The sequence below is a fragment of the Bos grunniens genome, chromosome 16 (assembly GCF_055505025.1).
Source record: "Bos grunniens cultivar Pamir isolate PY7600 chromosome 16, Bosgru_T2T1.0, whole genome shotgun sequence".
Lineage (NCBI taxonomy): Eukaryota > Metazoa > Chordata > Mammalia > Artiodactyla > Bovidae > Bos > Bos grunniens.
Genome location: NC_141180.1, coordinates 63,331,911 through 63,403,999, shown reverse-complemented (window position 1 = coordinate 63,403,999; position 72,089 = coordinate 63,331,911). Strand labels below are relative to the sequence as shown.

General features: G+C 37.6%; 1 pseudogene across 1 annotated transcript; it reads right to left on the bottom strand.

The window, feature by feature from the left end:
• Positions 1-22,092: 22,092 nt before the first annotated feature.
• LOC147356937 (E3 ubiquitin-protein ligase MGRN1 pseudogene) lies at positions 22,093-67,977 on the bottom strand (annotated as a pseudogene). Its single transcript, XR_015142896.1, has 3 exons — positions 67,897-67,977; positions 29,885-29,971; positions 22,093-25,060 (listed from the first exon to the last, which is right to left on the bottom strand). The product of XR_015142896.1 is annotated as an E3 ubiquitin-protein ligase MGRN1 pseudogene (transcript).
• Between the last annotated feature and the right edge of the window lie 4,112 nt (positions 67,978-72,089).

Genomic DNA, 72,089 nt, shown 5'->3' with positions numbered 1-72,089 from the left:
CCTTCATCCTCAAGTACTTAGCTTTCTGATAGCCTCTTTGCTGACTCCTGCCGGCATCTCCCTACCTCTTCTGCAATAGCAGATGCCTATCCTTGCTGCTTCCTCTGCCGGAGAAATTCACAAACTATTCTTTTGGCATAGGGAATGTTCATCGGTTGCTTCCAGGGAAGTTCAGCAATCCTCTGATGACCAGGATCCCCAGTGAAATTTTGCTGAGATTCTCGCCCCTGGAAAATAAGCCATGCATCCCTTGAGGAAGCCCATCCTGCTGCTTCTGCTACATGGTACTTGCCTCTCACCAATGCGCATGTCTGGAAGGCCGGCTGACTCTTAGTTCTACGATGCTTTACCTCTGCCTACAAGAGATGGGTGGAAATCTCCACGTTTATTACACTACTTACAGGGCCACTGGAGATAAAACGGAGGTTTCTGTCCTGGGTCACATAGGAGCCCAATCCTATGATCTGCCAATTAAAACTTACCACACCCACTCTACTCCACTGTGCCAAGAGAGTCTCTAATAGATTTGACTTTTTTTTCCCCATTTTTCTTTCTTTTTTTTGTAAGGAAATAAGCTCCATTGTACCCCAGCTCTGAAAATAAGTTTAAGGAGATGTATTTGTTGTTGTTGTTCAGTCTCTATGTCTGACTCTGAGATCCCATGGATTACAGCATGCCAGGCTCCTCTTTCCTCCACTCTCTCCCAGAGTTTGCTTAAATTCATGTCCACTGAATCAGTGATGCTATCTAACTACTCATCCTCTGCCACCGTCTTTGCCTTTTGCCTTCAATCTTTCCCAGATTCAGAATCTTTTAGTCAGCTCTTTGAATCAGATGGCCAAAGTTTTGGCCTGAAAATACAAAGTATGGCCAAAGTGTTGCTGCCTGGAGAACCCCAAAGAAATAGATGCAGAGGTTAAACAAGAAATTCACTGATAATTTGTTTTTCCATTTCTCATCCTTTCTCTAAGGATAGGATGATATATATATATATATAGGCTTGATATACATTATGTTTTTATATATATATATACTTCCCTGGTGGTTCAGACAGTAAAGATTCTGCCTGCAATGTGCGAGACATGGGTTTGATCCCTGGGTTGGGGAAGACCCCCTGGAGAGGGGAATGGCAACCCACTCCACATTCTTGCCAGGAGAATTCCATAAACAGAGGAGCCTGGCAAACTACAGTCCATGGGGTTGCAAAGAGTCAGACATGACTGACCAACTAACACACTATATATATATATATATATATAGAGAGAGAGAGAGAGAGAGAGAGAGAGAAGTCACTTGAGTCACTGAAGTATAAGATCTGTTTATCTCTGCAAAGTGTACAGAGTGACCTCTTAGTGCTATCCTTGTTCAGCATTTCAATTTTTAATTTGCATGTATCACTGTCAATATATTTAATGATGTTATTCCATAAAATTATACATTGCAATTTTAGTTATTTGAATGCGGTTCACTAGACAACACATAAATCAGAATTTTACATGTTCTAATCCCTTGTCATTACTTACAAGTAGCTGAATCTGTGATGCATGTGCTCCTCTCTTCAGTTACATCCAACCATGTGATCCCATGTACTGTAGCCTTGCCAAGGGCTTCTGTCCATGAAATTCTACAGGCAAGAATACTGGAGTGCATTGCCATGCCTTTCTCCAGGGCTGAACCTTTGATAGTCATTATCCATTGTATTTAAGATTTTTCTAAATTGTGTTTCTCCTATCTAACATCCCCAAAGCAGCTCTGCATTATCTTAGGAATGGCTCCACTTGCAGACTACAAAGTAGTAAATATCTGTTCTGATTCCTGCTAATTGGAGAGCTTCGTGTTCCAATTCTAGCATGGTGATGGGAGAGGGAATGGAATCTAGTTAACTGTCTAATTTGAGATTGAGACAGTGTCCCAACTGAAAGCAATTTTTTGGTAACTAAATTTATAGCAATTATATTTGATGTGCAATATCCTTACATGTACTCTGGCCCTATGTTTTACTAATCAATTTAACCCTTAATTAAAAAAAATATTTGTAATACTCAGATATATTTATCATATAGCCATTTCACTTACTTATGTCAAGTGTTTGAGTCAAAGATAAATTATTCTATCTGAGGAAAGAAAAAGTGGTATAAAGACAAGATGATAAGAGGGAAAAACCCATATAAATTAAAATATATAGCAATATGATCATTGTAAATTCAAGTTTCTAAAAGCTATTAGGAATCTAAATTTCTTTCACAAAAATAATGGACTGTATGACTCAAGATTTCTTTTACTCCATATTTTTATTAACTTGTAAAATGGTACTATCAGTCTAGTGGCAATATTCACTTTTTATATTACTTTTTTTTAAATTTTATTTTATTTTTAAACTTTACAATATTGTATTAGTTTTGCCAAATATCGAAATGAATCCGCCACAGGTATACCTGTGTTCAACTAATATATTTTTACAAAGCATTTTGCCTTTGTTTCTAAGGTTGTTTCTTTCCTCTAAAAGATATAACCAGCAAAAATACACATTTTTCTAAAAACTGTAGCAAATTATATAATTTCTTTTCTAGCTTGATGATAAGCTATTTTTGACTTTTCAAAGGATGATTTTTCATTTTTAAATTACGCTTCTGTGACTTTCAGTGTTAGCTTTTAGAAATGTTTCTAATGAGAAAATCACAAGGAAAATTAACTTTATATGTTAACATGAAAAGAAATCATACTGAGATGTTTTGAAATTATTTTAGTGAAACATTGAATGAAAAATAAAAACCCAGAAGCTCAAGAATAACTTACCTCTAAGCATATTGTTTACGAAGAATTGGAATCAATATACTTTACACATTTCAAGGTGCTCTTTGTGATGCTCTAAAAGATCACATGAAGCAGGTGTTAGATGAGTGGAAAGATACAAGAAGAGAGAGATGGGGCCCTTCACAGTGTTTCATGCACTCTGGGTAGAGAAGAACAAAGAAGAAAATCCAAGTGTGCTCTTAAACATCCTATCCTTTTACAATAGCTTCTGTTTTGTTCAAGTGACAAATTTTACTTAGATGAAAAATCATACTCAATCTTCCAATGAGTTCAAAGTATCTGAGTACAAAGTACTGAGAAAAATTTAAAGATCGTCTCCTATTCAGGGAAAGGAAGGAAATGGAGGAAGATAAAATAGGGAGGGAAGGAGGAAAGAGAGATGATTTGAATAACTCCTAATCTCCAAAACAATATCCTTGGCTTAACTCCAAGATTTCCATGAACTTGGCTGTACACACGTGGTATACCTTCTACATCCCGTTTTTTTGATCCATGTTTTTATAATCTGTGTGAGGTGTGTCCTTGCTTACAATTTACATTTTTAGTGGGACCAAAACATTTTCCATCCACTGGTCTTCCATTTTTGATAAATGGAAACTATGCTTGTAATTTCTCAGGATTAAAAACCTGGGAGACAATGTGGCTTGTCTTTCATAACCCAGACCTTGTCTGTCAAAAAGTCCCATCAGATCTATCTATGAAATAGACATACACTTCCATTCTTTGTTCTTTTTTTGTATCATCACTGGTATCACCTTGGTCCAACCCACCACCTTCTCTTCCAGATTATTGCAATAGCTTCCCATATGCCCGCCTCTTTCCTATTCTCTGTAGAGCAGTCAGTGTGATCTGTTTACAGTACATTATGCTGCTGCTGCTGCTGCTAAGTCACTTCAGTCGTGTCTGACTCTGTGCAACCCCATGGACTGCAGCCTACCAGGCTCCTCCGTCCATGGGATTTTCCAGGCAAGAGTACTTGAGTGGGGTGCCATTGCCTTCTCCAACAATACATTATATCATGTCATATTTTGCCAAAACTTCTCTACTTTTCCCACATCAATGTCAATAAAAGCCAAGCTCCTAAAGTGGCCTACAGGCCTTTGTACTTGTTGTACCTCTGCCTGGACACTCTCCATCCAAAGGGCAGCAAGATTCTGTCATCATCATCTTTAGATCTCGCTCGTGTACTGTAGTCAGAGGCCTTCCCTGACCATCCTCTATCAAATACCAACACCCCCTCCCCTATAAGTGCTGAATTTCCCCCAGAGCTCTTTTATCCATATGACAAATGATATTAATAATGATGATAGCAGGTATTTCTACGACTTTATGTTCCATCCACTGTCCAAATAACCTTACTTATATGGATTCATTTCATCCTCATAACAACACTAGGAGACAGTTTTATTATCCTCATTTTGCATGTGGGGAACTTAAGGCAACTGAGAGTTAGTCAGTCTTAGACTCAGAGTTATAAAGTGGCGGAGCAGAGATTCAAAGCCTTGCAGTTTGTCTCCAGCCTCTGTGCTCCCGTCTAATCTGAGCGATAGCTCCTCATAGTATAGGTAATTCTGTTGTTTGTTTATTGTTTGTGGTCTCCTGCAGAAACAGAAAATTAAGAAAGACAGAGACTTATTATTTTACTTACAACTATATTCCAGTTCTTAGAATAGTCCTGACTTACAGGAGATTCTCAATACGTATTTGTTGATGATGATTCTACATCATCACTCACACTCTTCCTCTGTCTAAACTGCCTTGGTGCCTGCTTAATTCCAGCTTGAACTATGGTTACATCTTCTGATATACAGGCAAGTTCTTTGAAACTGAAGCCATACATGAAGGTTCTGTGTTAATTATCATAAATCTTTTCGCATGATATATGATAAAACAGTCTTGTATTCATCCTAAATGGATACATTTATCTTGAAGAAGATATTTCTCAGGACAAGGAAACCTCATAAATAGTAGCTAGCAAAGGGGATATCTGCATGTATTTGTAAGAATATGTGCTAATTAAGACTTAGAATTGGCTCTGTGTTCTCTACCTCTGAAACTAAGGGTTTTATTTTAAACGTAAAATAATCAAGATTTTGATTCTGGATGTACAATTTTATTATATTTCACTCAAGCAGAGTATTAAATGAAGCTTTTCAGACCACATTCAATTAATAGATTTTTTTTGTCATTACTTTGTTTTCACTATATAAAATTATTTTGTAATCCCCAAAGGAAATCTGAGGAACTTTATTCTTTTTGAAGTGTCTTTATATTTACTCTGTGTGTACACACACACACACACACACACAGTAGAAGCATACAGTCAATAGTCTTATTCATGGCACGCTTTGAGTATACTTGTGAAAAATTATTGGAATGTGCAACTTAGTAACTGTAATTGTAAAGAATAATAACCTAAGAATCTAACCAGATTAAAAATCAATTCAGTGTGACTTTGTTACATTTCCTTCATTTCCTAATGGTGTGTAGGTGTACACTTTAGTTAATGGATAGGTGTGCTAAGTAATAATTTCTCATGAAATGGCTATTTTGTTGACAGTATGAAAATGCTTTCATATCACATGTGGAACAATTCCATAAAGAAACCATACTGACTTTCATGAGTTATGCAGACAAAATGAACTTCTTTGACGAGTGACTTTATAACTGCTTGCCTTTTAAATTACTTTTACAAATCATTCGGCACACCTTAGTGACAGAGAACAAGACATAATATTTCATTAATACCTCTTTTACTAGAAGTGAGCTAACCTTGATTATCTAAAGAAGAGAATAATCTTTCAGAATTTTGAGAATATACTTTTTTTAGATTTAAAATCATAAGTGTATTACCACTGTTACTCCCTGTAGGTGCTGGACATTAGTGTTGGAGTATTTACATGCATTATTATGTTTATTCCTTATGACAAATATGAGGTTTGGATACTTATGATTTTATGGTTAAGAAAACATGACTCAGAGGCATTAGTTGTCTTGCTTATATATACTATATATGTGGCATCTAGGATTCACACTCTGCTCACTCTTCAAAATCTTGCCTAGCTAATGGTGACAACTAATATACTGATATTTTTAGATGAATATTATAACATACTTTATAAGCCTGATTAAAAATAAATCACTCAGCTCACAGTCTGTGTTGATCATGAGAACTCCCCATCAAGAATGTAACTGAGCAGAGGTCCCTGTGCTGCCATTTTGAAACCAGTATCCTTTGTGTTAAAGTCAACTCCTCACGGATGGCTCCCAGCCAATTACTGAGCACAGTAGCTTTCTCCTTGGAGGGACAAGATGCTTCTGAAGTTGACATTACTCATTGGTTGACACTGGTGACCTTCCTCCCCTCTCTCCATCACTCAGGATCAGATTTGCCCTCCCTGACTTTTCCAGACCTCTCCATATTATCCTCATTTGGGTGTTCCTAATAAAACCCTTTTCATACTGTTCATGGGGTTCTCAAGGCAAGAATACTGAAGTGGTTTGCCGTTCCCTTCTACAGTGGACCACATTCTGTCAGACCTCTCCACTATGACCCATCCGTCTTGGGTGGCCCCACTCAGCATAGCTTAGTTTCATTGAGTTAGACAAGGCTGTGGTCCATGTGATCAGATTGGCTAGTGTTCTGTGACTGTGGTTTCATTCTGTCTGACCTCTGATGCCCTCTCTCAGCACCTACCGTCTTACTTGGGTTTCTCTTACCTTGGACATGGGGTATCTCTTCACAGCTGCTCCAGCAAAGCACAGCCAGAGAATGCTCAAATGCAAAATGCCAAAGAATGCTCACACTACCACACAATTGCACTCAACTCACACACTAGTAAAGTAATGCTCAAAATTCTCCAAGCCAGGCTTCAGCAATAGGTGGACCGTGAACTTCCAGATGTTCAAGCTGGTTTTAGAAAAGGCAGAGGAACCAGAGCTCAAGTTGCCAATATCCACTGGATCATCAAAAAAAGCAAGAGAGTTCCAGAAAAACATCTATTTCTGCTTTATTGACTATGCCAAAACCTTTGACTCTGTGGATCACAATAAACTATGGAAAATTTTTCAAGAGATGGGAATACCAGACCACCTGATCTGCCTCTTGAGAAACCTGTATACAGGTCAGGAAGCAACAGTTAGCACTGGACATGGAACAACAGACTGGTTCCAAATAGGAAAAGGGGTGTATCAAGTCTGTATATTGTCACTCTGCTTATTTAACTTATATGCAGAGTACATCATGAGAAACTCTGGGCTGGAGGAAGCACAAGCTGGAATCAAGATTGCCGGGAGACTGGTGCAATGAGACAACCCAGAGGGATGGTACAGGGAGGGAGGTGGGAGGGGGGTTCAGGATGGGGAACACCTGTATACCCGTGGCAGATTCATGTTGATGTATGGCAAAACCAATACAATATTGTAAAGTAATTAGCCTCCAATTAAAATAAATAAATTTATATTAAAAAACCCTCAGATATGCAGATGACATCACACTTATGGCAAAGTGAAGAAGAACTAAAGAGCCTCTTGATGAAAGCCAAAGAGGAGACTGAAAAAGTTGGCTTAAAGCTCAACATAAAGAAAAATAAGATCATGGCATCTGGTCCTATCACTTCATGGCAAATAGATGGGGAAACAGTGTCAGACTTTTATTTTTTGGGGCTCCCAAATCACAGCAGATGGTGATTGCAGCCATGAAATTAAAAGAAAAAGTTGTGAAAGTTGGAAAGTTATGGAAAATTGGAAAGTTATGACCAACTTAGATAGCATATTAAAAAGCAGGGACATTACTTTGCCAACAAAGGTCCATCTAGTCAAGGCTATGGTTTTTCCAGTGGTCATGTATGGATGTGAGAGTTGGACTGTGAAGAAAGCTGAGTGCCGAAGAATTGATGCTTTTGAACTGTGGTGTTGGAGAAGACTCTTGAGAGTCCCTTGGACAGCAAGGAGATCCAACCAGTCCATCCTAAAAGAGATCAGTCCTGGGCGTTCATTGGAAGGACTGATGTTGAAGCTGAAACTCTATTATTTTGGCCACCTGGTGCGAAGAACAGGCTCATTGGAAAAGACCCTGATGCTGGGAAAGACTGAGGGCAGGAGGAGAAGGGGATGACAGAGGATGAGATGGTTGGATGGCATCACTGACTCAACGGACATGAGTTTGGGTAAACTCTGGGAGTTGGTAATGGACAGGGAGGCCTGGTGTGCTGGGGTCACAAAGAGTGGGACATGACTTAGTACCTGAGCTGAACTGAATAAAACCCTTATACACTTAATTCTGTCCTGATATTTGCTTCTAGGGGTATCCAGGCTAACTTATAAACCATTTATTTATTAAACACAATTATTTTTGGCCACTGCTTATCTTTCTCAACTTATGATGGGGTTACTTCTTGAAAAACCTGTTAGTTAGTTAAAATACCATAGATCAAAAATACATTTAATATATCCAACCTACCAAACATCACAGCTTCATGTCGCCTATGTTAAATGTGCTCAGAACACTTACATTATTTCACAGTTAGGCAAAATCATCTAACACAAAGCTATTTTATGATACAGTGTTGGACAAATCATGGAATTTACTGAGTACTGTACTGAAAGTGAAAAACAGAATAGTTGCATGAGTTCAGAATGGTTGTAAGTATATCAGTTGTTCACCTTCATGAGTGTGAATTGCCATTTCCACTGCCCAGCATCATGAGAGCATCACACCATACAGTGCTAGCCCAGGAAAAGATCAAAATTCACAATTCAAAATATAGTTTCTACTGAATACATTTCACTCTCATACCATAGTGAAGTTGAAAAATCATTTTGTGGAACCACAAGTATGGGACCATCTACAGTCTGTTCATTTTTTGCTGACGTCCATGAGATGGCTGAATTCTGTTGCTACATGTCCAATTTGTATCCTTTCTTTAAGCTTCAGTATTAACTTAAAAGAGAACCTACCCTGGTCTTCTTCAATCAAAAGTTATGGCATCTTTCTCTAGAGTCCTCTGGTAATTTATGTGTTCCACTCTATAAAAGTTTTACTTACATACCTTGTTCTAGAAAAAACTAAGTACATAGTTTGTTATGTTATAGCATTTATAGATATATGCATATATATCAAAATGTGGGCTTCCCAGGTGGCACTAGTGGTAAAGAATCCACTGCAAATGGCAGGAGACACAAGAGACATGGGTTTAATCCCTGGTTGGTGAAGAAATGGAGCAGGGCATGGCAACTCCAGTATTTTTGCCTGAAAAATGCCTTGGGCAGAGGACCCTGGTGGGCTACAGTCCATGTGGCTACAACAGGTCAGACATGACTGAGTGACTGAGCACATATAAATATATATTTAAATGTTATAAAGCTCACCGTGCCTAGCACAATGCCTTATATAATTAACACTTAGGAATTGCTTGTACCCATTCAGCCATACCCACTTATTTATCATCTGTCACTGCTTTCCCATTACAGCAGCTGAGTGAAATGCAGTCAGCTCTCTTTATCTGTGGACGTTATGTTCTATGAAGTCACAACAAACACCAAATTAGCCAACACTGAACCATTTCACTGGGAAGAAACACAGGATTAGTTTCCTGTGAACCGCTGGTCACACATTTGTTTTAATCAATCAATACATAGCCTTGTTTTGTGTGCATTATTTTTTAAAAGTATCTTACTGAGTATAAACTGTTGACTCATTAACATTGAACTCATGGCCAACAGCACCACAACTCATGCCTGAAAGATTATCTGACACTTGTGCTCTCTCCCTGACACATCACAGTCTTACCTAGGAGCACCAGACAAGCCCTCAGTTTGGGGGCCATTTCAAAGAGCAAACCCATCAAAAAAGGGGCACAAAAATGCAAGAACTGTAGCACTAAATGTACCTTTAATGGCCACTTCTTTACAGCGTGAGACCTGAAGCAAGAAGACAGAGCATGACTTTGTTCAACTGTTGAGAATGTGTGTGTTGAGCAACTCAATTTTTACACTGTTAATTTTATTCTCCTGTGTACATATGATATATACTACAAGGAAGTGTAGTCATTAATCACCAATTGAAATGTTAAAGAGTGGCTTCCTTATATCCTATAACACAGTCCTATCTTCCAAACATGGCAAGTTTTTTATTTAGAGTGATTTTCCCAGGAGTACTAGTAAGTATAGCAATGCATGAGCATAACTCCTTTAATTCAGAAAATTGTCAAAGCTATGAGGCATTTGATACTGTTTAAGTGATATGATTTTCATTCTCCATTCTGATTCTAGAGGATGAAAACCTCTTTTATATATTGTGGATAAATTATATATATATATATATATATATATATATTTATCAGGAGGTTCTGGATTTAGATTTGAAATCATTTTAATCATGTAGTCATAATGATTTAAGTAGAAATATTTGACTATTTCACTAAATGTCTGTTCTCAATAGTCGGCACTTTATTCATCAAGTAATTAGATGCACAAACCAAATAATATTAAGTATAAAATAACTAAAAATTCATCATATTTGTTCCTTGGTTGTCAGGAAGCATTTAACAGGAGGCTTCCTGTGTGCTATTTTGGATCTGTCAGGAATCCTCTGTTCCTTATTAGTTCCTGAATATTCTGGAACTAAGAGGAGAGGCAAGCCTCTCCTGGGGCTGAGGGATTGAGGCATTTCCTTCATTAGTTTTTCTATACGGTGATAAGTACCCTCTTCCTTCTTGTGAACCATAGGGTAAAAGTGATTATTTACAACTTTCTGTCTTTAATATGGATCACCTATGTTTTGTAAGTCTGGAATTTTAATCTTTATCTTTGCTGAGAATAACTACAGTATATATGCCACACCATGTTGATTAAAACACCTTTGCTCCATCAGAGCTCTGGTCCCTGTGTCTTGCTTTCTCTCTCTCTCTGTTTCTCTCTCTCTCTCCCTTCCTCTCTCTCTCAGGCTATTTCTTTGGAGTGCAGAGGCTCTCTGAGTTCACTCTCCTGCCTGGGCTACTAAGACCCTTTAGAGAAGGTGCTCTGTGCCTTCACCCAACCGAGAGGGTGCCTGAGACCTCTGTGAAAAGAGCAAGCCCCGTGCAGGGGCTTTATTGGCTTTCTGTGTAAACCAAGGAATATCAGCCTCTTTCTCTTTCCTTTACTTTCTTATCGGTGGACTCTGGACCACCAGGTTCTGGTCCATTAAAGGACCACAACACTTGGTCAAGGTAATCTTTTTTCCCTCAGTATAATTCAAATTCAGACACATTTTTTGAAATCTGGAAATATATTTTTTCTTTTTTTATATAAATTTATTTATTTTAATTGGAGGCTAATTACTTTACAATATTGTATTGGTTTTGCCATACATCAACATGAATCCACCACAGGTGTACATGTGTTCCCCATCCTGAACCCCCTTCCCTCCTCCCTCCCCATACCATCCCTCTAAATGATTAAAAATTTATTGGTTCATCAAAAATATGGTGTGCATTCTCAGACTTTAAAAATGTTACTGAGAAAAGGTCTCATTTTGGAAACAAATCTTTAACTTTTCAACTTTTCCTTTCCTTATATGTGTCTACAATCAGCAATTAAAATGCATTTTCATTTCCTCATTAATTTTTTTGTTTTTCATAGTATAGGCAAAATTAAATTTTTAATAAAATTTTAAATCTCTAATGATAATCCAAGATGAATATTAATTAAAACATGTGGTAGAAAAATTCATATATTTATTAGGAAAGTATAAAGCACTATTCATTATGTTATATGGCCTTCTGTGTCCTAAGAAAATACATGCCAAATGGTTCTGTAGCTTTAACTATTGGCTTAATGGCTGCTTCTGTTAGAACATGGCAGCCTTTCCTGAATGCTTGCTTACCTGTATTTTTGTTTTAGGTGTTCAGCAGTGCTTGTTGGCCAGCTTTCCATCAGCTAAACATTGTTTATGTGAATGTTTCAGCTATTCCCAAAGACCTGCAATGAGACAGGTCACAGCATTCTGCAATTATAAGCATCTGTTTAGATGTGCTCTCCACCATTAATTCACTATCGTTTATGATAGTGAATCGTTATGATTTTGTGTAATTGAAACTAAAATGTCAATCAGATCCCCTCTTTCTTAACTCCATAAAGAACTCACTACATCTTTTATTCTATCATTTTATGCGTGAAACAACTTGCTTTTGTTGTTCAAACTACTGTATAGCAATTATTCATGTACTTTCTTTTATATAACGAGCTGCTTTACCTGCCATCTGTGTATAGAGATAATTACATTTGCAAGGAAATTAAAAGCATTTGGTCCAGTATAAATTTTGACTTATTGTTGCTAGTTTTGTTGTGGATATAAAATTCACTCAAGTATTTCGTCAGAATTTCTCTAAATGATTTTCAAGTATTTTATTCACCTTTCCCCCAAACTGATGAAATGCTATTAAACTCAGAAAGAGAAGAACTGCAAAAAAATTGTAGGAATTCAAGATTTTTACTTCTGTTAAACTAATAAAAAGACTAGAAATTAAAAAACAATATAGTTGAGACATGCATAGAGAGAGTATGCATAGAGAAAAAAATAAAGGAAAACATAATTTCTGAAATGGAAAGGCACTGTAAAGAAATTTGACAAATACTGTACTTCAGCACCTCTAGAAATAAAAAATCAGTGCTGCTCTTGCATTGTTCAACAGCTCTCATCATTCTAACGCTTTAAACTAATTTATAAAATAATTAGTGCAGCTGAAGCTCATTTTGTCTTTCCTGCTATAATTCCATAATAATAATGATTGTGAAGACATGTTTAAACTGATGTGTATCATCCACTCAACTATGAATGTTTCAGGCTGAGTTTATCTCTTCAGTAAATTCACAGTTTTTGAATATCAAGTGGTTTCACTAATTCTTTTAAATTAGAAGTCTAGAAACATGGAATTATCTTGCCTGGGGTATACTATATGTATAGTATTGAGAAATACACCACTGTGTAATGTTGGGAAATTATATTGGTCTTCTATTTTCAAGGTCCTTTCCAATTCTCAAGCTTCACTATTCTATGACTTTCTATACTGTGCATATAAGCTATAGAAAGACATGATTCTTCCTGGAAATACCTCTCAAATGTCCCAGCATAGCACTCATTCTATGTTGGTTTCACTCTTACTGTTTTTTGAGAGTTTATCATTGGAGATGTATAATACTGGGATTTTGGGATTCTTCATCTGCAAGCCCATCCCAAACATCTGAAAGACACATTCATTCATTTATTTCATGCTTATTAAGGATGACATCAGGCTCTTGGGCAGTAATTATTGAAATGAAAATGATCCCTGAGTAGATTATGTATTGTGAGATATATAAGTATATAAAGAGCTAAAGCTTGTCAGAGTTCAGAGTCTGGCAAAAACAGTTGTTTGAAATCAGATTAAAGTAAAGTAAATAAGATTAAAAGAAACTAGCATAAAACAAAATTTAAAAGGATTTGTGATATAAGAAGTCAATTAAAAATGTGCAAACACCTCCCAGTATTTCTCTAGTTACTTTAGTTAATCTACTCAATCAAGGTTGAATGGGCCAAGAAACCTATGGACTCAATCCCTTTATACCATTAGACTCTAGGAAATAACACGTAAATAATCAAATATCTATATCTACTACATAAATAAATTCATTGTGATACTACAGGCACATATGTCCATGGACCAATTTTAGCAAGAGCCTTAGACATACAGCAGACCAGGACATGCTCACTATAATTCACTCTTATGTTTCTGAGCCCACTTCCTACTTCTAATAAATATTCAACAATTTTGGACAATATGAACAAATGTAAACTTCTATACCTTGCATACAGTCGCAATCATGAATAACTGACACCACTCACCATGTAAACTTCCACCTTAAATAGTCAGTCAGTTATAAAATTCTCCGGGTGACATATGGTTCTTTTTTTTTTTTTTTATCTTTTTTATTTTTCTAATTTTATTTTATTTTTAAGCTTTACATAATTGTATGGTTCTTTTGGTTGTTGTTTTCCATTTTTATTCTGTGGGGGAGTTGTTATGCACCTCAGTGTGGTGATAAATGATAGATTTGGAGCCTTATGAACAACAGAAATGTATTTATCAGTTTTGGGACCTGGGAAGTCCAAGATCAAGGTGTAGGGAGGTGCAGTGTTTATGGAGAACCCAAACCCTGGATCACAGATGCCTGTATTTCTTTTCTCTGTGTTTTTACATGTCATGAATAGGCACTAATCCTATTCATGGAAGCTCCACCCTTATGACTTAATCGCCTTCTAAACTGCTAAGTCACTTCAGTCCTGTCTGACTCTGTGTGACCCCATAGACAGCAGCCCAACAGGCTCCTCCATCCCTGGGATTCTCCAGGCAAGAGCACTGGAGTGGGTTGCCATTTTCTTCTCCAATGCATGAAAGTGAAACATGAAAGTGAAGTTGTTCAGTCGTGTCTGACTCTTCGCGACCCCATGGACTGCCTACCAGGCTCCTCCGCCTATGGGATTTTCCAGGCAAGCTCCCCTCAAATACTACCAATTGTGATTTAAACATACAGATTTTAGGGGGTACACACATACATTCTATAGCAAGCCCCAAATGGCCAGTGCCATCCTTCTGTCCTTAATATTCGCTCATCTATAACAATGTGTAGCAGTTAATGACAAATTAATTTTACCCTGTAACAAGTTTGTACAGGGGAAGCCGCTCACATTTACCTTACCTTATATCTCTTTTACATTACTCAAGATGGGTTGCAGTCATACCCAATAGCTTGTACCATAAAAAAACAATGAACTTTTCCATCTGTAACCCAACATATCATAGAGAAGAATTAACTAAGTTACTCTATGCTTCTCTCCTATGTGGATACTGCATGAGGATCATCCTTATTATTCTTATTATAGCCTTACAATATAATTCATTTTTCATGGAAACTCATTTCTTGAATAAATGACTGATTCCACGTCTGGGTCAGGCATCAGAATATCTATATATGTATAAACATAGAAAATAATAAAAAGTAAACATGATAAAAATACAGCCTACTTGAAGAGGTCCCTACAGGTCAAAATGGGATAGTTTGAGCTTCAGGAAAGGATAATAATTACAATGTATTGAAATAAAAAACATACTTATATCTATGAATTCATAATGATGGTAAAAAATAATTATGTTAAGCCTATTCATTAGAATAGGAACTGGTCAATATAGATGGCTAACAAACACATGAAAAGATGCTCAACATCACTCATTGTCAGAGAAATGCAAATCAAAACCACTATGAGGTACCATTTCACGCCTGTCAGAATGGCTGCTATCCAAAAGTCTACAAGCAATAAATGCTGGAGAGGGTATGGAGAAAAGGGAACCCTCTTACACTCTTGGTGGGAATGCAAACTAGTACAGCCACTATGGAGAACAGTGTGGAGATTCCTTAAAAAACTGGAAATAGAACTGCCTTATGATCCAGCAATCCCACTGCAGGGCATACACACTGAGGAAACCAGAAGGGAAAGAGACACGTGTACCCCAATGTTCATCGCAGCACTGTTTATAATAGCCAGGACATGGAAGCAACCTAGATGTCCATCAGCAGATGAATGGATAAGAAAGGAGTGGTACATATACACAATGGAGTATTACTCAGCCATTAAAAAGAATACATTTGAATCAGTTCTAATGAGGTGGATGAAACTGGAACCTATTATACAGAGTGAAGTAAGCCAGAAAGAAAAACACCAATACAGTATACTAACGCATATATATGGAATTTAGAAAGATGGTAATGACAACCCTATATGCGAGGCAGCAAAAGAGACACTGATGTATAGAAGAGTCTTTTGGACTCTGTGGGAGAGGGAGAGGGTGGGATGATTTGGGAGAATGGCATTGAAATATGTATAATATCATATATGAAACGAGTCAGCAGTCCAGGTTCGATGCACGGTACTGGATGCTTGGGGCTGGTGCACTGGGACGACCCAGAGGGATGGTATGGGGAGGGAGGTGGGAGGGGGGTTCAGGATGGGGAACACGTGTACACCCATGGTGGATGCATGTTGATGTATGGCAAAACCAATACAATATTGTAAAGTAAAAAAAAAAAAAAAGAAATGAACCAGTCATTTATTTTGCCTTTTCTTAGTGTGGCTTTTTAAAAAAATGTATTTAATTTTAATTGAAGGGTAATTGCTTTACAGCACTGTGTTAGTTTCTACCTATACGAACTCTGTAACCAGGAAATCTAGTGATAGATGAAGGAACAGTGTCTCTTTATAAAAGTATTCCCATTAAGGCTGAAAAATTAATGAAAAACCAAGAGTATCAACAATGTGCAATCCTCAGGGAATTGAATCTAAACACTGAGGAACAATGATATCTAATGTGACACATAAAAAAGAGAAAATTCGTTGAACTGGGTTCCCTGACATGAGGGAACAACATCATATTCTGAGGAGCATTCTCAGTATCATATCCTGAGGAGCTCAAACCTGGGTCTGATGGAGCCTCCAGATCCAGCTACCAAATTGCAGGAGATACAGAGGTTACTGGAGCAAGTTAAGCTGCACCAAGAGTTAAAGTGGGCTGAGTACACAAGGCAAAGTGCCTAGGTCCTTCAACAAAAAAGAGAGGTAAAGGGAAAGCCGATAGACTAAAAAGATTTAACATGTATATCAATCACATTGTTTTAAATGGTCAAGACTAAACTATACTGTCTAGGGACACGCACTTAGGTGATGTCACTTAAAAACAAACAAACAAAAAAAAAACACCAGAGAGGTTATTAGGAAATGGAGATGGTGGGTCCTTTTGGAGGAAGAGAGGGGCTTGTAACTGGGATGAGGCCACATGGGAGGTGAGAAAATTTCTGTCCTACTTGAGCTATGGTAATAAAGGCTTTCACTATATAATAATTTGCTCAGCTTGTATGTTCGTTTTGTTATTGATTTCTATAGATGTGTTTTATAACGGTTTTAAAAAAAATGAGGCCACATAAGTGAGGACAGTTGCAGTCCCTCGCTTCGTAGTGTTTATTTTATGGGATCCAATCCAGGCTGCCCCCTGGCTCAGCTGCTTTCCTTAAGAGCTGGCCCAAAACCTGGATGTCCAGTGATACTAACTTGAATGAAAGTCTGAGGAAAGAAGCCGTTTGATGAGCCTGAGGGAATGTCAGATACGGGGAAGGCCAGAACCTTGCTTTTAGGGCAGTTGGTATCAACACTTCCAGCCTTTTACCATATAGCCTGGCTGCTATATGGTTTGCTCCTCTGTGAATTGGTGCCATATTTTGTGTCTGTGTGTGGTATGGGGCAGATAACAATGATGAATCGCTCAACTAACACTGCAGTGCTCCATCACCTCTTGGAGTCAAGCTCAGGCAGGCAGTTTTTCTCCTGACCAGGTACCAACATACGATCTGGGAGATATAAAATAATCCCCCCACTCTCTGTGTTTTAGGGCTTTTGCTTTTCAGACTCATTGTGTGTGTGTGTGTGTGTGTGTGTGTGTGTGAGTGTAAGAGTGTGTGTATGTATGTGAGTGTGGGTTTGTGAGTGTGGGTGTGTCTGTGTGTATGGGTATGTATGTATGTGAGTGTGTGTATATGTATGTAAGTGTGTCTCTGTGAGCATGTTTGTGTGTATGGGTGTGTATGTATATGAGTGCAGGTGTGTTTATGTGTGGCATGTGCAAGTATGTGTGTGTGTATGCAAGTGTATATGTGTGGGGGTGTGTGAGTGTGTGTGTCAGTATGAATGTGTGTGTGCACATGTTAATTCTCATCTTGATCTCAGTTCCTCACATTTCCCTACATAGAACCCTCCCTTACCTCTTACTGACATGTAATAAATCATCTAGACCAGACCAAAAAATTCCAATTTAAAGATTCTTAAGAATAGTGACTCAGATATTCTTTAAATTGCTTTCTCCTGAGTTTTCCAATGTAACAGCACAAGTAATGTGACAGACTAATGAATAAAGATGCAGATGAAAGAGCACAGAGTCCCTTGAGGCCTCCCTAGTTTCTCATCAAAGGTCTTCCTCTGTTCATTGTTAACTGAAATCTCTCGAGACAGAGATTCACCCAGATGGGGGCAGAGGAAGGACCACGGATCCTTGGTTTCTACACCATTAAGCACTCATAACACACTGACCCAGTATCATAAGTCAATTTTATGATGTGGCCCAGGTGTATCTGTCTGTGTTCTCGATCTTTCCGAATGGTTGCCCCATGGTACAAGCACCATTTGATAATACCATGCAGTGTTATTATCCACCTGCCATTATAATGAAACAGGCTTTAATTACTTCCTGAGATATTGCAGCTATTAAATGGATGAGGCGAAGGAAGGCACAGCCAATTCTACTCTGACTCCAAAGTCCTTGACCTTTCTTTTCTGCATCCTCATTTCAGAATAACTTTATTTTCCATTCCACCTACTTAGGTTTCATTTACTCTCTAAGTCCTAACTCAGGGAGTTTTTTCCAGTCCTTGCTGTGCACTCACCATTCTTCTTTCTCTAAGGTCCTATTGTATATTTAGAAAGCCCCTTGCAATGGATCACTCATTTCTTTCATGTAGTGTTGGCTGAATTCTCAACTACTTGCTTACTTCTTTATGGACAGGCAGTGTTCTTAAAGGTGGAAATATGGTTTCCTTCTGTTTTCTAAAGAGTCTAGCACTGTGTAACACAATTAGATTTAAAAATAATTGTTATGAGTGATGACATCATACTCTTTTCATGTCCATTGTGGAGACTAATCAGATACCTAAATGGTTAAATCAATCATTAATTGGTTGATTCAACCAAATAAAATAAAATATCCTCTAATTCCTGCCACTGTCACTTACTTGGTGTTTGTAATAGCAAATTACAACACTCAGCACCTTGTAAATATTATCTCAACTAATATTCAAAGCAACCTTGAGAGGTATCATTATCTTCATTTATAAAGAAACGGATGCTCAGAGACAGTAAGACATATTTAACTTGTATAATGTGAAGACTTGATATACATACACAATACCTTGTGAAGGTATCTCCCACATTGAGCTAATACATCCATCATTATTTCATGTATTTATCATTTTGTGTGTGTGTGTGTGTGTGTGTGTGTGCTCGTTTCCTAACTGAAAATTTATTCCCGTCTACCAGTCTCTCCCTATTTCCCTGACCACCCAGCCGTGGCAACTCCCGCCCTGCTCTGTATCTGAGTTTAGCTTTGTATACTTATTTTTTGGATTTCACATACGAGTGATAGGTACTGTGCCATATTTTTCTTTCTGTCTGGCTTGTTTCATTTTAGCATAATGCTTTCCAGATTCATCCATGTCGTTGCAAATGGGAAAGTATCCTTCTTTTGTAAGTAAAGCTGAATAATATTTTGTTATACATATAAGCCATAATTTTTTATCCATTCATCTGTCAATACACATTTAAGGTTTTTACGTATTTTGGCTATCGTGAATAATGCTGCTGTGAATATGAGAGTAGAGATATCTTTTTGAGACAGATTTTTACTTCCTTGGCTATTTACCCAGAAGTAGGGCTGCTGGATTATTTGGTCATTTTATTTTTAATTTTCTTTTTGGTAATCTTCATACTGTTTTCCACAGTGGCTACACCAGTTTACATTTCCATCAATAGTGCACAGAGTTGCTTCTTTTACGTATCCTTTCTAATATTTATCTCTTATCTTTTTGAGAAAAGATATCCTATCCCAACAGGCATGAGGTGATATCTCTTTGTGGTTTTGAACTGCACTTCTCTGATGATGAATGATGTTGAGCACCTTTTCAGATACTTTACCTTTCTTATGTAATGAAAGTAATTTAATGTAAACACTAAATAAAAGTGTTTATTCAGTTTTTCTGTCCATTTTTAAATTGGATATTTTTTGCTATTGAGTTGTATGAATTATTATATTTATATATTGAATATTAACCTCATCAAATATGTGATTTGTAAATATTTTCCCCTACAGCATAAGTCGCCTTTTGATTTTGCAGATGGTTTCCTTTGCTGGGCAAATGCTTTTTAGTTTGATGTGGTCCCATTTTAGTTTTTCATTGGTTGCTTTTGCTTTTGGTGTCAAATCTAACAAACAGTTTATCCTTTCTATGTACATTGACTGGAGATTTGGACTCATTTATATTTAAAGTAATTATTAATAGGTGTGATCTTATTATTGCCATTTTGTTAATTGTTTTATGGATTTTTATACTTCCTTTGTTCCATTGTTCATCTCTTGTTCTCTTCCTTTATAATACGATAATTTTTCTATAGTATTATGCTTTGGTTCCATTCTCTTTATATTTTTTATCTATTATATGTTTTTTTGCTTTCTGGTAGATATGAGACTATGTAAATCATCTTTTCACAATTTGTTGTAAGCTGATGATAACCTAACTTTGTGCACAAAAGTTCTAAATTATTTTTATTCTTTCCCCTTAAATGTTAAGGTTTTTAATGTCACAAATTAAATCTTCTTATATTGTTATCCACTAATAAAAGGGCTTCTCAGGTGGCTCAAGGGGAAAGACTCCACCTGCCAAGCAGAACATGTGGGTTTGATCCCTGGAGATCCCCTGGAGAGGAAGTGGCAATCCACTCCAGTATTCTTGCCTGGAAAATTCCATGGGCAGAGGAGCCTGGCAGGCTATAGTCCATGGAAGTCACAAAGAATCGAACACGACTTAGTGACTAAATAACAACAATTTGTTAATGAATAATTATAGTTAAAGTTCTTTGTTAATAATACATTTGCTCTTTAACCTTCATGCTGGAGTTATAAGTGATTTACTCACCATAATTATATTGAATTTAACTATATATTTACTTTTACCGGTGAGTTTTATACTTCCTTATGTTTTCATGTTAGTAATTCATTTCAATTTGAGTAACTTTTCTCATTTCTTAAAAGGCAGGTTTAGTGTTACTGGGCTACTATAAATTTTGCTTGTCTTAAAAACTCTTTTTCTATCTTTTAAATCTGAAGGACCACTTTGTCAGGTAAAGTATCATTAGTGGAAAGTTTTTATCCTTCAACCCTTTCCGGATGACTTCCTACTCCCTTCTGGCCTGCAGAATTTCTTCAGTAAAATCTGCTAATTGACTTATGGGGTTTTCCTCACATGTAACAAGTTGTTTTTCTATTTCTAATTTTAAGTTTCTCTCTTTGTCTTTAACATGTAACAATTGAAGGCAATGGCACCCCACTCCAGTGCTCTTGCCTGGAAAATCCATGAACGGAAGAGCCTGGTGGGCTGCAGTCCATAGAGTCGCTAAGAGTCGGACACAACTGAGCGACTTCACTTTCATTTTTCTCTTTCATGCATTGGAGAAGGAAATGGCAACCCACTCCAGTATTCTTGCCTGGAGAATCCCAGGGACGGTGGAGCCTGGTGGGCTGCCGTCTATGGCGTCGCACAGAGTCGGACACAACTGAAGCGACTTAGCGGCAGCGGCAGCATGTGTCTCAGTGTGGATCTCTTTGGATTCATTTTGTTTGATACTCTCTGGGCTTCAGGGATCTGGTTGTCTGTTTCTCCAGATTTGGAGGTTTTCAGCCATAATTTCTTTAAATATGCTTTCTGTTCCTTTTTCTTTTCTGCTTCTCAAACCTCTATAATGCATACATCTGTCTGTTTGATGGTGAATCACAAGTCCCTTAAGTTGTCTTCACTCTTTTCCAATTATTTTCAGTGTTGGGTCCTCTGGTTGGATGAATTCCACTGCCCTGTGTGTGCCTTCACTGACCCATTCTTCTAATTGATCTGATTTGTTATTGGCCCCCTCTATTTCAATTTTTCACTTTAGTTATTATATTATTTAGCTCTTATTTATGTTTGGCACTTTATTACATGTTGTATCTCTTTGTTGAAATTCTCACTTTCAACAAAGGTTATTCTGACCTCAGTGAGCATCATTATATCATTAAACTCTCTATGAAGTAAATCATTGATCTCCATTTCATTATGACCAGTTTCTTGAGAATAACCTTTTTCCTTTGTTTGGAACATAGTCCCTTTCTTCATTTTCCCTAACTCTCTGTGATGTTGTCTGCACATTAGATAAAATAGCCACCTCTTTCAGTCTTAACAGACTGGACTTTTCCAGGAAATGAGCTTCTGTAATTATCCTTGTCCAAGCTGTTGGTTGTCTACATTGTCATTGAGAATGAGTTCAACTCTTCAACTGTTTGCTGAATAGAAACACATTTTGATAATTAAGTATAACTGGGCTAAATATCGAAACAATATAAATCAGGAGAATTCAGATATGATATAAATATTATTTTAATAGAAATATGCATTATAGACAGAAAATTTTAGGGGTCCAAATTATTATATTCAGAACTAACTACTAAATACCAGAACTCTTCAAAATTAAAAGTCCCTCTATTCATACAAAATATAATAAAAAACAATTCAAATATGATAATTTAAAGTGATAGATTCTGAAATTCTAAATGTTAATACATTATGTTAAAGCTTTTGGTCATTATTTTAAATATTCAAGATATATTAAAGAATTTGAGAGGATATTTACATTTCAAATACACCTGATTATTTTAGAGGGAAGTATTAAGGTTTGTTCCTTAAAATATTTTTTATAATGCACATTTGAGTTACTTTGCCTTCCAGTACTTAACACTTATATTACTAGAAAATTGCTTTCAAAATTACATTTTGGTATGATTTTCTTAATGTAACTTTGCAAAAATTGTGCTTCTATACAAAAGTATATAGATATTATACCTATAGCATATTGACAGAAATTTTTAATAATCAAATTGTATCATGAACTTAAAGCCATGCTTGTATTTTTCTCATGAACAGGGAAACAAACAGTAATTTTTAGAACTGCTTTGCCCATTGACATCTAATAGCAAATATATACATTTATAATGATATTTACAAAATTATGTTTATATAAAAGCTATTTATATGCTTATTTACATTAAAATATAAGGGTCTTAAATCTCAGATAAAGAGGTGCTTCCCTGGTGGCTCAGACAGTAATAAATCCATCTGCATTCCCTGGGTCAGGAAGATCCCCTGGAGAAGGGAATGGCTGCCCACTCCAGTATTCTTTCTTGGAGAATTTCATGAACAGAGGAGCCTGGCAATGCTCAGTCCATGGGGCCTTAAAGAGTCAGACAGGACTGACTAATATTAAATCTCAGATAAAGAGGTATGGTTAGCAAAACCACTCAGCTTTCACAATATTTCATTGTAAAGCCACAAAGCATATTTTCTGTGATAGAAGAAAATATATAATATTCTCTATATGTTATTATTTCTATAAATATAAGAAAATATTTGCCAAAGAAGACTTGATATTAGTAGTTGATTAGCTATCAGTAACTGCCAGCAAGAAAAGTATAGCTTTTGTTTTCTTAATCAAAACTCTGTTTCATTTTGTATTTATTTACCTCTGTGGCTGTCAGTAGCTTGTTAAACATGATTATGTCCTTCTGTCAATAAGTCTGACAACATATTCTAGGCCATTTTTCAAATATTTTTTTGTACTGAAATTTTAATACAGCTTATTTAACAACTCCTTATTAAGTTTTCTTCTTCCTTTGAGAAAGAAATGAAATGAACTACCATTTCAATCATCTCCCTTAATGATTTCAAGATCATTGAGAGTAGAAAATAAGCTGAAAAAATATTTCTAAAGAATTGTGGACATTTTAGCAGCTGGACACATTGAATATTGAAAAGCAAAGAAACTACTGTCACCCTCAAATACAGAGTGCAAAATCTGTGTTATCTAATTTGAGCCTAAAGAAATAAAATGCATACTCAATTCAGTAGTCTTGCCTACATTACCACTTGTCATAGGAACACCTAAATCTAATGATAGTCATCTTAATACTTTAATATCATTTATACTTCTCATAGCATGCAGGATAATAACACCATCAAAAATAATCATTGGAACATTGCAAAGGGAAACATATGAACATCACTAAACAGGAGCAAGACATTAATATTTAATAGAGACATTTTTAAAAGTTAACTGGAAATGGAGAAAGAGCAAGATGTAGAGAAAGCACGAAGAAAGGACACAAGTAATGGAAATAATACAGAAATTATAAGGGATAAATCTGATAGCTAGCAAGGTAAAACCCTATTATAGCCAGCATCAGATTTATGAATTAGTTGAAATAGATATGGTTTCAAGGATACTCAGGCAAGGAAAGAATACCAATGTAAAAATTAGTGCACCCGTCTTTCTAAGGGATATATGAAAAACAAATGTAAAGGCTTAATTTTTTCCAAGCAAGATAACTCCATAGTGCACTGATCAAATTATATTATAGATTCATTTTTACCAACAAGCTGTAAGCTACCTGAGTGATTACAGATTTGCTGTTTAGTTGCCAAGTCACGCCTGACTCTTTTTGCAACCCCATAGACTGTGGCCTGCCAGGCTCCTCTGTCCATGGGATTTTCCAGTTAAGAATAGAGGGATGGGCTGGCATTTTCTTCTCCAGGAGATCTTTCCAACCCAAGGATCAAACTTGCGTTTCCTGCATTGCATGAGGATCAGCGTGTCCCTCAGGTCAGACAGGCACACCACGCACTCGTTGCTGTTGTCGCTGTTCTCCTCGTCCGAGGGCTTGGTCTCCTGGTTGTTCTTGTTCTTGATGCCATAGATCTCCTGCAGCAAGTAGCTAACCCGGTCCACGATTTGCTTCTGCTTTAAAGGCTTCACGGAGAAGCTGCCATCCACGTGCTTTTCAAAGGCGGCCAAGAGCACGTGGGCATGGCCGGTCACTTCCACAACATCCCCCTCATCCACCACGGCCTGGATGACCACTGGAAACACGCCCCGGTCCAGGTCAAAGTTCAGCTCGTCGTCCTTCCACTCCGAGAAGTCGATCTTGAAGGAGGGCAGCGAGAACTGCTGGCTCACACCGCGCTTGTAGTGGACGGTCTCGGACTGCAGGGCCGGGCTCTTGGGGCTGTACGCGGCAGTCCCGTTCAGGAACTCCTCCACCGCCTGGCAGTAGACAGTGATGGCCACCCGGGCGTCGGCGTCGAAGGTGAACTCCAGGCTGTAGAGGACGCGGGGCTTCTCGCCGTCCTCAGTGGGGCTGTCGGCGCCGTCCTTGTACCTCACGAGCCGGAGGGAGTCTTTGCGGATGTTCACCAGGCTCCTCAGCGTCTTCACGGACTCGTGGGGCGCGGGCGTGACGTAAGGGAACTGGACTGGGCGATTGCTCACCAGCGAAGCCTGATGACATATATCGCCAGTGTCTTAATTACATTTGCTTCCCCAGTGCTGATTACAGACCTAGGTACCTAGTAGGGACTCAATATATTTGGTTGAAATTAATGGGAAAAACCTTAGAGGAATGCTATACTTGTAAATTTTTGTGATATCAGATCTTATTAGTATTCCTACTATGCAAAAGTATTTTTCACACAATGGGAAACAGCAGATGATTTCGTGATTTATATATTTGGTAACTATTTCTATGGGGCTTTTACTATCTCTCCTGGTTAGCGTGAGGTTAATAAGTTAATTGGGCTTCAAAGAATTTAAGATATAGTTCCATCTTATGTTTTCCACAATCCAAAAGAAGACTTTTAGCATTTTCATTCTTCCTTTTACTTTCAAACGTCTAGGTTTCTGTGATAGAACAAAAAATCTTAAGAATAAACATAGAGTTTTGTATTTTCTATAAATATTAGCTCCACTTTTTCAACTGAAACCAGTTAATAAATTCAAATTGCAGTAGTACTAAGAGAGGGTAAAAAATCTAATAAGCAATTCCTAAGTGCCCATTCATAAGTCACTTGTGTCTGGCCTAGTAGGTACCCAACTCCATCCCACACACCACGGCCCTGTGGTTTGTGCTCCTGTGGTGCAATTATTTTGTAATCACCAAAAGATCCCAAGCCTGCTGCCAACAGAAATGACAAGGCTTGAAGAGCTGCAGGTGACCAATAAAAGAGCCAAGTAGAACAAACAAATGACAACTGGGTCATCCATGCATCCACAATTGCTGTCATTTATCTAAAAACCGAGAACTCTGCTTGTGAAATGAAATTCTCCAACACACCCTGTGCCCTCTGATGCTTGCAAACCCCTGAAGAGAGCTCAAGGTCCTCACACCTCTCCCACCACTTTGTTTCTCACCATCATTACAAGGATCAGAGACTACTCTGGATCCACATCAAGCCTACTGGGCCACAGAAGTGAAGGTTTAAATTGTCAGGAGAAAGAATTGTAACATTCAACCCAAGTTTACAGCATCTATCCTATTGTTTGTGTCTCTTTTTCCAAAGCCAGCTCGTGACTACTTTTTAAAAATTATATTTGTTTATTAACTTTTGGCTGTGCTGGGTCTTCGTTGATGAGCAGATTTTTATCTAATCACAGAGAGTGGGGGTTACTCTCATTTGTGGTGTGAGGGCTTTTCATAGTGGTGACTTCTCTTGTTGCAGAGCATGGGCTGCAGGATATGCAGGCTGGGTAGCTGCAGCTCCCAGGGTCTACGGCACAGACTCGATAGTGGTGGTACATTGGCTTAGTTGCTCCATGGCATGTGGGATCTTCCCAGACCAGGGATAGAACCCATGTCTCCTGCACTGGCAGGTGGATTCTTCACCAGGAAAGCTCTGGTGAATACTTTTGACCTGGGTTTTGAAAGGTTGCTACTGCGAGCCGTATGTTATGCTAGGATGCATGGCCTCCGGAAGAGAGGATTTTGATCCGGGGTCAGAGATGAGGCTTGACTACTTGGAGCTTTTTGTGTAGCAAAGTTTTATTAAAGTATAATACAAGTAGGGAAAGCTTCTGAGATAGACATCAGAAGGGGACAGAAAGAATGCCCCTTTGTTTTTAGCAAGGCATTTTATGTCTGTTAGAAAGAAAGACACCTCAGAGCTGAGGGAGTTTCACCAGGCCGCTCTCCAACAGTATGCATTTTTGAGATAGGATGGCAGAAGGTGTGTCATCCCCTGGCCTTAAAACAATTGACATGAATATTGTTTTGTTTTTCTGGAACTCTCTTGCTTTTTCCATGATCCAGTGGATGTTGGCAATTTGATCTCTGGTTCCTCTGCCTTTTCTAAAACCAGCTTGAACATCTGGAAGTTCGTGGTTCACGTATTGCTGAAGCCTGGCTTGGAGAATTTTGAGCATTCCTTTACTAGCCTGTGAGATGAGTGCAACTGTGCAGTAGTTTGAGCATTCTTTGGCATTGCCTTTCTTTAGGATTGGAATGAAAACTGACCTTTTCCAGTCCTGTGGCCACTGCTGAGTTTTCCAAATTTGCTGGCATATTGAGTGCAGCACTTTCACAGCATCATCTTTCAGGATTTGGAATAGCTCAGCTGGAATTCTATCACCTCCACTAGCTTTGTTCGTAGTGATGCTTTCTAAGGTCCACTTGACTTCACATTCCAGGATGTCTGGCTCTAGGTCAGTGATCACACCATCGTGATTATCTGGGTCGTGAAGATCTTTTTTGTACAGTTCTTCTGTGTATTCTTAATATCTTCTGCTTCAGTTAGACATCACTGACTCGATGCACGTGAGTCTCAGCGAACTCCGGGAGTTGGTGATGGACAGGGAGGCCTGGCGTGCTGCGATTCATGGGGTCGCAAAGAGTTGGACACGACTGAGTGACTGATCTGATCTGATCTGATCTGATTGTTTTGTTGAGCCATTACCAGCCCAAGGTTTGAGAAAAGAAAAAATGTTAGTCTTAGGCAGGACCATTTGAAAAAAAGGCAAATTCCAAAGGAAATACACAGTTTCATTAACATAGCTTAAGAAAAACATTTCCATAAGAAAAATGCATTGGTTAGATCAAGGCAGAACCTGGTGTCCTCAACACAGAATTAAAAGAAGTCTCTTTTAATTTTGTTTAGAGAAGGAAAAAAAGTTGCAATTTATTTCCTTCTGTCACTTGGGACCTCTGGCCTTCCTACGTGTTACCCTCTCAGTCTGACACTAAGGTAAGGCCTGGGGACTAAGATTTATAGGTATATTCCTTTCTAGAGACAGCTAATGATTGTAGGAATCCTCTAGCACATTTAGACTCCACAAGTTACCCCATGGAATTATCATCATCCCATACTACTGAGAGTAACTTTACTAGTGGGAGCAGGGAAACACACAGGGCCATGAAACTATGTGAATACAATAGTATTTCATTTTAACATACTGATCATTTTAGGGGGTACCATTTTACATTATGCTCTTAGTGGTTGTCCTGGAGATTAAAATTACTGTCTTAATTTTAACAATCTAGTTTGGATCAATACCATTTTAATGTCAGTTGTGGATAAAAACATTGTTATTCCATTCATCATCTTTTGTTCTATTGTTCTCAAACAAATTATATCTATATCCATTGTGTGCCCATCAGCACACATTTATAATTTTTAGATGATGCATTTTACTTTTAAGTCTGATAGAAAAAAATAAGAATTATAAACAAAGTTATATTTATATTACATTTTGTATGTACCTATATTTTTATCTCTAATGGTGCTACTCATTACTTTATCTGTGTTTTCTTGGGGAAAGTGTTTTCCATACTCGGTTAGATGTTCAAGAATGTCTTTGGGAATCTTCCAGGGACCATCAGAGAAGTCAAAGAATGACAGTTCTTGGGGAATAAGACTGTCAAGAAAGCTCCAACCCCATTCTGTCTCCCCTGGTGGCTGTCAGCCTAAGCATGACTTTCACTGTGATTATAGACTACAGATTACAGAGCTGGAGATTGGAAATAGGTATTAGGCACATCAAAATACCACAAAGTTTGCCGTTGCTACCAAGATTTAGCCATTTTTCTTGAATAGCTCCTTCCTGGATCCTTGTTAATCTCTGGTTAATTTACAGAGTTGTTAAAAATTGATTCTAACATTTTCTTTCTGCCAATTTTATCACTGCTTTTATGGAGAAAAGAATTTTTGGAGGCTCTTACTCTGCCATTTTTTGCTGACATCTGGTTGAGTGTTTTAAATATTTATTTTTAGAGTGGGAGAAAATCTGACGCATTTTATAGTATTGGTGTTTGTTTATTCCTTCCTCATTTACTTGATTTATTCTGTGCTAGTAAACTTGAACAGACAACAAAGTAGGTTAAACAAAAATTAAAACATGAAAAAGAAAACTGAGAATATTTTGGACTTTGAATTTGGCATACATTTTGGGTAAACACCATTAAAATATTGTTTTGATTATTTCAGAGGTTTGGAGGGATTGTAGCTAGTATTTATTCTTATTGACAATGGGAGATTTACACCTGGTCTCATTCATCCTGGATGGTTGTATAGTATTGGTACAACTCGTGAAGTGCCCCCTGTTTTCTGGTCAGTATCCCTCTGATCTTTTTCAAGGAAAGTAACAGCTCTGCTGATTAACAGGAGTCAAGTTCATTGTGTCTTTAGCGATGATCAGCTTTCCCTAACAGGGTAGTTCTTCAAAAAGAACAGTGCCGGATCCCAGCCACAGCGATTATAATTCATTTAGTTTCAGGTGGAGCCTTGATGTTGTTATTTTCACAGTTCTCACAAGCAGCTATATTGTCAGAAGTTGTGTTAAAGAAATAAAAACTTTCCTCCAAGGACTTCTCCCATCCACCCCCAAATACAAACAGTTAAATGAATGTTAATGATCTTAGATCAAGATCTAGACTATTTCTTAGGTTCTGATGTTGAGGATAAGTTGTCAGCAATTTTTAGAAGGTTCAGCATGAATAGATTGAACCATATCATCATAGATTTTAGGGAGAACCTGTCACATTTTTTTGACCTGTTCTCATTCCTTTTCTTGAAGTTCAAAGAATAAGATTCAAAAAATTAATATGTGGATCTCGGTTTAGGAGAAGATACAGCAATGGAGACTACTTGACATGTTTTAGGTCTGATTCTTAGATTTATCTGTGCCTTGGCAAGACAAATTTTTGTCACTTCATATGGTTCAACCAAGATCATCAGGGCCAAAATGTTTTCAGTGGCACCTCAGCAAGTAAGTGCTAAGTGTCTTTGGTCAGCCATATGGTCTGTCCATTTCCATGTCTCAGTGACCTTGTGAGACCTTGTCCTCTGCTATTCGCTGCAGGATTTGCTTGCTCAGGATCCTGGGCACCGGCTCTCTCTCAAGTTTTCTTGCTGAAGATTTCCACTAAAATGAACATAAAAAGCTGAGCTTTCTTTGAAAATTCTAGACTGAACATAATGATAGTACTCTCTGAGTGACTATTCTATGAGGAAATGACTTCTAATATAGCTGTCAGTTCTCTGGAGCCAAAGACCATAAGGAACACACCTGTGTCAAAGTTATGTTTACTGATTCCATGTCACAAGGCACACTGCACACCCTGGGGAACTGAGGGATATTTCAATAGAAGGAAGCTAGAAAAACGTTTTAGAATTCAGGTTTGGGTTAAGTGGCTTTCAAGAGCATACAAAGAAGTAGGACTTTAGACTTCCCTGGTGGTCCAGTGGTTATGCCTCTGCCTTCCAATGCAGGGGATACGGGTTTGATCCCTGGCTGGAGAACTAAGATCCTATATGCCACATGGTGTGGCAAAAAAAAAAAAAGTTTTTAATTTAAAAAAAAGAAGTAGGACTTTGCTCTGAACTGGATGTTGTCTGGAAGCAGAGATAATTCTATAGTTGAGTCTTTTAATAATTCTTATTTAGAAGATGTGGCTGCTGCTGCTGCTAAGTCACTTCAGTCATGTCCGACTCTGTGCGACCCCACAGACAGCAGCCCTCCAGGCTCCCCCATCTCTGGGATTATCCAGGCAGGAACACTGGAGTGGGTTGCCATTTCCTTCCCCAATGCATGAAAGTGAAAAGTGAAAGTGAAGCCGCTCAGTCATGTCTGACTCTTAGCGACCCCATGGACTGCAGCCTATGAAGCTCTTTCCATGGAATTTTCCAGGCAAGAGTACTGGAGTGGGGTGCCATTGCCTTCTCCCTAGAAGATGTGGGGGTGGGGGATAGAGTGAAACAAATGCTTCTATTGATTTTTGTAAGCTGCAGTCATTTATATTAGCCAGAGTAGGTGGTTCATTTGGTCATTTTAGGAGTTTTACACTGTTTTTTCTTTACCTTGTGTTTAGATCTGATTATGGCAAAGTGGTCTTAAGTTTGCCTCGATTCTTCTCAGTTGCTGGTTATCCTTATCTGATGTTGGTGCTCTGGGAACATGTCCATATTGTACAGGAGAAAAACTAAGATCATCTGCAAGAGTCAGGCCAGCTGGTAGCAATGCCTAGAGCTGAGAGTGCCAGGCTAGCTCCCAGATGTCACCAGCTGCTTTGCTCTTTCTCCTGGAATTTATATCCAAATATGTCACCAAGACTAAATTTATCTTTGTCAGGTGTTGATACACCTTCTTAGCATCTTGTTTACCCTTGACATTTATTATGTCCAAATACCTCTATGAGGCAAGACTTCCTACTAGTAACACAGATACATCATTTCTATCATTATTGGCATTTTATATTCTGATTGATGAGTTTTCTATGTTCGCAATGCTGAATCCTAATCTTCATAAAGACTTCCTCATGCCAGACACGTTACCACACATTTTTCATCTGTCTCATTCTTACTACCTGGCCAAATATAAACTTTTCTGGTTGTAGGTTCTCTTCTTAATTTATTTTTATGTTGTCCAGATACTTTACTTTCTCCTCTATGCTTTTCCTCAAAGACTTCTTAATAATATTCTTTCATATGTTTAAGCTTATCTCTAGGTGTTCCTGAAAACTTAAACATATCTTGACAGATTTGGGGCTCTCCTAGGAGGAATATTGATTCTTCCTGGTTCCCTTTGGAAGTGAAAAGTATTTTTGTCCCCATTTCTCAAATCTTTCCATGTTTTTTAATATCCTCATTCCACAAAACATTTTCTTGGCTTCATATGAAATTCCAGTCTATTAAAGAGCATATCTCTATTATAGATATTCTTTTTGGCAGTTGTATTTGATTATGTGTGTGACGGCACTGAGGTATAGTCTTAATAAATTGATATATTAAAATGCTCACTGAACTAGCCTGTGGGGAACTAATATGTATTTCTTTTTGTTTGAGAACAAGGGAAATTATCACTAATTAGGAAAAGGAGGAAAATATCAGGAAAAAGAGAGATCTAATAGTAACATTAAAGATTTTAGAGCACAGGTTAGAAAGTTGGTCCTCCTTATAGGAAGAGTAGAGGAATTTTAAGAGTAGTCAGGTTCAGGATTCACTCGTGTGTGTGTGTGTGTGTGTCTGTGTGTGTGTGTGTGTGCTATAACTCTTTCCCTAGTCTATAACTTTGGTAAATCATTTACACAGTCTGAAATAGATATAATTTAAATCAATCAATGTAATATACCACATTAACAAATTGAAAAATAAAAACCATATGATTATCTCAATAGATGCAGAGAAAGCCTTTGACAAAATTCAACATCCATTTGTGATAAAAACTCTCCAGAAAGCAGGAATAGAAGGAGCATACCTCAACATAATAAAAGCTATATATGACAAACCCACAGCAAACATTATCCTCAATGGTGAAAAATTGAAAGCATTTCCTCTAAAGTCAGGAACAAGACAAGGGTGCCACTTTCACCATTACTATTCAACATAGTTTTGGAAGTTTTGGCCACAGCAATCAGAGCAGAAAAAGAAATAAAAGGAATCCAAATTGGAAAAGAAGAAGTAAAACTCTCACTATTTGAAGAGACATGATCCTCTACATAGAAAACCTTAAAGACTCCACCAGGAAATTACTAGAACTAATCAATGATTATAGTAAAGTTGCAGGATATAAAATCAACACACAGAAATCCCTTTCATTCCTATACACTAACAATGAAAAACAGAAAGAGAAATTAAGGAAACAATTCCATTCACCATTGCAATAGAAAGAATAAAATACTTAGGAATATATCTACCTAAAGAAACTAAAGACCTATATATAGAAAACTATAAAACACTGGTGAAAGAAATCAAAGAGGACACTAATAGATGGAGAAATATACCATGTTCATGGATTGGAAGAATCAATATAGTGCAAATAAGTATACTACCCAAAGCAATTTATAGATTCAATGCAATCCCCATCAAGCTACCAACGGTATGCTTCACGGAGCTAGAACAAATAATTTCACAATTTGTATGGAAATACAAAAAACCTCGAATAGCCAAAGCGATCTTGAGAAAGAAGAAGGGAACTGGAGGAATCAACCTACCTGACTTGAGGCTCTATTACAGAGCCACAGTCATCAAGACAGTATGGTACTGGCACAAAGACAGAAATATAGATCAATGGAACAAAATAGAAAGCCCAGAGACAAATCCGTGCACCTATGGACACCTTATCTTTGACAAAGGAGGCAAGAATATACAATGGATTAAAGACAATCTCTTTAACAAGTGGTGCTGGGAAAACTGGTCAACCACTTGTAAAACAATGAAACTAGACCACTTTCTAACACCATACACAAAAATAAACTCAAAATGGATTAAAGATCTCAACATAAGACCAGAAACTATAAAACTCCTAGAGGAGAACATAGGCAAAACTCTCCGACATACATCACAGCAGGATCCTCTATGACCCACCTCCCAGAATATTGGAAATAAAAGCAAAAATAAACAAATGGGACCTAATTAAACTTAAAAGCTTCTGCACAACAAAGGAAACTATAAGCAAGATGAAAAGGCAGCCTTCAGAATGGGAGAAAATAATAGCCAATGAAGCAACTGACAAACAACTAATCTCAAATATATACAAGCAACTCTTACAGCTCAACTCCAGAAAAATAAATGACCCAATCAAAAAATGGGCCAAAGATCTAAATAGACATTTCTCCAAAGAAGACATACAGATGGCTAACAAACACATGAAAAGATGCTCAACATCACTCATTATCAGAGAAATGCAAATCAAAACCACTATGAGGTACCATTTCACACCAGTCAGAATGGCCCTTCCAAAAGTCTACAAGCAATAAATGCTGGAGAGGGTATGGAGAAAAGGGAACCCTCTTACACTGTTGGTGGGAATGCAAACTAGTACAGCCACTATGGAGAACAGTGTGGAGATTCCTTAAAAAACTGGAAATAGAATTGCCTTATGATCCAGCAATCCCACTGCTGGGCATACACACTGAGGAAACCAGAAGGGAAAGAGACACGTGTACCCCAATGTTCATCGCAGCACTGTTTATAATAGCCAGGACATGGAAGCAACCTAGATGCCCATCAGCAGATGAATGGATAAGAAAGGAGTGGTACATATACACAATGGAGTATTACTCAGCCATTAAAAAGAATACATTTGAATCAGTTCTAATGAGGTGGATGAAACTGGAGCCTATTATACAGAGTGAAGTAAGCCAGAAAGAAAAACACCAATACAGTATACTAATGCATATATATGGAATTTAGAAAGATGGTAACAATAACCCTGTGTACGAGACAGCAAAAGAGACACTGATGTGTAGATCAGTCTTATGGACTCTGTGGGAGAGGGAGAGGGAGAGGGTGGGGAGATTTGGGAGAATGGCATTGAAACATGTATAATATCATGTAGGAAACGAGTCGCCAGTCCAGATTCAATGCACGATACTGGATGCTTGGGGCTGGTGCACTGGGACTACCCAGAGGGAGGGTATGGAGAGGGAGGAGGGAGGAGGGTTCAGGATGGGGAGCACGGGTATACCTGTGGTGGATTCATTTTGATGTTTGGCAAAACTAATACAGTATTGTAAAGTTTAAAAATAAAATAAAATTAAAAAAAGAAAAAAAAATAAAGCAAGGGAATTGAGGTAGCCAAGTATAATGTTTATAAAGAACTTTGACATGAATATTTAGTTACTGGGAGTCAATGATTTCCTTAGTTTAGTAGGAGGGTAACTATAAAGTAGTTAAGCTGGTTCTATAAAAGTTTGACAAATGGAGCTTTTAGTAGTCTTTTAGACAAAATGATATTGAAAATAACTTATCAATGGATACAAAAATGGGTACTGTTCTCCAGGGAAATAAAAATGTAATAGTTGAAGTAATATTTTTTACTGGTCAGAAATCTACAGGTTCAGATCTGAGCCTTAATCAATAATAAACATTTAATCAAATATTGATATACTCCTCTAGAAAATTAAACTTTGGTAGTTCTCTTAGAATATGCTTCAGGAATACATTGACAAGACATATACCATTATCTTTTTGCTCTATTTCCAAATTTTGGATAATTTTTCTTAATAGCAAAGTGTCACTTTGTTTAAGGTGACATAGTAAACAAGTACGCAGCTCACATAGGACTTGCTCCAATACTATTTTCATCTCTGTTGGCTTTCAATAGCAGATTGCCAAACAGAGTGATGCTAAATATAAAGACAGATTTTTAAATGAAAATTTTAATTAAATGTATAGAGAAGTATTTTAAAAAGTTGCAAGATAGAAATGTCATTAAATTGCAGGTAGCAATAAACTATAGAATTAGATGAAGTCCAGATAGCAATGCACATAGACTTTCTATCATACTCTTCAGTAAGTTTAATTATCCCCAAATTTCCTCAATTTTTTTTTAAGTGGCTGCTGCACGTATGCTGTTCCTTTCTTTTAACTGCCAGCACTCTGAGCGTGCATCCGTTTAAACTTGGATAACATAATGCCATGACCTCCTGATGGACATTCTTTCTTATTGCCACCTGCCAGTTCATCCTGAATTGTGAGTCATAAAGGCAGATTTCAGGATGCTACTTCCATGCTCCCAGCTGCATATGGCTTTTTATTTCATATCAAGTGCAGTCCAAGCTTCTCATCCAAAAACTCAAGCCTCGTCCCTCCAGCACTCTCTTAAAACCCAGCAGTTACTACCTAGATTGTATGCACTCTTTTTTTTCCCCCAGAGAGGCAGGTCCCCTCCCCATCTAATGTTTCCTTCTGACTGATTTCCTTTTCTGCTGATCCATGCCTCAACAGAAATGCCTCTTTCCTCCTCTTTGCTTAATCAGAGCACTTATAACAATCATGGCTCATAAAGCCATACTTTTGTTATGAAGCCTCTCCTGACAATTTCAAATCATAATGGTTCTTTTCATTTACCAAATCACAGGATATTAAAACCAAAGTAGTCACAGACTTCTTGTCACCCCTCTTGATATTTTAATGTGAAAACAAAGAACCATGGTGGTTGTAATTAGTCATCTAATTTGTTAGAGGTTAAAATTAGCCTCAGGTTCTTATATCTCCAGTTCATGGGTTTCCCTAACATCCTCCTTCTCTATTCATTGTTATATGATTTTATTTTTTTCATTTATTTTTATTTATTTTTTTTGTGTGTATGTGTAAGAAAGTTTTATTAAAGTATAAAGGAGATAGAGAAAGCTTCTGACATAGGCATCAGAAGGGGGCAGAAAGAGTACCCGCTTGCTAGTGTTAACAATGACGTTATATAATCCAAAACTATCTGGAGGTTGTAAAGACCTCATCAGACCTACTCCCATAATTTACATTTTAAGATAACACTGTCCTCAGGCAAGATACATCCTTGTAAAGACCAGGTCTACTCCCATAATTAACATTTTAAGATAACAGAAGGTTGAATCCAAAGACTGTCCTTAGGCAGGATACATTATTGTTATATAATCCTAAGGAATGTGGAGAAAGAAAAAAAGTTTGTCCTTTCTCCCTCCTTGAGAATTCCAGATCCCTCTCTCCTTGGGGACCCCTAGACTACCTATCAACCTGCCTAGGAACTGACTCTCTCATTCCCCCCTTTTCTTTTTAGGAGAATTATGTTGCCTAGGGAAAAGGGGCATCGTTCTCGTTCCATAACTACTTCCAAGCTGACTGGGGCGTTGTCCCTAAATTGGTGAGGCAACATATTCTCCTAATCCTCATATTGAGGATATCTGATCCAGGGGGCCCAAATAGTAGCTGGAGGAAGCTACAGCAGTAGCAGGAGTTTGAGCAACCATTTGTAACTTAAAAGCTTTCATGCGGCTAATACAATGTTGTTACAATTGATTTTTCTTGAAAACATCTGCAAACTACTTGAAATTGGTATTATAGCCTATGCACTCTTTAAGAATATCTTTGGAGTGCCCGTTTATTTATAAACATAGTACCCTGACTTTTTGAGCATAATTTACCTGAAATAATTTTACAAACATTGATGTGAGACTTACACTGAACAAAACAAGAGAAATCATCAGATGGCAAAAGTTGTAAATATACCCACAGATACTAATTTCATCAAACAACTCCCCTGAAAAGGAAGTACCTAACTTTGGAATATTGTTTTTAAAAGAGCATTTTCTTTTCTAAGAATCATATTTAAGGGACACATGAATATAACTGAAGATAATTTTAAAAATATATATAAATATGTGTGTAACTTGTGTTTTGTTTATTTCATGGTATAACTTGAAGTATAAAATGTAAGAACATAATATTATTAAATGTTCATTGGAATACTTATGCACTGACAGATTTTATACTGATAGATATGCAGTTTTTATTTAAAAATATCTATATATACACATATTTGCATATATTGCTTAGAAAACTATATTAATCTGTGAATTAAAATCTAATAAACAAAAAGGGAAAGTTTTTACAGTATAAGACATTCTTTCAAGAGATGATTTATCATAGACAAACAATCCAACAGTTATATTCATAATTTAGGTATTTGTTTTTGCAAGAATATTAAAGTCCCTCCCCATGATTTCTCATTTTACTGAGTTCCTATAAAATTGAAGCAAGAAAATACTCATATTTCACTGATTTGCATCTTGTTTTCCCCAAGACTTACTGAATCAGGTTAAATGAATAATTTAAAATCTACACATTGCAGCATAACGTAAGATTCTTGTATGAATTTCACTGTTGAACATGCATTAAAAAGCACTATTTTAAGGCTATTGAAGATGCTCACATAGTATCCCTAAGCACCTATTTTTAGAAGGATTTGCAGCCTTCTGTGCCACTGATGATAAGGAATTTCATTGTTCTGGCTTCCATACCCTGCTTGACCTATTCATCCTAAATAAGCTAATCCTGGAGAGAGTTTTGCTTAAGGCATAAAATGACCAACACAGGGATGGAAAGCAAATCTACCACTGCACATGCAGAAACTAATATAAGAGCCATGATGGAGTGTTATATGCATGTCAATACAGTTTCAGATGATACTTCCTACTAAAGTCAAGACATCTGATTTAAGGACTTTGGTCATCATCTACAATAATTTGAGCACCAGAAACTGATGTTACATAGAACAACATAGTTACCTTTATGCAACTGTTGTCAAAGTTCTGATTCACTGATAAAATCACCCAGGAGAATACAGTAGTATTAAAAAGAAGTCAAGAGGATGGCGCAAAATTGTAAATATGATATTAAGGATTCCCACTTTCCTTAGGGCTGGCTTTCATAATGGATATCAAATGTGAATTCAGAATACAAAAGTATTTTGTTTGACAAGAGAAAAGTTTGGACCAAAAGTCAAAAGCTTTTCTCCTAACTCAGTATATCTCCCTGAATGCATTATTTTTATCTACCATGTAGAGTGAAGCTTCCACTAATGACCTGTCTCATTAATATCAGCAGCAAAAACCTACAGTCCTAAAGCCACCAAGCTGTAATTTCTGTTCTAAAAATCATCAGGGCTTTTGATGAGAACTACATCTAAGGGCTTCAAGTCAAGGCAACTTAATTAAATCTAAGTAAGAATGGCCAAGATAAGAGATGTTTTGCATGAATATAAATATGTTGGTATGGATTAAATTGGAGGAACCCTTGTCATGCAGAAATATTGATTTGCCTCATTAGCACATCTTTTCTTTAATGAAAGCAAGATTTCTTGAAGGACATGTTTTCTTTGTTGGATTGAAAAATTACATTTAAAATTAAAAACATTTGTATTAAAAAAAAAAATCGCTCTAATTCTCAAGCTTGAGTTGAGTCATTACAGGGGCTTCCCTGGCAGCTCAGAAAGTAAAGAATCTGCCTGCAGTGTGGGAGACATGGGCTCAATCCCTGGGTTGGGAAGATCCCCTGGAGAAGGAAATGGCAAACACTCCAATTTTCTTGCCTGGAGAATTCCATGCACAGAGGAGCCATTAGAACAGAAATGCAAAAGGTATATGGTTGTTAATACATGCAGATATTGCCAATTTCTCATTCAAGTATTATAATGGTAACAAGTGGCTTAATAGTTTAAATGGCATTTGAAAGCCAACAACTGATTTTTTTTTTTATTTAACATAGATTATAAATGATCAGAAATGGCTACTTTCCCACAAGATAGTCAGTGAAGAAGTCATAAAGTTAAGAGTCTATATCCACAAAGGGAAATGTTAGAAGTCATAACAGAATATTGAGTGGTGCTCCATCAGATGTTAAACCTATACTTTCTATTCTTGTGTAAAAAATACATCAAATTTTGCCTAAATCTCTGTTCATTTTATTGAAACTATCCTGGAGGCCATTATGATAGGAAATTGAGAAAGTAATACCTATTCCTTTGGACAAAGATCATTGAGTTAAGTATTCCAAATCTGACCTCACATAATTAGTAACCAGTTTCAAACCATTGCCCTTAGATTCATCGTTTATTGCACCTCTTTCAGTATCTAATCAGTGGAAGAATTGTAGGAATTAGTGGTACTACAGACAAATACACATAGGTTTTGAGGAAGAACATCCCAGTTTTTAAACTCATTAATCCTGATTATCTCCTGCTTGCATCATAGCTAAATCTTTTAGTCCAACTATAAGTAAGTACCATTTGCAACACACACACACACACACACACATTATAAAGATAGTGGTGACCAGTAGCTTTAGAAATAAATTTGCCTGTGTGCCTGCATCCCTAAGTCTAGTCCTCAAGAAGTGAACATGAGGTTTCTCTCCAGTGACACCCTAGCTCCAGATTTCTGTATGTGACTGCTTTCTTACTCTCATGAGGACACGGTCTTATAGACGCTGAGTTTGTTTCAAGAGCATACAGGACACGGAGATTAAGTTGAGTGGTTCTTAAATGGGGATGTAATTCTTAATATGAAAAGCCTGTGGCACAGAATGTGTAAAACCTCTTGCAATTACAGAAGACTCCCATACAAGCAATATTAGTGGTACATCTGTGACACATACACCACACAGAAGTAGGTAACATGTATAAAAGTAGTATTATGTGCTGGGTCAGGCTGCCCTGGTAGCTCAGCTGGTAAAGAATCTACCTGCAATGCAGGAGACCTGGGTTCAATCCCTGGGTCAGGAAAATGTCCTGGAGGAGGGCACGGCAACCCACTCCAGTATTCTTACCTAAGAATCCACATGGACAGAGGAGCCTGGTGGGCTACAGTCCATGGGGTCGCAAAGAGTTGGACACAAATAAAGTGACTAAGCACACATGTACCAGGTCTGCCCCTGCCTTTTGCTTCAGTTTCACTTTACACAAATACCTGTATCTTAATTTAAATAAAATAGAAACTTACTTCAAGTTCAGCATCCGTATGTGTTGTATTTAGCTGTCACACTGAAAGCCAAGCTGAAATGCTGCAGGAACATGATGGAAAGTTAAAATCAGTAACAACAACAAAGGAGAAGCAAACTTTCTTAAAAGATCAACCGTAGTCCTATTCTGCAAAATGTCTTAGGGTGAATTATAGGGCCAAAGAATATGTACTCTGAGAGAGAGCTAAGATCCCTGTGGCAATCTGCTCAGAACAACAGACAACGTTTCAAAATAATCTTTTTTAACTGTATGAAATAAATGCCTAAGACATTAAAGAAAACTAATTACATTTAATCAGAGCTCTATCCATGGCTCTTCTGGCAGCCTTTGGACACCATATAAGGAATCTCTGCATGATACGCAGGCAGTTGAAATAAGAACGAATAAGTGTAGATTGCAGATATAGTTAAGAGGTAGAAATTACAGAACTTTCTGATAAAAAATATTGGGTGGAAGTAATTGAGAATGAGGGAATAATCAAAGGAAATACCCAGCTTCAAGGTTTAACATTAGTGTGGGGGATGCTGACATTTTCAGAGATGATAACTGGTCAGTACATGTAGAGAGACTGTATGTCCATAAAACAGTGTCGGTGGTGGTACAGTAGACTCCAGGAGTGCCAGTTTGGCCCTGTGAGTTTTGAAATGCCTCTTAGGTTGTCAAAGGAAGACACCAAAAAGGCAGTTGTAAGTCAAAGTCTGAATTTTGGATGCGTTCAATTCATAAGATATTTTTGGATATGTTCAATTCATAACCCGCAAAACAATACCTGTGTGTTCCTTCCAATACAGCGCTATCCAATTTTGCATTCAACATGGAAATCTTTTCTTTTTCTTAGCAACCTCAAGGGACCAGAATTCAGCAGGGTTTACTTTAGAAACTGTTGATATTTTACTAATTGCTCATTCTATAGTTATTATGTAACATATAATAACTTTTGAGAAGTACTAGATGACAGACACTGCTCCTAGACACTGTTCCTACATACATCAATTCAAATCATGGCTATCATTTTGCAAGTTTATATATATATATATATATATATATATATATGAAGAAGCCAAAGATTCAGACAGATTATTTATCTTTTACAAGGTTATATGGTGATTAACTTGCTAACTAAAATTTGGACTCAGATCTGTGTGACTTCAAAGCCCATAATTTTTTTGTGGTATCTTATACTTGTGCCTTTTTTCATCTATTCTATTCCAGTATATTTAAACCTCTAATTTACTGGTTCATTGAATTTATTCTTCTCATATCAGGTTGAGATAGAAGTTTTTAATAACTCAGAAGATAAATGGCCTTTCTCTTGCTCAGTAGACAAATTTATTCTCTCCAAAATAGGACTCAAATATGGATACTTTATTGCCTATTTGGTGCTATGGTGTATCACCAAAAATCCTCTATAAAATAGCATTGCCACCCAGAAACTTCCTATTAAGAAAGGGAGTATCACACAATCATTTTTAAAGAAACCAATAAAAATAAAACAAAAAAAAATGGCCAGAGCAATACTTCAAATATTCCTCTTCTCTGTAAAATGAATGTAGGTCTATTTTTTCCATGGATGCTGTATTCATAGACACAGTCATAGCCACTCCTGCAGAGATATAGAAAAGATGGTCTTCTTTGTTCCCTGGGAGACATTTTTTTCCCATTTCCACTCCTTGTTGTTTTATTCTTCTGAAAGCTTTTTCAGATATGTTTACTTACTCACCTGCAGCTAAACCTTGTTTTCATAGGTAGGTGGTAAATCTTTTTTCACTGCCAGTTATAGCTTACTTTATTCTTTAAAAGAAATCCTTTGATTTTTTTCCATATTTAGAATTAAAATCTCCACATAGTACTTTTAAGAGCAATTTCTGTCTATTTATCTGAGGGTTACCTTTGGATCTGCTAAACTTTAATACTTCACTGGATGTTCACATGCCAACCATTTTCTCCCATGTTTTGAATGTTACCCTATTACCTTCAAAACACAAAAATACACGTGAGTGAAAGTCACCATTTGGCTTCTTATTGTTGAGTCAACTTCTGAAATCTTGCTCTGGAATCCATTTTCTGAAGGAATTCACCTACAAGAGTAATTCTGCAGTATAATAACCCCACAATGGAAACTGCTTTTGATTTTTTTTTTTATGCATAATTTTTTTTTCTAATTTTATTTTATTTTTAAACTTTACATAATTGTATTAGTTTTGCCAAATATCAAAATGAATCCACCACAGGTATACATGTGTTCCCCATCCTGAACCCTCCTCCCTCCTCCCTCCCCATACCATCCCTCTGGGTCGTCCCAGTGCACTAGCCCCAAGCATCCAGTATCGTGCATCGAACCTGGACTGGCAACTCGTTTCTTACATGATATTTTACATGTTTCAATGCCATTCTCCCAAATCTTCCCACCCTCTCCCTCTCCCACAGAGTCCATAAGACTGTTCTATACCTCAGTGTAGAAACATATACAAGATTTATATGTTCATTGGTTATGACTATTAGGTTGGTACAAAATTAATTTTGGTTTCTCATTGTTGGTCACTTCCCTGGTGGCTCAGACGGTAAAGCGTATGTCTACAATATGGGAGACCTGGGTTCAATCCCTGGGTTGAGAAGATCCCCTGGAGGAGGAAATGGCCACACACACCAGTACTCTTGCCTGGAAAATCCCACGGACAGAGGAGCCTGGTATGTAACAGTCCATGGGGTCATAAAGAGTCAGACTCAACTGAGCGACTTCACTTTCACTTTTGCTTTGTTGAGATTTGGCATTTGATACTGGAATATGTTCTTAAATAAATGTGGTTATGTTATCGTCATTTTAATGCACATTTCTCATTTTATGTTTTTGAACTAATGACATTACTTGCTGTGTATTTTATATTTATTTTAGACTAGGGGAATAATGTTAGACAAAAAGCAAATTCAAGCGATTTTCTTACCCAAATTCAACTTGGGTAAGTAAAGCAGTGGAAACAGCTCACAACATCAATAACGTACTTGGCACAAGAACCGCTAATGAATGTATAGTGCAGAAAAGCTTCAAGAAGGCTTACAAAGGAGATGAGAGCCTTAAAGATTCGGACCACAGTGGCTGGACATCAGAAGTTGACAACGACCAACCGAGAGCTATCTTTGAAGCTGATCCTCATATAATTACACAATGATAGTTGCCAAGGAAGTCAATGTCAACCATTCTATGGTTATTTCAGTATTTAAAGCAAGTTGAAAGGGTGAAAAAGCTTGATAAGAGGGTGCCTCTTGCTGCTGCTGCTGCTGCTAAATCGCTTCAGTCGTGTCCAACTCTGTGTGACCCCATAGATGGCAGCCCACCAGGCTCTGCCGTCCCTGGGATTCTCCAGGCAAGAATACTGGAGTGGGTTGCCATTTCCTTCTCCAATGCATGAAAGTGAAAGCATTGTTTTCAATTTTCATCTTCCCTAGTTCTACACAACAACAATGAACCAGTTCTCAATTGGATTGTGATGTGTGACAAAAAGTGGATTTTATATGACAACCGGCAATTACCAGCTTGGTGGTTACACTGAGAAGCTCGAAAACACTTTCCAAAGCTAAATTTAGACCCCCAAAAATGTCATGGTCACTCTCTGCTGGTCTGCTGCTGGTCTGATCCACTATAGGTTTCTGAATCCCAGTGAAACCATTACATCTGAGAAGTAGGCTCAGCAAATCCATGAGATGCACCAAAAACTGCAATGCTTACAGTCAGCACTGGTTAACAGAAAGGGTCCAATTCTTCTCCCTGACAAGGCCCAACCGCACATCACACAACCAGTGCTTCAAAACATGTATGAATTGGACTAAAAAATTTTGCCTCATCCACCATATTCATCTGACCTCTAACCTATTGACTGCCACTTTTTCAAGCATCTCGACAACTTTTTGCAAGGAAAATACTTCCACAACCAAAAATGCTTTCCAAGAGTTTGTCAAATCCCAAAGCAAGGATTTTTACATTGTAGAAGTAAACAAACAGTTCTTGCTGGCAAGAATGTATTGATTGTAATGGTTCCCATTTTTATGAATAAAGATGTTTGTGGGCCTAGTTATAATGATTTAAAATTTATGGTCAGAAACCACAATCATTTTTGTACCAACCTATTATTCAGTTGTGTGATTTAGTGAACTCATGAATTTTTCTTACAGAATATTAATTGTAAATAAATCCATTTAAGCTGATAGAATCCAAACAATAAAATTAAAGTGCATTTAGAATAGAATAATGCTTTAAGAAAAATAATAATAATAACATCTTATGGAAAATCCCTAACGGCTTTTTGGCTAAAACAAAACCTCACTATGGCTAAGTAATTATTGAGACCTCTATTTAAAAATACAGATAGATACAAAGATACAAGGATAGATAGACATTCCTAGCGAGCACAGGCAGCCAAAGGCATGTCTCAGAACTTTCAGCTAAGTCTTCATGACTTTATCATGTCAGGTGTTTTAATAAAAAGTTTGAGTCATTTTTGATCTTTGAGTGCTGACAACTTTCAAACATAGCTTTTGATTTTCCCATTTCGCCCACATCTGAACCATGAAGCCCCCGCCAGCCAGCAGGAATCCTCACTCCATGCCTAGTACCAACCATTACCATTCCTCATGCCACCAGGTTCTTCTTTTCTATCCAACCATTTTTAGTTCTGCTCAGGAGCCTGCTCTGTTTTCCTCAGCAAAAAGCTTCCTTCTGCGACTAATGAATCTTTCACACCCTCTTGTAAAAAGCCTCTTGATGAAGGTGAAAGTGGAGAGTGAAAAAGTTGGCTTAAAGCTCAACATTCAGAAAACGAAGATCATGGCATCCGGTCCCATCACTTTATGGGAAAAGATGGGGAAACAGTGGAAACAGTGTCAGACTTTATTTTTCTGGGCTCCAAAATCACTACAGATGGTGACTGCAGCCATGAAATTAAAAGACGCTTACTCCTTGGAAGGAAAGTTATGACCAACCTAGATAGCATGTTCAAAAGCAGATACATTAGTTTGCCAACAAAGGTTCATCTTGTCGAGGCTATGGTTTTTCCTGTGGTCATGTATGGATGTGAGAGTTGGACTGTGAAGAATGCTGAGCACCGAAGAATTGATGCTTTTGAACTGTGGTGTTGGAAAAGACTCTTGAGAGTCCCTTAGACTGCAAGGAGATCCAATCAGTCCATTCTAAAGGAGATCAGCCCTGGGATTTCTTTGGAAGGAATGATGCTAAAGCTGAAACTCCAGTACTTTGGCCACCTCATGCGAAGAGTTGACTCATTGGAAAAGACTGTTTCCAGTTTTTTAAGGAATCTCCACACTGTTCTCCATGGTGGCTGTACTAGTTTGCATTCCCACCAACAGTGTAAGAGGGTTCCCTTTCCTCCACACCCTCTCCAACATTTATTATTTGTAGACTTTTGGATCGCAGCCATTCTGACTGGTGTGAAATGGTACCTCATAGTGGTCTTGATTTGCATTTCTCTGATAATGAGTGATGTTGAGCATCTTTTCATGTGTTTGTTAGCCATCTGTATGTCTTCTTTGGAGAAATGTCTATTTAGTTCTTTGGCCCATTTTTTGATTGGGTCATTTATTTTTCTGGAGTTGAGCTGGAGGAGTTGTTTGTATATTTTTGAGATTAGTTGTTTGTCAGTTGCTTCATTTGCTATTATTTTCTCCCATTTTGAAGGCTGTCTTTTCACCTTGCTGATAGTTTCCTTTGATGTGCAGAAGCTTTTAAGGTTAATTAGGTCCCATTTGTTTATTTTTGCTTTTATTTCCGATATTCTGGGAGGTGGGTCATAGAAGATCCTGCTGTTATATATGTCAGAGAGTGTTTTGCCTATGTTCTCCTCTAGGAGTTTTATAGTTTCTGGTCTTATGTTGAGATCTTTAATCCATTTTGAGTTTATTTTTGTGTATGGTGTTAGAAAGTGTTCTAGTTTCATTCTTTTACAAGTGGTTGACCAGTTTTCCCAGCACCACTTGTTAAAGAGATTGTCTTTAATCCATTGTATATTCTTGCCTCCTTTGTCAAAGATAAGGTGTCCATATGTGCGTGGATTTATCTCTGGGCTTTCTATTTTGTTCCATTGATCTATATTTCTGTCTTTGTGCCAGTACCATACTGTCTTGATAACTGTGGCTTTGTAGTAGAGCCTGAAGTCAGGTAGGTTGATTCCTCCAGTTCCATTCTTTTTTCTCAAGATCACTTTGGCTATTCGAGGTTTTTTGTATTTCCATACAAATTGTGAAATTATTTGTTCTAGCTCTGTGAAGAATACTGTTGGTAGCTTGATAGGGATTGCATTGAATCTATAGATTGCTTTGGGTAGTATACTCATTTTCACTATATTGATTCTTCCAATCCATGAACATGGTATATTTCTCCATCTATTAGTGTCCTCTTTGATTTCTTTCACCAGTGTTTTATAGTTTTCTATATATAGGTCTTTAGTTTCTTTAGGTAGATATATTCCTAAGTATTTTATTCTTTCCATTGCAATGGTGAATGGAATTGCTGCTGGGCATACACACTGAGGAAACCAGAAGGGAAAGAGACACGTGTACCCCAATGTTCATGGCAGCACTGTTTATAATAGCCAGGACATGGAAGCAACCTAGATGCCCATCAGCAGATGAATGGATAAGAAAGCAGTGGTACATATACACAATGGAGTATTACTCAGCCATTAAAAAGAATACATTTGAATCAGTTCTAATGAGGTGGATGAAACTGGAGCCTATTATACAGAGTGAAGTAAGCCAGAAAGAAAAACACCAATACAGTATACTAACGCATATATATGGAATTTAGAAAGATGATAACAATAACCCTGTGTACGAGACAGCAAAAGTGACGCTGATGTATGGAACAGTCTTATGGACTCTGTGGGAGAGGGAGAGGGTGGCAAGATTTGGGAGAATGGCATTGAAACATGTAAAATATCATGTATGAAACGAGATGCCAGTCCAGGTTCGATGCACGATACTGGATGCTTGGGGCTGGTACACTGGGACGACCTGGAGGGATGGTATGGGGAGGGAGGAGGGAGGAGGGTTCAGGAGGGGGAGCACATGTATACCTGTGATGGATTCATTTTGATGTTTGGCAAAACTAATACAATTATGTAAAGTTTGAAAATAAAATAAAATTAAAAAAGAAAAGAAAAGAAAAGACTCTGATGCTGGGAGGGATTGGGAGCAAGAGGAGAAGGGGAAGACAGAGGATGAGATGGCTGGATGGCATCACTGACTCGATGGACGTGAGTCTGAGTGAACTCTGGGAGTTGGTGATGGACAGGGAGGCCTGGTGTGCTATGATTCATGGGGTCACAAAGAGTCGGACATGACTGAGTGACTGATCTGATCTGATCTGATCTGTGTCTGTGTGGCTTCCTCATGATCACCATCCAGACCAATGGGGCATCAATCCCGGCCCCTGCAGGAAAAACATGGTGAAAATACTAATTTTTTACAATACCATAATTTCACTCAGTTTTCTAATTTTAAATATGTAAGTCTTTTAATATTGATAATATTCCATGTACTTTACAGTGTGACTAAGTTCTTTGCACATTTTTTATTAAAGAGCAGACATTGGATTTTATTTTATTATTTTTTAAATTGAAATACTGTTGATTTCAGGATCCTGAAAGATGATGTTGTGAATATGCTGCACCCCTTGGACTGCAAGGAGATCCAACCAGTCCATCCTGAATGAGATCAGCCCTGGATTTCTTGGGAAGGAACGATGCTAAAGCTGAAACTCCAGTACTTTGGCCACCTCATGTGAAGAGTTGACTCATTGGAAAAGACTCTGATGCTGGGAGGGGTTGGGGGCAGGAGGAAAAGGGGACGACAGAGGATGAGATGGCTGGATGGCATCACCAACTCGATGGACGTGAGTCTGAGTGAACTCGGGGAGATGGTGATGGACAGGGAGGCCTGGCGTGCTGCGATTCATGGGTCCCAAAGAGTCGGACACGACTGAGCGACTGAACTGAACTGAACTGAACTGTAGATTTACAGTGTTATGTTAGTTTCTGCTGTACAGCAAAGAGATTCATATATAATTAACGTATACATATACATACATTCTTTTTCAAATAATCTTTTCCATTGTGGTTTATCATAGAATATTGAATATAGTTCTCTGTGCTATAATGTAGGACCTTTTTGTTCATCCATCTTATATATAAAGTCTACATCTGCCAATCCCAACCTCCCACTCCAGAATAAATTTCTAGTTGCCCAAAGCAGAGGCCCTTCTAATTAGTAGGCACTTTATTAGCTTTCATGACTTCCTTGATTAATTTCCTACTCTTTCCCCTACTTCTCCTCAAATCTTACTACCTCTAGGGAGGAGGGAATAAAAGAAGTCATTCTGTGAGGTCTAGATGTCTCAGTGAAAGAAGGAAGGCAGCTGTCTCAGTCTTACCTCCTTATAAATATGGTAATTACTGTACCTCTTGTCCTTACAAACCACATTAATCCTGTTTTCAGGGAGAAGAGTTCTTATGTATGAATGTTGAAGTAGAACATGTACTGTATAGGTTTACTTGAAGTGAACAAAGCTAGAATCTATGGAATTTGTGGGCTATGACTCCCTGGAAATTTTCCCATAAGCTATATAATAACCTAGGGTAGTAAGTGGATGTATTTCATAAGTTAATACTCTCTACTGGGTGATATAATGCCTGTATCTCACAGGAGACCTCCTTTATAGCTCTAGGTTACATAGAATGTGTACAAAATGAGAAAGAATGTCCCAGTAAGCAGCTCCTAGTTGCCTAGAGCCTTTCCCTAATTCAGGCTCTTGATTTCTTTTATTCTTAAAATTTCTCATAGAGCTTGATAAGTGAGTACAGGCTCCTATTCTTGTGAGTCTGCTTTAAAAGTGAAGCTTTGAGTCATTTCATGTCCTGAATAAATTATTTCTGTTAATGTTTGTCTTGGAATCAGTTTTTTGAGGAAACCAGGTGGTACTACTGGTAAAGAAACTGCCTGCCAAAGCAGAAGACATAGAGACACAGGCTTAATCCTGGGTGGGGAAGATCCCCCTGAGGAGGGCTTGGCAACCAACTCCAGTATTCTTGCCTGGAGAATCCCATGGACAGAGGAGCCTGGTTGGCTGCAGTCCATAAAGTCACAAAGAGTTGAACACAACTAAAATAGCTTAGCATACATGTGAGCTAAGATACGTTCTTTCCCCTTTACCTTCTGTTGTGTTGGGTTCCCAAGAAGTATATTCTGAGACACAGTTAGCATTAAGATATTTAGGTGGGCTGCCATCTATGGGGTCGCACAGAGTCGGACACGACTGAAGTGACTTAGCAGCAGTAGCACTTAGGATGCATGTTTATGAATAGGAGGGATAAGAATCAGGTCTGGGTAAAGGGAGAAGTCAAGCTGGAATGTAAACCCAACAGTAGTCTGGACTGGTAACTCCAGGAGCTCTGAGCTACAGTGGGCCTTCAGAGTTGTTCCACTTTGAGCTGAGATGGCCAGTCATTTATACAGTATGTGGCAGAGTGAGACATGGGCTAGATGAGTCTTTGCAGTTCAGGCAACCCTTGAAAACATTTATCTACCAACAATGTTCTCAGTCTTTCAACACAGGCAACAAATCTTTCATTGAAATGGGACACGGGAGGACTATCACAATCATACAACTTCTGGGTTTTATGACTACATCATTTTTTTCTAATATTTTTTTTCTACTCTACTTTTTAAACCTTCGAACATTCTCATCTTTTTACTTGTTTATCAGTTTCAAATGAGATAATCAGTGTGATTTCACAGCCTCATAATTTTTCTTTCCCTTTCCCTCTTAAATATTATTAATTATATTACTTATGAATTCTCAGAGTTGATTACATTTACATTACACTCTGCTTTAGTCTTATCTTGTTATTAAATAGAATTGCATATCACAAATCTTTTTGCTATAATTTCTCAATTCACCTTATGTTCAACTGAAAATTTTAAATTGTTAATTTTTTTAGGAAGGGCTTAAAGAACATATGATTCGATTTATATTTTTTGTACGTTCAAATGTATTTTCTGCCTTATTTATTTTAAAAATATAGTCTCTTAGTCATCTTTTGCTACAGCAATAGGGAATGCCAAGATTTCAGCTGCACATTTGCTAGGCTGCACTGGCATGGACTGGTTCAGTAAGGCTTTATGACCTTTTCACTGTGGAGCATAGGTTGAACAGAAGACTACTGCCTGGGTCCTGGGTCCTGCTGTTCTCATGGCAGAGAACAAGAACACAAAATGACTAATGAAAACATGAAATTTCTCTTAAAATCACTGGACTGGCATAACATTTTTGACATTTTTGCTCACATTCTATTGGCTGTAACAGATCACATGGCAAAAGCCAATGTGGCAGAAAGCCCCAAGGGGCAGAAGTGAGTCAATGGCTTTGACAATAATAAAATTTAAGAAGTACATTCCTTGGTTACTGTAATTGAGTTATCTCTCTTCTGCTTACAAAATACACTTACTGCCCCCCTCCCAACAAAGGTACCAAAGATGGTTCAGATGGTTTATTCACACATACATGGCCTTAGGCTTGAAACTCACGGTCTTATGATGGATAGTTCTTCATCAGGACCAGATGTAGATTTCCTTTATTTGAAGTGAAGTGAAATGAAAGGTGTTCAGTCATGTCTGACTGTTTATAACCCCATGGACTGTACCAGCTAGGTTCCTCTGTCCATGGGATTTCCCAGGCAAGAATACTGGAGTGGGTTGCCATTCCCTTCTCCAGGGGATCTTCCTGACCCAAGAATTGAACCTGAGCTCCCTGCACTGCAGGCAGGTTCTTTATCATCAGAGCCACCAAGGAAGCCCTCCCTTTATGTGAAAGCATGTAAAGGAAATAGAGACAAATAATATACAGTGGTGAAAGCAGCACATGGTAAGTGTAATAGCAAGTACTTCTGTTTGGAAAGGAAATAATGGAAACCATATGGCAGTTACTGATTAATAGCAATTATGAAATACTTACAGGCAAGTATTCCAAGGTTCTTCTTTTTAGAAAAAGGGAATGTCCTTTGATTCGACTCCCATTCTGCACCTGATAGAAACTCTCAAGTCCCTTTCTATCCATGCCTTATATGTTATTATAGCTAACATCTTCACAATATGTGTTTATTTGTAAAATTTCAATACTGATTAAATTTCTTAATAATTATTTCATTATTATGTAAATTTGAAGAAGCCATTGCCTACTGAGACATAAACCCTTGAAACTGTCCATAAAAGTCTGAAAGCAAAAGGTAGATACATAATTAAATTATATACTTAGTATAAACTATTCAAGTACTTGATTCCAGCTTGTGTTTCTTCCAGTCCAGCGTTTCTCATGATGTACGCTGCATATAAGTTAAATAAACAGGGTGACAATATACAGCCTTGATGTACTCCTTTTCCTATTTGAAACCAGTCTGTTGTTCCATGTCCAGTTCTAACTGTTGCTTCCTGACCTGCATACAAATTTCTCAAGAGGCAGGTCAGGTGGTCTGGTATTTCCAACTCTTTCAGAATTTTCCACAGTTTATTGTGATCCACACAGTCAAAGGCTTTGGCATAGTCAATAAAGCAGAAATAGATGTTTTTCTGGAACTCTCTTGCTTTTTCCATGATCCAGTGGATGTTGGCATTTGATCTCTGGTTCCTCTGCCTTTTCTAAAACCAGCTTGAACATCAGGAAGTTCACGGTTCATGTATTGCTGAAGCCTGGCTTGGAGAATTTTGAGCATTCCTTTACTAGCGTGTGAGATGAGTGCAATTGTGCGGTAGTTTGAGCATTCTTTGGCATTGCCTTTCTTTGGGATTGGAATGAAAACTGACCTTTTCCAGTCCTGTGGCCACTGCTGAGTTTTCCAAACTTGCTGGCATATTGAGTGCAGCATTTTCACAGCATCATCTTTCAGGATTTGGAATAGCTCAACTGGAATTCTATCACCTCCATTAGCTTTGTTTGTAGTGATGCTTTCTAAGGCCCACTTGACTTCACATTCCAGGATGTCTGGATACTAGGTCAGTGATCATCTGGGTTCAGATAATCACGATGGTGTGATTCAGATAATCACGATGGTGTGATCACTGACCTAGAGCCAGACATCCTGGAATGTGAAGTCAAGTGGGCCTTAGAAAGCATCACTACGAACAAAGCTAGTGGAGGTGATAGAATAAGATTTCTAAATTCTTCTTTGTATAAATTTTATGTTTTTGGAAAACACTTCCTTTTAATATCTCTTGGGGCATTTCCAATTCCATTAACTCTTTTTTTTTAAAATCTGATTCTTTTTGTCTTATCCTGAGTTTTTAACATCTAGTTAATTGTTTAACAGGTCCATGAAATATGTTTTTTGGAGAATATTCCTTTTTAAATTTTTTTCTCATTTCTATCTTGTTTTCTGTAGTATATTTCACAGTAGTTCCTTTTGTTCCCTATTAACCACATTTCAAATTCTTCTTTGTGAGCTTTTTGCAAGACTTATATAAGAGATGAGCTATGGACATGTACTGTCAGGGATTCTTCTGGCTGCATGTGGTGTGTGTGTCTGTGTGTATGTGTGTGTGTGTGTGTGTGTGTGTGTGAGAAAGAGAGGGGAGAGAGAGATGAGAGATAGCAAGAAGAACCAGATTTGATGTGATTTCTAACTTTGTCCAAGGAAACACCGTACATCTTTAAAATATAAACAAATAAAATCTATAAATGGAAAAATGTGCACTCCTGCCAACATTTCCATACGTTGGTGGAAATCTGGAGTTGTTTTAAATGCAAATTTAAGGTCACGAGTGGCTTCAATTTCCCCATGAAGGCCCTAGATTTATAGTCTATGTATATTGGAGCTAGAACAATATTCCCTTTAGAGGTAGTAAATGTTTTGCCATGTTAGAGAGGTTATCCTAAATCAGATCAGATCAGATTAGATCAATCGCTCAGTCGTGTCTGACTCTTGTCGACCCCATGAATTGCAGCATGCCAGGCCTCCCTGTCCATCACCAACTCCCAGAGTTCACTCAGACTCACATCCATCGAGTCAGTGACACCATCCAGCCATCTCATCCTCTGTCATCCCCTTCTCCTTTTGCCCCCAATCTCTCCCAGCATCAGAGTCTTTTCCAATGAGTCAACTCTTCGCATGAGGTGGCCAAAGTACTGGAGTTTCAGCTTTAGCATCATTCCTTCCAAAGAAATCCCAGGGCTGATCTCATTCAGAATGGACTGGTTGGATCTCCTTGAAGTCCAAGGAACTCTCAAGAGTCTTCTCTAACACCACAGTTCAAAAGCATCAATTCTTCGACGCTCAGCCTTCTTCACAGTCCAGCTCTCACATCCATACATGACCACAGGAAAAACCATGGCCTTGACTAGATGAAGCTGTACACATATTATTTATAACCCTATGACAAACTTATAATTATTATCTAACTTCACAGATGAAAAAAGTAAGAGGCAGAAGACTAAGTAACTTGCTTTGAACCACAGATTTCTAGGTTTCTATTTTCTTTCTCCCGGTAGATTATTTTAAGACTAAGTGTGGGATTTCTTATGTGAGAACATAGATCACATATTCAGAGGGGTTTTTTTTGTTTTTTTTTTTTAAGAATATTGGATTTTTATCTGGGGCTGGGAAGGAATCCTTTAGATATCCAATATATTTTGAACTCCTAAATACCTTTGAGTTTCTCAAATTTGTTTATTACTTTTGAGCTCTCAGTGTGAAGATTTCCCTTTAGGAAACTTTAAACAGGAAGGATATGATGGGATGCTGGGAGAAGTCTGTTGTAGGCTCTAGGCTCAAGTGAGAAAGAAAACTTGTTCTAAAGGTTTCTTCAAGCTAGATTCTCCAAGAGACAGAGACTCAAGGAAAAATGTTATTCTATGAATGTTGTACAGTTGGATAATGCTTCCTTGTCATGCTCCCTAGGAATCTATATTACTTGACAGATTTTTTTAAAAGATGAGGATACTATCACTTTTAAATGCAAGGTCTATTAAACTAATCAAACCTGTTTTCAAATAATTTAAGAGGATTATTAAAGTGTTTTAAAGACAATCTCTTTAACAAGTGGTGCTGGGAAAACTGGTCAACCACTTGTAAAAGAATGAAATTAGAACACTATCTAACAGCATACACAAAAGTAAACTCAAAATGGATTAAAGATCTAAATGTAAGACCAGAAACTATAAAACTCCTAGAGGAGAACATAGGCAAAACACTCTCTCACATAAATCACAGCAGGATCCTCTAAGACCCATCTCTCAGAATATTGGAAATAAAAGCAAAAATAAACAAATGGGACCTAATTAAAATTAAAAGCTTCTGCACAACAAAGGAAACTATAAGCAAGGTGAAAAGACAGCCTTCAGAATGGGAGAAAGTAATAGCAAATGAAGCAACTGACAAAGAATTAATATCAAAAATATACAAGCAAATCCTGCAGCTCAATTCCAGAAAAATAAATGACCCAATCAAAGAATGGGCCAAAGAACTAAACAGACATTTCTCCAAAGAAGACATACAGATGGCTAACAAACACATGAAAAGATGTTCAACATCACTCATTGTCAGAGAAATGCAAATCAAAACCACAATGAGGTACCATTTCATGCCAGTCAGAATGGCTGCTATCCAAAAGTCTACAAGCAATAAATGCTGGAGAGGGTGTAGAGAAAAGGGAACCCTCTTACACTGTTGGTGGGAATGCAAACTAGTACAGCCACTACGGAGAACACTGTGGAGATTCCTTAAAAAAATGGAATTAGAAATGCCATATGACCCAGCAATCCCACTGCTAGGCATACACACCAAAGAAACCAGAATTAAAAGAGACACATGTACCCCAATGTTCATCACAGCACTGTTTATAATAGCCAGGACATGGAAGCAACCTAGATGTCCACCAGGAGACAAATGGATAAGAAAGGAGTGGTACATATACACAATGGAGTATTACTCAGCCATTAAAAAGAATACATTTGAATCAGTTCTAATGAGGTGGATGAAACTGGAGCCTATTATACAGAGTGAAGTAAGCCAGAAAGAAAAACACCAATACAATATACCAATGCATATATATGGAATTTAGAAAGATGGTAATGATACCCCAAAGGTCTGTCTAGTCAAGGCTATGGTTTTTCCAGTAGTCATGTATGGATGTGAGAGTTGGACTGTGAAGAAAGCTGAGCACCGAAGAATTGATGCTTTTGAACTGTGGTGTTGGAAAAGACTCCTGAGAGTCCCTTGGACTGCAAGGAGATCCAACCAGTCCATTCTGAACGAGATCAGCCCTGGGATTTCTTTGGAAGGAATGATGCTAAAGCTGAAACTCCAATACTTTGGCCACCTCATGCGAAGAGTTGACTCACTGGAAAAGACTCTGATGCTGGGAGGGATTGGGGGCAGGAGGAGAAGGGGATGACAGAGGATGAGATGGCTGGATGGCATCACCAACTCGATGGACGTGAGTCTGAATGAACTCCAGGAGTTGGTGATGGACAGGAAGGCCTCACATGCTGCAGTTCATGAGGTCGCAAAGAGTCAGACATGATTGAGCGACTAAAATGAACTGAACTGAACTGAATGATAACCCTGTATGCGAGACAGCAAAAGAGACACAGATGTAGATGTGTAGAACAGACTTTTGTACTCTGTGGGAGATGGCGAGGGTGCGATGATTTGGAGAATGGCATTGAAACATGTATATTATCATATGTGAAACAAATTGCCAGTTCAGGTTCAGTGCATGATACAGGGTTCTTGGGGCTGGTGCACTGGGATGAAGGGATGGGATGGGGAGGGAAGGGGGAGGGGGTTCAGGATGGGGAACACATGTACTCCCATGGCAGATTTATGTCAATGTATGGCAAAACCAATACAATATTGTAAAGTAATTAGTCTCCACTTTAAATAAATAAATCTGTATTTAAAAAAAATATAAAAAATTTCACAAAACATGAAAAAAAAAAACATTTAGTAACTAAAGAAAGTAAAATCCTCTGAATACCTTCATTCTTAGCAAACAACTATAGATTACATGAGATTTAGTAATATACTACAGTTACCTTTGAAATAAAGAAGAAATATAATAAATAGGGGTACAGTCAATAAGTTTTGAATATAATCATCACTTGGTATCTATACGTGAAAATGACTCAAAAGATTTCTGACCAAGTAAGAATAGCAATTTTGTATTCTTCAACCAGATAAACTATTCCTTCCTTCCTTCTTTCTTTATGTTTTGTTGAAAATTATCATAATATACTAGAAAGTTTAAATGCACACAATTTAACAATACACACAGAAAGAATGCATTCAATTTTTTGGAGAACAGGCTATCTAAGTTGACTCAGCAATAATCTTATTTTGCCAGCCATCATTTATACATAATGACAATCTTAGAGTGAAAAATAGCCAAACAAATCATGGTGATCTTTCACTTCAAAAGATCAAGTGCACATTTCATGCGAATGAGAAATACAAACCTGAAAATGCTCTAATTAGCTTTGTTAGCCCCTCTTAGTAAAGTTAAAGACAGCATGCCAAGTCCAATATAATTAGTCAGATTATAGCATGATAGAAGAAATTTGACTTTAAATCATAGACTGTATTAAATTGATCTTGATGAAAACATTGACAAAGTCCACATTCGCAACTCATGCCACAGATTATTGGCATTGGTAACATCTGCATTAATAAGAGAAAACACATATAGTCTATGTCACATACATAAAAACATTTAGGTTTGTTTAAGTAAAGGACAAACATAGAATGATACAATGTAAATAACTGACAACTAACAATGAAGAGGATAAGGTAAGTCTCCCAGTTATCCCTGAGAAACTTCATTATTGCTGAATTATTACCTAGAATATGATTTGTTCTTTTATTTCAATAATTGGAATAAAAACTAAGTCTTGAAACAAGTAGCAGACCTGAGAGACATTAATTAAGTACCATCGAGGGACTTTGAGACCAATTATATGTGTCTCATAAGCAAGTCATAGAGTAGAATATTGTTACTAAACTATGACTTCTCACCTGAATGAATATGTTGATTTTGACTTCTTTAAACAAGACTGTGGACACAAAGTTAGGGATGTTTTGTTGTTGTTTTATAAGAGGAAGGCTAAAGTGAGACAAGACCTTTTTTTTTTAGACTTATAGGAAGCAGATGTATTCAAAAAGTGGTCGGGAGTGTGAGTTGGTGATTTTTTCAAGAGATGAGGAGATTGAAGACATAGAAGGGGGATTTGTTAGGGCTAGAGACCAGGGGATTGGGGGCAGGATAGGAGAGAGCCCATTGACAGACAGTGGGTCAGGGGAAGCAGAGTCAGGAGCATAGCCCTGGGATTCACAAGTATTTATGCGATGGGTTCAAACACAACGATTGTTAAGAACGTGAAAAATTCAAGCTGTGCGTGAAAAATTCAAGCTGTGCGGGAGTCTAAGTGAGAGAAAATGGGGGAGAGAGAGTTTTTTTGTTTTTTGTTTTTTTTAAGTAAGGAACAAAAAATAAAGTATGACTCTGGAAACTACAAAATGTCTAAACTTTTGATACCTACTGTATTTTTCAAACTGACAACCCATTCCTTGTATGAATCACAATTACTTTATATATTCTAAGAATAGAAAAATACTCCCATTAAAATTCAATAATGATGCTTTCTTATCAATTGTAAGACCCATTCTGATTTCAGAGGTGTTGAAATACAAAAATGATGACAAATGGTGGCTATGATTATGTACCCTATTACATCTAGAACATTGCTTCATCAATTATCCTTTCTCTCATCTGAAGCTTCAATCTCTCTGACTTTTCTGGATCATTCTTCTCTGCCTACGTTTTTTTTTTTTTTTTTTTAATCCTCCCTCCCAATATAAAAACTAAAGCAGAGCAAAGACACTATAAATTTCAGCTCAGCTGAATTCAGCAACTCAATTTTGCTCTGCTGTAAATGGTCTAGGCTTTTATTTAAATTTCTCTAATTCTTTTCTTTTCTATCTGACTCAAAATAACCCCTTTTATATAAAATTTCCAGAAATCATCTCTTCTTCATATGAGATCTCATAGGACTTTGGACAGTTTCTCTTATCACATCATAGATTCCTTTTTGCACAGGTTTTTTTCTTTTTTTCTTGTGAAAGTTTTTTTTTCAGTTTCTTTTCTGGGACATGGGTAGAGAATGTTTTTTTAAATGAAATGATATATCTTGTGACCATGTATAACATATAGCAGCTTTATGACAGTAGATAAATTGCTCATTCAGTTAATGTTTCCTGAAACTAAGTTTCCTTGTTTGTAAAGCAAGAATATTAATATCTATTTTACAGTGTTTCATGATGTCATTGTGAAAAAGAAATATCATTAAAACATCTTGCACCATGTTTGACACCATGAGATGAATATTAAGTTATTTAGTTATTTCTGTTTTCTTTGTATCTCTCTTATCTCCCATTTCTCTTTGTGCAGAGTAAAAAATAAAATAGTTCTGAAATTCCATTGCTTTCTATAAATTCCCAACAAACACAAGCTCACATTCAGCATTATTTTTAGAGAAATGTGTATGGTCTCTGTAAAATTGATTAACTAGTCTGTACTTGAAGAGTCCAGACTTTAAAACATTAAAACAAGTTATAAAGAAATGTCATGTTGACACATTACCTTGTTAGCTACAGGAGTCTGTCAGCATTGACTAAATAGTAAGTCTGTGTACAGCAGAATGATTTCATTGAATCCATTTCTTTATAGGGGATGCTATGTGGGCTGTAACGTGAGTGGCTAGGAACTGACAGGGTTTGGAGAATTGTGGGTCAGGGGCGAGTGAGAGTCTGTGAAATGACAAAACTGTTTTCCCTACAAAGCACTCATCTCTTTCTATTACAGTTCCTAAAAACAAAAATCACAAATATAGGATTACAGGTAAATAGTACAAAGGAGAGGTTTTATTGAATCATTTTCTCTTCTTTCACCTTCAGGTAGGAAAAGAAATGAGGCTTTCAGGATAGAATTTAAACTGATATATGGGATCAATGTGAACATTGGAGTTTTACCCAATGATAATTATCCACAAATGGTTAATTTCTAGTTAAATAGTGAGTGAAAGACTAAGTATTTATGTATTTTCAATGCTACCATAATAACATGAATAATTTTACTATAATGCTCAAAGCAATCACCATCACAACAAAAATCAAGGAGCCTTGGTAAAGGTCCTTTTCCAGGGCACAGCATTGCCTACTGAGAGTCTTAAGGGACTCCCACAGGGCCCCCTCCCCAACTTCCCGGCAAATCATTTTCCTCTGCCATGACACCATCTGTCTCCAAATTTACACCACCCAAGAGATTAATTCCTAGGAGGAGGAAATTACAGGGCTTACTTCCATGACCCTAGGAGAACAACAGTTTTAATTCTACCATTGGTTGCAGCCCTATTTATTCAGCTTTTATCCGAAGCAACAGGTGAGCCATCATCATATGGACATTTATCCAAATATCTCTGTGTCCTCCTTAATCTGACCAAATCTCCCATCTTTTCCAAGTCCCACAAACACTTTTATTATATTTCTCAGAAATTGCAACCAAATCTTCCCCATCCTCAACATTTGTCAGAATGTTCTTCTTTATCCATCTTCTTTATACAACTGAAATATAGGAGCCAAAACAAAGCAAAATAAAACAGACAAATAAAGAAAACCAGGCATCACTTCAGGGTGGCTCTTTTCTACCCACCCACCCCCAGCCCACTTTGTCTACCATGAGCCTTGGAACTGGTTTCCTCCTCCTTTTTACTTCTAGACACTTCTTCCTCCATTCTCAAACAAACCAATGAAAATAAAGCTGCTTTTGTTGATGACCATCAGACCATAGCACTTCCTTGTTACAACCATTAACAATTTTCTCAGTTGTTCTCAAACATTGACGATTTTAAGACGTTAACACCAGCTCAATAGAGATCTCTCTATCATGCTCCTATCTTTACTGGTTACTTAAGCAACTACATAACAAAATATCCAATTTATTGATATCTGAAGTCTCCTCATCAAATGACTTTTTCTCCATCTCAGCTTCTAGTTTACAGCCTAAAATCTCTTATAACCTCTAACTTATACTATTAAAAAATCTCAATGTTAAGTATTCTGCTAATTACCAACTCCTATATTTCCTGGTCATTGTTAGCAATTACCATAATTCACCATTATCCATTTTTATTATGGCCATGAAGGTTAAAGTGTTAGCAGCTCAGTCGTGTCCAACTCTTTGCAACCCCATGGACTGTAGCCTACCAGGTTCCTCTGCCCATGGAATTCTGCAGGCAAGAATACTGGAGTGGGTAGCTGTTCCCTTCTCCAGGGGATCTTCCCAACCAAGGAATCAAACCCAGGTCTCCTGCACAACTTTTTCTCTGCATCACCTTACTCTTATCTGGACATCCCTAATACACAGTTCACATTCCCTGTGACATAGGAAGCCTTACTGTTCTCCAAGCTTGATGATGTGTTAGACAGGTTTCTTTCTGAAGAGAGACCTCTAACTTCCTTTTTCTTAGAGCATTTATTTTAGAACACTTGAAATTTTAAATTGTTTCTCTGCCTTTTTGAAAAGTAGGGGCATGTAAATCAGCCTCTTGGCAGTTTTACAACCGAGGAATGTCTTTCTCAAGGAGGAGGAGCCATCCCTTTAAAATATAATCATTAAGAAAGAGAGCACTCCTAGACTGACAGTTAAGCCAAATATCAAGAGGTGCAACACTAGCTAGCTGAGTTGACAAAGAATGTTGTATCTTTTTTTGAGATGATGAGTCCATATAAAAAATTAAATAGTAGAAATCAAAGTACTTTTAAATGTGAGATTATAATTCTAATCTTTATGGTACTGTTTGATTGTAACATTTATAAAATAAAGCCATAAAAAAAGAATTATCAAAAAAAAAAAAGAAAAAAAGTAGACGCACCTCTAGCTCCGTCTCTACGAGAGGGTAGGCACCTAACATCTTCTTTCTATAGGCATTAATTAGCAAGAACAGACGCCCTAATCCCATTAACCACCTCAACAAGGAGTTTTCTCTTCCATTACTTCCTCCTCATCTCCCAGTCCGCCTTGAATCCACTTCTATTACTCTTTCTACCCTTCCAAGGAGACCACTCATGCCAGTGTTATCCATGATATATGTGTTGCCAAAGTGGCAATTCAAATAACTTCTTTTCAGCCCACTTGCTCTCTCAATTAACTCAAATTACTCCCCTCATTTTAAAATATTTTCTTCTGTTGACTCTGTGATAGTGTATTTCTGCCTCATCTTCCACATTTTGATTACCTTTCCCAGGTTGCCTTTGCTAGGGCTTCCCTGGTGGCTCAGAAGTTAAAGCGTCTGCCTGCAAGGCGGAAGACCTGGGTTCGATCTCTGGGTCAGGAAGATCCCCTGGAGAAGGAAATGGCAACCCACTCCAGTATTCTTGCCTGGAGAATCCCATAGATGGAGGAGCTTTGTGGGCTACAGTCCAAGGGTCACAAAGAGTCAGGCAGGACTGAGCAAATTCACTTTCACCTTTCACTTTCATCCTTTACTCAATGCCTAAATATCCTAGTTCCAAGGGGCTAAGGAATTGCCTCAGACTCTATCTTCTTTCCTATGTATTCTCGTTCATTAAAAAATACCCTCTACTCACCATTATTTAAATATTATTAGTGGTCTGTTGTGTTTCTGTATTTCTAGGCTCAACTCTGTCCCTGAACTTCCAACTGTCGAACATCTCTACTTTCATAAAACATTATTTTTATACTAAAGGAAAATTATTTGGACTTTACTGACTATACCAAAAGATTGATGGAGGTATATCTAAGAAAAGTAAAGTGAGACAAATATCTTTAACCAGAAAATTAAATAAAATGTTTCATAAAGCACTGTTCATTATTACAGATAACTATCTTTAGAGTGTAAAAGTTGTTAGGGCTGTCTTCTCCAAAGCAGATTAATGTTAATTACATATGATATAAAGTATATGAGTTTTATTGTTTTTATATAAATCTAAGGCTCACTCCATACTTAAGAAATAACATGTTATAAAAGCCCAAGTCTGTAATGTCTCTGAAACTTCAAGAGTTTGGACAAAAGTCATGGTTTTCATACAATCTTCCATGGGGTTCTTCAGGTCTTTAACAATATCTTTAGGATTAAGTAGGGATGAAGGGGAATTTTGTAGGCTCAATCTCCTGCCTTCCCCTCAACCAGAGCATCTTTCTTTAGACTTCATAAATTGAGGTTCCCTGTATATTTCAATTAGATGACATTTAGGACTATATAATATTTTATTGTGTTCCCACTTTAAAAATAGATAATCCTCTATAAGGGCTACCCTAGTGGCTCAGTTGGTAAAGGATCTGCCTGCAATGCAGAAGACCTGGGTTCTATCCCTGGGTGGGGAAGAGCCCCTAGGATAGAAAATGGCAACCCACTCCAGTGTTCTTGCTTGGGAAATCCCATGAACAGAGGAGCCTGGCAGGATAGAGTCCATGGGGTCACAAAAAGCCAGACACAACTTAGCAAATAAACCACCACCTCCCCAAATAAACACAATCCTCCCCAAAAATCTTACCCCTAATGGTGTATTAGTTAAAACTATTGCACTATAAATGTTGACTCAGTACTTAAAATAACAAATATGGTATCCATTCTCAGTGAAAATCAGTATTTGGAGTATAATGGAAAGAGCACTAGGAACAGGAAATAGGTCTTCAATCATTTCCTTTTCATCATTAACTGTGTGAACATGACTCTTCCTGCCTTACAAAGCTCTTGGGGCAATTAATTAATTCCATATAAGTCTGGCCTTATAAGTCTCTTGAGTGTTTGGGAAAGAGCTCAAGGCATCCTTGTTAATTTTGAATTCAAAAGGAGTGTATTTAATAGAAAGCAATTTCAGCTCTATTACTTATTTCATTCATTAACATTAATTTATCAAATCTCTTTAAGCATATTGTCAAAGCATGTCAGTTTTTGTATCAACTGGGGATACTTTAAAATAAATATGATCCCTGCCCTCACAAAGCTTATGCTCTGAAGCAGACAGATACTAATCAAATATTGTGTTAGTTGCTCAGTTGTGCCCAACTCTTTGTGACTCCATGGCTGCAGCCCACCAGGCTCCTCTGTCTATGGGATTTTCCAGGCAAGGATACTGGAGTGGGTTGCCATTTCGTTTTCCAGGAGATTTTCCCAACCCAGGGATAGAACCCTGATCTCCTACACTGCAGGCAGACTCTTTACCAACTGAGCTATGAGGGAAGCCCCATGTTTACTTAGGGCTTACCAAATTTTATACACACACACACACACACACACACATGTTTTGCTTAATATTTGGGGCTTCCCTCATAGCTCAGTCGGTAAAGAATCTGCCTGCAGTGCAAGAGAACAGGGTTCTATCCTTCGGTTGGGAAGATCTCCTGGAAAAGGAAATGGCAACCCACTCCAGTATCCTTGCCTGGAAAATCCCATAGACAGAGGAGCCTAGTGGGCTGCAGTCCGTGGAGTCGCAAAGAGTTGGGCACAACTGAGCAACTAACACAAGTAAGCATGACCAGGTGATACGACATTTTATAGCTCAAAGCTGCACTGGAAAGTAGAAAAGTGTTCAATAATTGGAAAGTTGAATCACCAATAAAATAGTTGTATATCATTATGAATTAGTAAAAAGGCTAAACTCGTAATTATTTTAAAATAAAAGCTGCCTTTATATTTAAAGTACAAGCTATAAAAGTGTTACTTCATGAAAACCTCTAGGGGAAGTTATTTTAATGACTATATCATAATAAATTATAATTGGGTTTTCTACAGTTGCATGTACTGTATGCCTTTGAAGTTATTACTTTGCTGGAGGGTATATTTCTTACATTCTTAATTATTCCTATGAAAGTTTTCTTTGTTATTAATTTGGCCTCTCTATAAAATAAGAATGTGCTAAGTCAATTTCAGCTTAGCTCCTTTGCAAAGGATCACTGAAATTTTGAGAACACTGAGAACTGTACAGTATCGAAAGGCAATAATGATTAATGTTTAGAATTAAATATCAAACAGATAAATAAATATAAGTAATCGGATATATTGTACTTCCTTGTAGCTCAGTCGGTAAAGAATCTGCCTGCAGTGCAGGAGACCCAGGTTCGATCCCTGAGTTGGGAAGTTTCCCTGGAGAAGGGAATGGCAACCCACTCGAGTATCCTTGCCTGGCAAATCTCATGGACAGAGGAGCCTGGTGGGCTGCAGTCCAGTTCAGTTCAGTTCAGTCGCTCAGTCCTGTCCGACTCTTTGTGACCCCATGAATCGCCGCATGCCAGGCCTCCCTGTCCATCACCAACTCCTGGAGTTCAACTCAGACTCACGTCCATCGAGTCAGTGAAGCAATCCAGCCATCTCATCCTCTGTCGTCCCCTTCTGCTCCTGCCCCCAATCCATCCCAGCATCATAGTCTTTTCCAACGAGTCAACTCTTTGCATGAGGTGGCCAAAGTACTGGAGTTTCAGCTTTAGCATTATTAATTCCAAAGAGTCGGGCATGACTGAGCTACTAACCCCTACCCTTAATGGAATATATTACTTTGGACTGAAAGGAGATCCCCTGGACTGCAAGGAGATCCAACCAGTCCATCCTGAAGGAAATCAGTCCTGAATATTCATTGAAAGGACTGATGTTGAAGCTGACATTCCAATACTTTGGCCAAAGAACTGCTTCATTTGAAAAGACCCTGATGCTGGGAAAGATTGAAGGTGGAAGGAGAAGGGGAAAAAAGAGGATAAGATGGGTGGATGGCATCTCCGACTCAATGGACATGAGTTTGAGTAAACTCCAGGAGTTGGTGATGGACAGGGAAGCGTGGTGTGCTACAGTCCATGGGGTTGCAAAGAGTTGGACATGACTAAGCCAATGAACTGAACTGAATAAAAAATAAAGTAAGACTTTATGTTGGTGAGAGGATGTCTGAAGCTTGAGTACTTCTATAGCCAAAATCTTAGTACTGTTAAAATTATCCTATTATCATGTATAGTCAAACTTTTAGGTTTTACATGTTGAAGTAGACAGATGACAAATATCTCTATTAAAAATAAATCAACAAAATCTGTCCTTACAAGATAATCTTCCTTTTTCTGTTGCCTTCATCCAAATTCTAAATTTAAACTGTACTCTTTTTAATACAGTAAATATAACTACTTTTCTACTAATATTATATTCAATTACCTAAAACAAAGGCAATTAACCCAAGTATTTTTCTGACTACAAATAAGGATAGGAAAAATTCCTCCTACACATGCACCTCAGCTTCCTTTCCTCATTTTAGATCTTCATTCTCTGAAGGGAATTCTGAATCAATAAATTGGATTGACTTATGATCAATGAAGTTAAATTTCAAACTGTAGTCAGCTTAATTGCAGTAGTTTTCTTTTTCTTATTTTAGCTTTTTATTCATTTGAAAATATCCATTATCCACTCCTCCACAGGTAGCTAGAGACAGTATCCTAAGAGAAAATATTTCTGCTTCAAAAATTTTCTGTGTAAGTCCTTAAGAACTATGGTATAAATATACATGGAATACATAATATTTAGAAAGAAAATTTAAGTTTGAGGTAATTTAAAAGTGCCAATCTCATGGGTAAAGATTTAAAGATTTTGTACTTCAAACTTGTGGAGAATACCAGTTATACTCTCATTGGTTATTATTATGGACATCATGAGATCTAATGATTGAGGAGGGAGACTCACAGAGAGAGAGAGAGAGATACATTAAGGGAGAAAGTCCAAAATCAATAGAGGAGGCCAGTGAGCTGGAGACTAGGGAAGAGTAACTGTTCAAGTATGAAGCAGTCTGCTGGCAAAATTCTCTTATCCTTTTGAGTAGGTTTTACCTTCCAAATTATCCTAATTGTATTCTCTATCCCACTGCTCATTGCTTCATTTCCAGCGATTTTGCCTGTGTGCTCCACCCACTTCATTCTATCCAGGGTCCTCAGCAGGAAAAGTGTCTCAGATCTTCCAGTTCAGTTCAGTTCAGTTCAGTTGCTCAGTCATGTCCGACTCTTTGTGACCCCATGAATCACAGCACACGAGGCCTCCCTGCCCATCACCAACTCCCAGAGTTCACTCAGACTCACGTCTGTCCAGTCAGTGATGCCATCCTTCCATCTCATCCTCTGTCATCCCCTTCTCCTCCTGCCCCCAATCCCTCCCAGCATCAGAGTCTTTTCCAATGAGTCAACTCTTTGCATGAGGTGGCCAAAGTACTGGAGTTTCAGCTTTAGCATCATTCCTTCCAAAGAAATCCAAGGGCTGATCTCCTTCAGAATGGACTGGTTGGATCTCCTTGCAGTCCAAGGGACTCTCAAGAGTTTTCTCCAACACCACAGTTCAAAAGCATCAATTCTTTGGCACTCAGCTTTCTTCACAGTCCAACTCTCACACATACATGACCACAGGAAAAACCATAGCCTTGACTAGACGGACCTTTGTTGGCAAAGTAATGTCTCTGCTTTTGAATATGCTATCTAGGTTGGTCATAACTTTCCTTCCAAGGAGTAAGCGTCTTTTAATTTCATGGCTGCAGTCACCATCTGCAGTGATTTTGGAGCCCCAAAAAATAAAGTCTGACACTGTTTCCCCATCTATTTTCCATGAAGTGATGGGACCAGATGCCATGATCTTTGTTTTCTGAATGTTGAGCTTTAAGACAACTTTTTCACTCTCCACTTTCACTTTCATCAAGAGGCTTTTGAGTTCCTCTTCACTTTCTGCCATAAGGGTGGTGTCATCTGCATATCTGAGGTTATTGATATTTCTCCTGGCAATCTTGATTCCAGCTTGTCTTCCAGTCTAGCGTTTCTCATGATGTACTCTGCATATAAGTTAAATAAGCAGGGTGACAATATACAGCCTTGATGTACTCCATTTCCTATTTGGAACCTATTTGGAACTGGATATGTTGTTCCGTATCCAGTTATCAACCCACAATACAGTTCAGAGGCTTTGACTCTCTTGTCTGCTTCCCCCAAGTCTCTTTCACAGTTTGACATGAATGATAGATCCAGACATTGTTTCACTACGTTTCCAGACTCTTTTCACAAGCAAAGGGACCTACCCTACTCCTCAACTTAAAGGTAGAGACCTGCAGGGGCCATGATCCAAGGAGTCTGAATTCTGGCTCTTCCAACTTTATCAAGAGCCCAGCAGTCCAGTGGTTCTAGTCCTGCTAGTTTCTTTGCATTTCTGCTCAATTTCTTGGCTGTCAAAATGTAAATATTATTTTTAATTGACCATGATCCTTTTTTTATGTTTTATCTTCCATTAATTTTTATCTGAGTGAAAGAATATACCAGAGCATCCACATTCTAAGCCATTCTGGCTAAAGGATGGGACTTATTTTTTAGTGAAAGACATTTGTATTCAGAAGTCAGAAACTGAAAATATCAAGAATTTTCTCTGATCTCTCAGTTTCATCATCTTAATCTTTATGCAATGACTTCTATTTGTAAAGAAAAGATGTGTCACTGTGGAGTCTTACCAGATCTTTCACTTGTTCCACTAAACAGAAAACATACTTGCTCACTTGATCAGTGCTTGCTGGGGATGGTTTATTCCGCATACTCACTCAGGTAGAAAAAAAGGGAGATAGCTAGGAGGCATTTTATTTTTTTAAGTAAAGAATCACCATTTTGAGGCTGCTTAAAAAAAAAAATCTTGGCTTTTAAGCAAACAAAAAGACTTGACCAAAACTTTAAGATTTTTTTGTAACATCCCCAGTTACTAAAATACTGAAAAATATTATTTTTTTGATTTCTAGAGAAGAAAAGCTAACTAAAAATATGTTTTTAGAAGAGAATATATATATATATAAAGCTTTGGGTGACTAACCACACAATCATAGCAATCTGGTTCAGTAAGGTCTCTTTTATACAGTTCTTCTGTGTATTCTTTCCATCTCTTCTTGATCTCTTCAGCGTCTACTATGTCTCTACCACTTTTATCCTTTATTGTGTCTATCTTTGGGCAGAATTCTCCCTTGATGTTTCCAATTTTCTGAAGAAATCTCTCGTCTTTCCCCTTTTGTTGTTTGCTTGTATTATTAAGCGCTGCTCATTGAAGAAGTCCCTCTTGTCTCTTCGGCTACTCTTTGGAACTCTGTATTTAATGGGATGTAACTCTCCCTCTCTCCCTTGCTTTTCACTTCCCTTCATTCTTCCACTATTTGTAAAACCTCCTCAGATAACCACTTTGCCTTTTTGCTTTTCCTTTTATTTGGGATGGTTTTGTTCACTGCTTCCTGTACAATATTACAGACCTCTGTCCACAATTCTTCAGGCACACTGTTAACTAGATTTAGTCCTTTGAATCTATCCTTTACCTCTACTGTGAAGTCATACAAGATTGAAGTCATACCTGTCTGGCCTAGTGTTTTCTTTAGTTTAAGCCTGAATTTTGCAATGAGAAGCTGGTGATCTGAGCTACAGTCAGCTTCAGGTCTTTTTTTTTTTGCTGACTGTGTACAGCTTCTCCATCTTCAGTTACAAAGAATGTAATCAATTTGATTTTGATAGCCATCTACCTATCTATCTATACACACACACACAGAAAGACAGGGAGGGAAATATAGTTTGTGGATATTCCCAAGTCTTAATTTCATGCTATAATTTTAAAAAAATGAATCAAGTACAAAGTAATATGTTTGTACTTACATTTTGTTTCAAGGGCAAAAGTATCACATTTTTCAATTTTATAGGATCAATAAATTTCATGAGGTTTTATGCTAATTCAAAAGACCTTATAAACACCTATTGCTATGTTTGACAAAATGGAAAAATACTTTTCTTCTACTCCTTAGGAAAAAGTCAGAATATAAAAGTAGAATATCACATCTAATTATCTACAGAACTCACTGGATCTTTTGTACTTTCACTGCCCTACTGTAAAAAAAGCTTACTACATAAATCAATCACTTCCAAGTTTTAATTACCTAGGTATAGTTATATTCAGCATAATAGAATTAGAGTACTGTATATATCATCAAGTGCTGTTCGTTCTACCCATCCCCGACCCCAAACCTTTCTCAAATCTACTTATTTCTTTTCAGTTCCTTTAAAAGTCCTGTGTTCATAATGTTACCACTATAATAAACTGGCCTCACATTTTCATTTCTGGTCTTCTCCAATCCATCCTTACAAAAGAAATTCAGATTACTGCACTTTTCTCCTTAAATCCCTCAGTAACTTCTTAGTACTTTTAAAATAAAATCCAAACTTTTTACAAAGACCACACACATGTCCTCGATGCTCTAGCTGGTGTGCCATGTTCCATCTTCACTCTCCTCAAGCAGGAGGGAGCCTGCTTCCCTGGTGCTCTATTCTTTGAACACTGTTTCCAGTGCTACTTCTGGGCACGTGAATATCCTAATCCCTCACCCTGGAATGTTCTTTCCTATGTTGTTTGCTTGGATGACTCCTTCTAATCTTTCAGGTCTCAACTCAAATGTTACCTCTTCATGCAAGCCTTCCCTGACTTTCCTGTCTGAAGATGCTCTCCCTCGTTTCTCTCTTCTTACGACCCTGTTAATTTTTTTAAATAGTATTCAACACAATCTGTAACCAATCCAACTATCTGTTTTTTGTTTATAGTCAATCTCATTTAGAATACAAAATTCATGAGTGCAAATATTTATTTATGTCATTCATTGTTGAATCCTGGGAGTTGGTGCAGTATCACCATGGAGTAGAGACTCAGTGAATATCTACTGCTTGTTTGAGTTGGGGATTGTGTTAGTACTATATACAGCTTAGAATCACAGCTACCTCATTTCAAGTCCCTCCTTATTTGTTTTTGCTTTTTTTTTTTTTTTTTTTGCCTCTTTTCCTTGGGCAACCCAGTAATTTGAGCCTCATTCCTCTTAATTATGTATGTTAAAACAATGACCAGTAGCATTTATCAAACAGTGTTGCTTTTGTCCAGTCACTAAGTCATGTCCAACTCTCTGTGACCCCATGGACTGTAGGATGCCAGCTTCCCTATCCTTTACTATCTCCCGGAGTTTGCTCAAACTCATGTTCATTGAGTCAGTGATGACATCCAACCATCTCATCCTCTGCAGTCCCCTTCTCCTCCTGCCTTCAATCTTTCTGAGCATCAGGGTCCTTTCCAGTGAGTCAGGTGATGAAAGTGTTGGGGCTTCAGCTACAGTATCAGTCTTTCCAGTGAATATTCAGGACTGATTTCCTTTAGGATTGACTGGTTTGATCTTGCTGTCCAAGGGACTGTAAAGAGTCTACTCAAGCACCACACTTTGAAAGTATCAATTCTTCAGCGATCAGTCTTCTTTATGGTCCAACTCTCATATCCACACCTAACTACTGGAAAAACCATAGCTTTGACTATATGGACCTTTGTTGGCAAAGAGATGTCTCTGCTTTTAAAAATACTGTCTAGGTTTGTCATAGCTTTCTTCCAAGCAGCAAGCATCTTTTAATTTCATGGCTGCAGTCACTGTCTTCAGTGAGTTTGGAGTCCAAGAAAATAAAGTCTGTCACTATTTCCATTTTTCCCTTATATTTGTCATAAGTGATGGGACCAGATGCCATGATCTTATTTTTATGAATGTTGAATTTTAAGCCAGCTTTTTCATTCTCCTCTTTCACCTTCATCAAGAGGCTCTTTAGTTCCTCTTTGCTTTCTACCATTAGAGTGATATCATCTGCATATCTGAGGTTATTGATATTTCTTCCTACAATTTTGATTCCAGATTTTGATTCATCCAGCCCAGCATTTCACATGATGTTAAATAAGCAGGGTGACAACATATAGCCTTAACATACTCCTTTCCCAATTATGAACCAGTCCAGTCAGTGTTCCATGACTGGTTCTAACAGTTGCTTCTTGACCTCTAAATGTTGCTTATTGATCATTGAATGTGTGTAAAGCATTCTGATAGAGATTTAAAGGGATCAATTATTTTAACTGTTAAGTTAATCCTGAGGTAAACATTATTAACATTCCCATATTTTAGACTGAGAAAATTGAGCCTGAGTTAATTAACTTTCCAAAAGTCACAGACTCAACAGTCTTATCAGACTGTGCTCTGAGGCTGCAATGGGATACTACCTGCAACGCTGTTGTGGTGGTGATTACTGTAGTTACTGTTGGGCCAAGGAAGTTTGTTAGTTCAGTTACACTCGTGTAGAACAGTTCAAGGTTTCAGTAGCCATGGCACATGAGTTCTGGGGCCTTCTTTGTATTTTCCTGTACAACTGGTGTGAATCATTATACCTGGTTTACTAATACGGATCAAGGAAAATGTTTTGACTGTCCACCTTCCCTTCAGTATTGGGTTGGTCAAAAAGTTTTTTTGAGTTTTTCCTTAAGATCTTGTGGAAAACAACAACCAAACATTTTGGCCAACCTAATACAACTTTCATATTGTTGTCTTAATTAAATCTGTTGAATTTCAGTAAAAACTCACATGATTAGATTTTATTTTCCCAGAATTTTTTGCTTGACATCTTACAAACTGGTGTAAAGGCTTTCATTAAAAAATGAATGTACAACCATTGCATCTCATCAGAGACTACATATTTTTCCCCAATATAAAGCCACTTAAAATTTAAATTTCAAATAAATATTTCATTTCTTGGGTATACTTGTGTGTTTCAAAATACCCAAGCTTAAATTATTGAAGAAAAATTGAGTAATCCCTACTTTACTGTTTCAGAG